Below are 63,342 nucleotides of genomic sequence, written 5' to 3' on the forward strand. Positions count from 1 at the left end.
TCTGTTCTTTTTTTAATTTTCTGTTATTTTATTTTCTTCCATAGGCTACTGGAATCCTAAAAATGTGAATCCTGTGAAAATATAAAAACTAGATAGTTTCCCACAATTTAACACGAACTATTAACTATTGTTATTTATTTGATTTCCACACAACCAACCTCCTCACGCACACTCAAAGTTTAAATAAGATTTCAAAATTCCTTGGGTGAGTTTTTCTTCTTATAGTACTCCCATAAAGAGAAAAAAACACAAGGTTATGGTCACAAAATATATAGCCTAAGCACTCCAAGTGGGAAGCACACTCTGTTGTGGTAAACAAAATGTACCCTTTAATTGTCCCATTATGTCAGTCCACCCCACCGCTGACTTAAATTAAGAATTTGAACCTTGAAAATGGTCTTTCAAAAAGTGGATTACAGTACAGTGATAGCTCAATAAAATAAATGGGCTCTCTGGGGAGAGTGCAATGGCTGAACACTGAACTGTGGTAATGCTGTGCTATCATCCCTGCCATGGCAATTCTGTCCTCCAGAAGCACCAATGCCTGACCCACACAGTCATGTTTAAGCCACTATAATTTTACCCCAACCTACAGCACTAGATTATAACAGTTTCCTGCTTAGGCTACAACGCCTTTTACTCTCTTGCTATGTGTTATGGTGTGTCAGTATGGAGGCAATACATGCAGCTCGATCTCTAACCTTTATTAAATATTTCTGGTGAAAGCAGAATTGTCTTTTCTAAACTTTTGTCTAGAATTTGTGCAATGTGTAATGCAACATGTTTGTGTCTGTTAATGTATTTTATTGACTTTTGTAGTTTGACTGTGTTCCTCTTTTAACCTTCATACATTTTGTATCCTTGTGGTAACATAACATTATTATACAAAGCTCCTGCACAAAGCAGATAATAAAGTATATTCTTATACAATATAAAAAAGCAGTGTATGGTTTTATGAGAAATAAAATATTGAAACGAAAGAGAAAACAAGCCAGACAGTGGCCTTCTCAATTTTATTTATTAATGACATTTCGGATTCTAAGTGCACAAAGTCCTTAATAAAAAAAATAAAAAAATGTATCCCCTTAGTCCGTGGATACTAGATGGACATGAATAGTAATGCAACATTTGACCTTTAGTGCACCTCACTCGAGCTCACATTTCATTAAGATGATGGAAAAGGTATAATAATATTGGACAGCATAATTTGTAAATAGGTTTTTACACAGGAGTCGCTTTACACTGTGCACAGCTAGCATAGCTTAGTCCTCTGATGATTTGTTTTAGTTGAGCATGCACGCTATAAAATATCTGCAGGTTCATATAGCCCACACAGCAGTGCATCATGTCCTTATATGAGCCACGTGCGCAGGAATCGTGCCAGACTCTGCTGACAGCTGGCAACACTCCCATTGCACTGTATCTCGTCAACAGGCAAAGCACGACGCTACAGTACGAGGCTACAGTATTGCCTAAAATACATTGTCATTGAGGTCTTCTTCAATATTGTCATGCTGTCATCTCCGAATCATAGGCTACAGTAGCCAAGCGCCTGCACTGCTAGTCAACGTGACGTCACACTCAGCATGGCGGTCAAGGTGACTCCGTCAATATTTCTTATAAGAAATTAATATTACTTGTATTTAAACGGTTTATTTATATTGGATATGGACGCTAGTTTACCGATGCGGACGCATATATTATATACTTTTTTTTTACGAACAGAATGGTCATCTTTCAGCATCTTTTCGTGGGCACGTCGGCCTTGGAGAGATAATTGAGTAATGTTTACCTTGTTACAGTGTATTGTTTATTGATCTAATGGAAGTTATTCCGCTACTTTTATTGTATAGCACGTTTATTGTGGTGAAGGTCGAGTAGGCGGTTCAGTAATGAAAATAGCAAAGGCGACCATGTTGCTGGTGGCAGGGCTGATATTCAACTGTAGACTACGAGTCCTGTAGCCTATTACTGATTTTTCAAACATCGAACCTTCAAAGACAAGCAACCGATTGCTGTCTCCGCACTAATTATTTTATTATATTGTAGCCTATGCAGTGTCGTTGCGTCCTATGGAATTCTCATACTGTCATTGTATTACCAGATTCATCAAGGTTTGGATTTGATGACTCCAACTGTATATTTTAGGTGGAAACAACCGCAAGAGGCGATTCCAATGAGCTGAGGACTATATTTCTGAAGGTAAGACTGTCATTCACAAGTGGTCCCAATATTGCTATGGCACTAAAATAGTCATTATTTATATTCTTTGATTCTTTAAATGCAGCTGTTCTTGGATGAATGAAAAGAGCATGCAGCTTTTAATTTATTGTCTTTAATGATAACCTAGATTGTAAGGCAAAGCTACATTATGGAAAAGCTACTGAGACCATCATTTAACTCTCTCTCTCTCTCTCTCTCTCTCTCTCACACACACACACACACACACACACACACACACACACACACACACACACACACACACACACACACACACACGACACACACACACACACACACACACACATACATGCACACACACACACACACACACAAACACACACACTCACACATACACACACACACACACACAGAGAGAGAGCGAGAGAGAGATACACTTGAGTGTGCTGCCTCTACTGTTCAATACTACAAGGAAAGGTCACACAAATGCTTGGACTAATTCTGGATCACCTTCACCAAGGAATTTCTCCTTGCCTGACTTCTTTTAGGGTGTGACATTTACTTGGATCTTCAGATGTCTGGAAGATACAGATGTTTTTGCAAATCATTTCAAACATGTGTTCTTGTGCTTTACAAAGTCACACATAGTAACAAGCAGAAGGCTGCTAGGCCATTGTTAGGAGTGTAAACATGTTTCTTGCAACAGACAGCACCAGGGAGGGACTCCTTATTTGACCTAGTACTATTTTAGGACCTTCTTCTTTCTTCATACAACACTGCATTGATTAATTCTGAAAGCACCCCAATTAATATTAGGCATAGCTGTTTTAATATGCACCTGTAATTAATATTAGGCATAGCTGTTTTAATATGCACCTGTAATTAATATTAGGCATAGCTGTTTTAATATGCACCTTTAATTAGTAATAAACATATCACACTGAAATAGCTAGTTAATTAATGGATGAAAGGGCCATTTTGTCCAACCTGCCTAATCTGATCAAGAAGCACTTGAGGCTTGTTGTGAAGATAAATTGATGCCAAATGATGTAGTGAATAAATGGGTTAATAAATTGGTTGGAATTAATACTTTCACTTAAAACATTAACTCAAGAGTGTGCAGTGAGATGTGGTCTCAAATGCAGTCTTTGTAAAGGTCTCTTTCTTTCTCTCTCTTTTACTGTCTCTCACTCTTTCTTCTTTTATTTTTCACTCTCTCACTCTCTCACTCCCTCTGACCCCCCCCCCCCCCTCTCTCTCTCTCTCTCTCTCTCTCTCTCTCTCTCTCTCTCTCTCTCTCTCTCTCTCTCTCTCTCTCTCTCTCTCTCTCCCTCTCTCTCTCTCTCTCTTTCGCTCTTGCTCACTCCCTCTCTCTCCCTGTGCTTGGCTGTATACCCAGAGCCTGGCCTTTATGCTGCCAGTTCATGCAGTGCTTGTGTTTCCTGAGCTATCTCTGTTCCAGCTTGTAACCCAACCCTGACTCCAAAACTGACCTTTCATTTTCTAAAGCCTAGACGAGAGGTCAGTTTTAGCACCACCAGTGCTAAAAATGCTGTTCCTATTCTCTTTCTAAGCAGTGCACATGCATTCAATGCACATTAGTCCCCTGTAGCTCAGTTGGTAGAGCATGGCACTTGCAACGCCAGGGTTGTGGGTTCGTTTCCCATGGGGGGCCAGTATCAAAATGTATGCACTCACTAACTGTAAGTCACTCTGGATAAGAGCGTCTGCTAAATGACTAAAATGTAAATGTATGTGTAAAGTTATAAATGGATTTGATTATAACTGTCTGTGTCTTAATTTAGAAATACATTTTTCAGATGACTTGGCAGTCCCTTGCAATGCCACAGCTGAAGCCCTAATGTCACATATCATTATACGCTGCTCTAGTACTTATCTATTACATTGTACTTACAACATCCCATATTGTATATGAAATATAATATACTGCACTGCACTTATCTCCATACATGATTGTGACACTTAACATGATAGTGGTTTGTGAAGCTTTGTTGCCTTGATGACTTGCTACACTACAGCTTGTGCTGTGTCATTGTGGGTAAAAAAAAAGAACATAAAAGAATAACCAATTTCTCTCTAGGAGGTAATAATACATCTTGAAACTTTATTGAAGTGTTTTGAAAGCAAGTAGCTGAAGTTCTCTATCTGTTTATTCACTGAACAACTCAAATAAATTACTAGAACACAATGAATTGCAAGAACTAGATTGTTTTTGAACTATGGTATTTTTGCCTAGCATTGATGGAATGTCTAGAAGCACATAATATAAATCAAAATAAGTATAACTATGGAGACAAAATCAAGATAGAAACACAGACACACTATTGTCAGAAGTAAAGTTAACTGTAAGTGTTGTCAGATACAGTAGGTGTGATATAACTGTGATATAACGCAAAGAAAGGCTGTGTTGGGAAAGTGACTCCAGGCATGGAGTTTTGTATGAGTATGAGTTTGTATTGAGTTTCTGAGCATTTACATTTTACACTCATCTGGGTCTTTTGTCTCCCTTCAGCATGCCAGTGTGGTTGAGGATGGGGAGCATTACATGTCCCCCAGGGACTTTGTGCAGAACTTCCTGGGTCTGCACAACCAGCCGGACCACAACCGGAAGACTGTGCAGCTGATCGCTGGAGTAGCTGACACCAGCAAGGATGGGTAAGTCTACTTCCACTACGTGTCATCTTTTGCACATTTATCATTCCAGTGTTAATACGAAATTGTAACTATTTTGCACTATGGCCTATTTATTGCCTTACCTCCATAACTTACTACATTCGCACACACTGTATATATATTTTCTGTTGTATTTTTGACTTTATGTTTTGTTTACCCCATATGTAACTCTGTGTTGTTGTTTTTATCGCACTGCTTTGCTTTATCTTGGCCAGGTCGCAGTTGTAAATGAGAACTTGTTCTCAACTGGCTTACCTGGTTAAATAAAGGTTATATAAAAAAAAATAGATGATCCTCAACATTAGTGACCCTGATATAGAAGGGGTTAACAAGAGTTTCTACAAGACATCATACAGCGGAAATGGAATTGAGATTTTTTAAAGAAAAAAAGGGTCAAACTAACATTTTGATGACTGTTTCACTACCTACAAGATCCCAATGTAACCATGTGATACACACAATGTGGTTCTAAATGTTACGTGAACAGATATAGGATCTTAATTTGACCACACTGTTGCAGGAGAACTTTCCTGCAATTCAGGAAATGTAAAACTTGTAGTGTATTTGAGGTTTAAAAAGGCTTCTGAAGTTAATAACTTCCACTTTGAAATTTCAGACCTGATTTTCCCTAATGAAAAATGTATCAACCCCTACAAAAAATTTCCATTAATTATAATCCACATAAAAATTCACATTTCCTGTTGCTGCAGGATTATCCTGCTGTAGCAAACTGGCTCAAATTAAGATCCTACATCTGTATTGGTGTAGACAAGGAGTAGTAAAGAGAAATCAGTCACATGGAGAAAGTGATTAATGATTAATCACAAGGTTGTTCACATTGCCTGAATAGCCATCTTCATCAGTTGTTTAACACCCCATGTTTGTTTTTATTGAATATCTACCTGATAAGATAAGCGGACGTATTATTTGCATAATGCCAAAGACTGGAGATAGCATCTCGTTTAAATAAAACTAAACAGCACGTTCCTATCCACACCATAGACTGTAGAGCATATTATAAACATGGGTCAAATAAATAGTTATACAGCACTTGACCTTTTCTTGAAAAGAAAATGCTCCAACATCTAAAAGTGGTTGTTTTAACGACTGTTGCTTTTGCTCACTTTTATGTAAATGATACAGGTAGGCTACAGTTATTTGTGTGCTCAAATGAAGTTAGGGTTCCTGATGTACCTTTGAATTTGCAGAGAAATGTCATTTTTTCAGATAGTACTCTTTCTTTCTTGTCCAAACAGACTGATCTCTTTCCAGGAGTTTCTGGCCTTTGAATCGGTTCTGTGTGTCCCAGATGCCCTTTTCATAGTTGCCTTTCAGTTGTTTGACAAGACTGGCACAGGGGACATCTCATTTGGTATGTACATGGGGATGCCCAATGACCTGGTGTGTGGATGGCTGTCCTGTTGCATCCCAGTCCTGTCTGTTTCATGTCATAATCATGTCATAGCTAATGGGCACAGCATCAGTAGAGCGTTTACCTAGGGGCAATGACCATACACTTTCCCATTGTGCAAGACCCATTTCTATGTAAGAAGTGGATGATATAAGATGAATATATCTCATGTATAACTAAGGACCTTGTGCAATAAGGTGCTGTATAGCTGTTTTCAGTGTAGAAAATGAATGTAGGTCTCGCATGTGTGCTTAGTGTTTATTCAGTTTGTGCGCTAGTGTGTCTCTCTATACTGGGCTTCTGGAGACTGCAGAGTAGTATAGGGTTGGTCAGTCAGCAGCTTCTATTCTAGAGGTGTCGTCTAAGCGAAGAATAGTCTCAGCTCTGAGAGAGCTGTGGGTAATACCACATCATAACAAGTCACATCTTTACAGGACAAAAGAGTGGTTGCAATGCTCATTGTGCAGCACGGGTCCCCATGAAGGCGATAGAAAATGAAGGCAGTGCTCAGACACAGTGTCCTAGATATGCTTAGAACTCACACAACATGATGGCGATGGGATTGTCAGCAAGGCCATATTCCCCCTCTGTGCATATCGACTGGATTTGTAGGTTCCCAGAAATGAGATAAGGACATATATTGTATGTTTTTTGTTTTTCTTTCAATCTCTTGATGTTACTCATCAATCTTTCATTTGGCAGCCAATGTGCGGGACATCTTCAGCCAGACCACAGTGCACCACCACATCCCCTTCAACTGGGACTGTGAGTTCATCAGGCTACACTTTGGCAATGACAGAAAGAAGAATCTCAGCTACCTGGAGTTCACTCAGTTTCTGCAGGTACTGTATAGGCATGGACATTACCAGCCACCTTATGAACAGTACAAATGTTGGAGGCAATTTTTCTATCATGGTTTAGGTAGACATGGGCGGATTATAATAGCATAATAAACACACCATTATGTAACGTATTGAAGCTGTAACAAGTATAAGTAATCACCAAAACAGGGAGGGCTATGTACAGTGGGGGAAAAATGTATTTAGTCAGCCACCAATTGTGCAAGTTCTCCCACTTAAAAAGATGAGAGAGGCCTGTAATTCATCATAGGTACACGTCAACTATGACAGACAAAATGAGAAAAAAAATCCAGAAAATCACATTGTAGGATTTTTAATGAATTTATTTGCAAATTATGGTGGAAAATAAGTATTTGGTCACCTACAAACAAGCAATATTTCTGGCTCTCACAGACCTGTAACTTCTTCTTTAAGAGGCTCCTCTGTCCTCCACTCGTTACCTGTATTAATGGCACCTGTTTGAACTTGTTATCAGTATAAAATACACCTGTCCACAACCTCAAACAGTCACACTCCAAACTCCACTATGGCCAAGACCAAAGAGCTGTCAAAGGACACCAGAAACAAAATTGTAGACCTGCACCAGGCTGGGAAGACTGAATCTGCAATAGGTAAGCAGCTTGGTTTGAAGAAATCAACTGTGGGAGCAATTATTAGGAAATGGAAGACATACAAGACCACTGATAATCTCCCTCGATCTGGGGCTCCACGCAAGATCTCACCCCGTGGGGTCAAAATGATCACAAGAACGGTGAGCAAAAATCCCAGAACCACACGGGGGGACCTAGTGAATGACCTGCAGAGAGCTGGGACCAAAGTAACAAAGCCTACCATCAGTAACACACTACGCCGCCAGGGACTCAAATCCTGCAGTGCCAGACGTGTCCCCCTGCTTAAGCCAGTACATGTCCAGGCCCATCTGAAGTTTGCTAGAGTGCATTTGGATGATCCAGAAAAGGATTGGGAGAATGTCATATGGTCAGATGAAACCAAAATATAACTTTTTGGTAAAAACTCAACTCGTCGTGTTTGGAGGACAAAGAATGCCGAGTTGCATCCAAAGAACACCATACCTACTGTGAAGCATGGGGGTGGAAACATCATGCTTTGGGGCTGTTTTTCTGCAAAGGGACCAGGACGACTGATCCGTGTAAAGGAAAGAATGAATGGGGCCATGTATCATGCTATTTTGAGTGAAAACCTCCTTCCATCAGCAAGGGCATTGAAGATGAAACGTGGCTGGGTCTTTCAGCATGACAATGATCCCAAACACACCGCCCGGGCAACGAAGGAGTGGCTTCGTAAGAAGCATTTCAAGGTCCTGGAGTGGCCTAGCCAGTCTCCAGATCTCAACCCCATAGAAAATCTTTGGAGGGAGTTGAAAGTCCGTGTTGCCCAGCGACAGCCCCAAAACATCACTGCTCTAGAGGAGATCTGCATGGAGGAATGGGCCAAAATACCAGCAACAGTGTGTGAAAGCCTTGTGAAGACTTACAGAAAACGTTTGACCTGTGTCATTGCCAACAAAGGGTATATAACAAAGTATTGAGAAACTTTTGTTATTGACCAAATACTTATTTTCCACCATAATTTGCAAATAAATTCATTAAAAATCCTACAATGTGATTTTCTAGAGAAAAAAATTCTAATTTTGTCTGTCATAGTTGACGTGTACCTATGATGAAAATTACAGGCCTCTCTCATCTTTTTAAGTGGGAGAACTTGCACAATTGGTGGCTGACTAAATACTTTTTTCCCCCACTGTATGTGAGTATTATATGAGCCATAAAGCCAGTAGTACAGTGCCTTGCAAAAGTATTCATCCCCCTTGGCGTTTTTTCCTATTTTGTTGCATTACAACCTGTAATTTAAATGGATTTTTATTTGGATTTCATGTAATGGACATACACAAAATAGTCCAAATTGGTGAAGTGAAATGAAAAAAAGAACTTGTTTAAAAAAAATCAAAAAAATAAATAATGGAAAAGTGGTGCGTGCATATGTATTCACCCCCTTTGCTATGAAGCCCCTAAATAAGATCTGGTGCAACCAATTACCTTCAGAAGTCACATAATTAGTTGAATAGAGTCCACCTGTGTGCAATCTAAGTGTCACATGATCTGTCACATGATCTCAGTATATATACACCTGTTCTGAAAGGCCCCAGAGTCTGCAACACCACTAAGCAAGGGGCACCACCAAGCAAGCGGCACCATGAAGACCAAGGAGCTCTCCAAACAGGTCAGGGACAAAGTTGTGGAGAAGTACAGATCAGGGTTGGGTTATAAAAAAATATCCAAAACTTTGAACATCCCACGGAGCACCATTAAATCCATTATTAAGAAATGGAAAGAATATGGCACCACAACAAACCTGCCAAGAGAGGGCTGCCCACCAAAACTCACGGACCAGGCAAGGAGGGCATTAATCAGAGAGGCAACAAAGAGACCAAAGATAACCCTGAAGGAGCTGCAAAGCTCCACAGTGGAGATTGGAGTATCTGTCCATAGGACTACTTTAAGCCGTACACTCCACAGAGCTGGGGTTTACGGAAGAGTGGCCAGAAAAAAGCCATTGCTTAAAGAAAAAAATAAGCTAACACGTTTGGTGTTCGCAAAAAGGCATGTGGGAGACTCCCCAAACATATGGAAGAAGGTACTCTGGTCAGATGAGACTAAAATTGAGCTTTTTGGCCACTGGGCAAAAATCCCAGTGGCTAGATGTGACAAGCTTATAGAGACATACCCCAAGAGACTTGCAGCTGTAATTGCTGTAAAACGTGGCTCTACAAAGTATTGACTTTGGGGGGGGTGAATAGTTATGCACGCTCAAGTTTTCTGTTTTTTTGTCTTATTTCTTGTTTGTTTCACAATAAAAAATATGGTGGTAGTGGTAGGCATGTTGTGTAAATCAAATGAAACAAACCCCAAAAAAATCTATTTTAATTCCAGGTTGTAAGGCAACAAAATAGAAAAAATGCCAAGGGGGGTGAATACTTTCGCAAGCCACTGTATGGCTGTGGACGTAGCTTGTTTGGAGTGAAGGGGTTTGTGGGCTCAGATGATGAGCAGGGTGGTCTGGGAGTTGGAATGGCTTGGCTGTGGTTCCACTACTCTACTGTGTGTAAAGCCTCAGCAGTTTGCGGTGGATCATGGTTGACTAAGGGTTCCCACCAGCGCACAAGGACTCTTGTGTGTGACCTTTTCATTCAAACCAACATTTGGTTTAGCTGTTATTTCTCTGCTGATGTTTTGTAACATTGTTTCCAGCTAATACATTCTTGAATGTGATTCAGCTAAATCTAACATAGTCATAAACAAAACTGCTGAAAGTTTAGTGCATTTTTTAACAGAATATGTCCTTCCACCTTCTGGAGGTTACATTGTTCCAGTCTAACTGGAATTAAAAAACATAACTGTTAGTATACAAGGAAAGTAAACAGCGCCTGTAGTGTGGGTCTTATGTGCTACAGTATCCATCTTTAGTGCAGCATCCAAGTACTGTACAGATCTTAATTTGATCACTCTTTTGTTGCTGAGAATTTTCCTGCACAGCAGGAAATGCAAACTTGTAGTGTATTTGAGGTTTAAAAGGTCTTTCTAAAGTTTGTAATTTCCACTTTAAAATGTCAGACTTGATTTAACTTAACGAAAAGTGTATCAGCCCCTACAAAAAATGTCAATTTATTATAATCCACATTTCCTGTTGCTGCAGGACTATTTTCCTGCTGTAGCAAACTGGCTTGAATTAAGATCCTACATCTGTACCTGCATTTGGGTATCAAAGTAATCCCCAACTCTTACAAGATATGGAGTAAAAGTGTATAGTATAAAAAGTTACCATGATGCACTGTTTTCTGTTATGGCACAATGAGTTATGTATATAGATGAGAAGTATCCGCTGCTATTATGTGATCAGCTTTGACAGCAGAGCTGACCCTGGGGCAGTGGCCCCCCTGCTTCCCCTCTGATTGCATGGCTGTCCTATTGAATCATCCCTGTGCTCCTCCCGACACACCTGCCTGCTGTCCTGCACAGGCCTGGGATCAGACTTCAGGGGGACATGGTTTTTATTAGACTCCTGAGAGACAGCGATGATTACAAGAGCCAGGGTCTAACACTGTCACATCTAATGCTTCCACATGCGCCAAACTGCGTCCGACATCGTCCAACATGATGTCATGTTTTTTTCCAATGTTCCATTTCATCCAAGTTAATTTAATGCGTTTATGTCACAGGAGCCTGCTCTTTGTATATTTTGTTCAAACTTATACCCTTTCCTCTCAATGTAGGAGCTGCAGTTGGAGCATGCCCGCCAGGCGTTTGCCCAGAAGGATAAGAGCAAGATTGGTACCATCTCTGCCATGGACTTCAGCGACATCATGGCCACCATCCGCCACCATATGCTCACCCCCTTTGTGGAGGAGAACCTGGTCTCAGTTAGTTAGAGACAGCTATGGTTTCCCAGTTTCAACATTAGATTATTGTAAGGGCACTGTGTGCATGAGGAGACCTCACAGTGTCTGTTCCTCTCTCCATAGGCGGCTGGAGGCAGCACTTCCCACATGGTGAGCTTCTCCTACTTCAATGCCTTCAACGCCCTCCTTAACAACATGGAGCTGATCCGCAAGATCTACAGCACACTAGCTGGCACATACAAGGATACCCTCGTCACCAAAGGTACACATGTAGGATCTTAATTTGAGCAAGTTTGCTACAACAGGATATAATCCTGCAGCAACAGGAAATGTGAATAATTGTGTGGATTATAATTAATATACATTTTTACAGGGGTTGGTAAATTGAAGGAAAATTAAGTCTGAAATTTGTAAGTGGAAATTTCAAACTTCAGAAGCCTTTTTAAACCTCAAATACACTACAAATTTAAAATTTCCGGCATTGCAGGAAAGTCCTCTTGCAACAGGGTGATCAAATTAAGATTCTACATTTGTAGCCTACTCCTGCTCATACCTCATTTGAGAGTGAGGAAATGTGATTTCATACATGAACTGAGGCTGTACAGTACTATCATGGGTGTTTCACCTCTCTTGACAGAATGGTGTCAGGAAACACAATATAATTTTTCCTTAGCTCTAAGTAAATAAGGTCAATTAACACTGTAATATTATGTTTTACAGTGGGGGAAAAACGTATTTAGTCAGCCACCAATTGTGCAAGTTCTCCCACTTAAAAAGATGAGAGAGGCCTGTAATTTTCATCATAGGTACACGTCAACTATGACAGACAAAATGAGAGAGAAAAATCCAGAAAATCACATTGTAGGATTTTTAATGAATTTATTTGCAAATTATGGTGGAAAATAAGTATTTGGTCAATAACAAAAGTTTCTCAATACTTTGTTATATACCCTTTGTTGGCAATGACACAGGTCAAACGTTTTCTGTAAGTCTTCACAAGGCTTTCACACACTGTTGCTGGTATTTTGGCCCATTCCTCCATGCAGATCTCCTCTAGAGCAGTGATGTTTTGGGGCTGTCGCTGGGCAACACGGACTTTCAACTCCCTCCAAAGATTTTCTATGGGGTTGAGATCTGGAGACTGGCTAGGCCACTCCAGGACCTTGAAATGCTTCTTACGAAGCCACTCCTTCGTTGCCCGGGTGGTGTGTTTGGGATCATTGTCATGCTGAAAGACCCAGCCACGTTTCATCTTCAATGCCCTTGCTGATGGAAGGAGGTTTTCACTCAAAATCTCACGATACATGGCCCCAATCATTCTTTCCTTTACACGGATAAGTCGTCCTGGTCCCTTTGCAGAAAAACAGCCCCAAAGCATGATGTTTCCACCCCCATGCTTCACAGTAGGTATGGTGTTCTTTGGATGCAACTCAGCATTCTTTGTCCTCCAAACACGACGAGTTGAGTTTTTACCAAAAAGTTATATTTAGGTTTCATCTGACCATATGACATTCTCCCAATCCTCTTCTGGATCATCCAAATGCACTCTAGCAAACTTCAGACGGGCCTGGACATGTACTGGCTTAAGCAGGGGGACACGTCTGGCACTGCAGGATTTGAGTCCCTGGCGGCGTAGTGTGTTACTGATGGTAGGCTTTGTTACTTTGGTCCCAGCTCTCTGTTGGTCATTCACTAGGTCCCCCCGTGTGGTTCTGGGATTTTTGCTCACCGTTCTTGTGATAATTTTGACCCCACGGGGTGAGATCTTGCGTGGAGCCCCAGATCGAGGGAGATTATCAGTGGTCTTGTATGTCTTCCATTTCCTAATAATTGCTCCTACAGTTGATTTCTTCAAACCAAGCTGCTTACCTATTGCAGATTCAGTCTTCCCAGCCTGGTGCAGGTCTACAATTTTGTTTCTGGTGTCCTTTGACAGCTCTTTGATCTTGGCCATAGTGGAGTTTGGAGTGTGACTGTTTGAGGTTGTGGACAGGTGTCTTTTATACTGATAACAAGTTCAAACAGGTGCCATTAATACAGGTAACGCAGTGGAGGACAGAGGAGCCTCTTAAAGAAGAAGTTACAGGTCTGTGAGAGCCAGAAATCTTGCTTGTTTGTAGGTGACCAAATACTTATTTTCCACCATAATTTGCAAATAAATTCATAAAAAATCCTACAATGTGATTTTCTGGATTTTTTTCCCTCAATTTGTCTGTCATAGTTGACGTGTACCTATGATGAAAATTACAGGCCTCTCTCATCTTTTTAAGTGGGAGAACTTGCACAATTGGTGGCTGACTAAATACTTTTTTCCCCCACTGTATTAGTTTAGACTGTTCCCTTAGATCTGTGGAATTGATAGTTGACCTGTTCTGATAGTGATAGTTATTTATGTTATATTTTCCCTTTCACCTTTGCAGTGTACTGCTGATGTGGTTGGTTACCCTTGCAGCAGGTCTACCCACCCACTGTATCCCTACATCCCTAGTCTTAGTAAGTGACCCCCTGCCTGGTTTTTCTTACATAACATGCCTTCCTCTGTTCCGTATTGTTCCACAGAAGAGTTTGTTAGTGCTGCCAACAAGTTTGGTCAGATCAATCCAATGGAAATTGACATCCTGTACCAGCTCTCTGGTCTCCACGCTCATTCTGGGTAAGGTTCAAACTCTCTCCAGTCTCAGTGACACATCACCGGTGCTTTGTGCTTTTTACTCACACGCATACAACATGGCCTTTGCATGGCCAAATATTGAATTACTGTCCTCCACATGAATTCAATATATCTAACACATTTATTGTAAATAGCTTTTTCTGATGAATCTGTGAATGGAAAAAAAATTACATTTATATTTATTGGATGTAAATTATAAGTTATTGCCCATTCAGTTTAACAACTGTGGCTCCACTGGTTGATTTACAAGAGAAACGTAAGCATGGATACAGACTTTACGATGCGTTGGGCCAGTGAGGAATATCTGTGTATCACTGGCATTAAGACAGCTTTATTTACTGCTTGAGTTGTGGGAATATATCCAGCTTTGTTTGTCTGTTGTGTATACAAACTCATATTAAAGCTGCAATAACCTCAAGTTATAAGGCTGTAAAATGTCTGTGGAAAATCTTGCATCACCTCCGTGTGAGGGATGCTGTGTTTGGTTTTCCTGGCGTAACGTTGTGATTCTCCCCTGCTGTTCTTAAGAAAGCTCAACTTGGCGGACATCGAGAGGATAGCACCATTGGAGGAGGGCGCACTCCCATACCACCTGGCTGAGATCCAAAGACAGGTACCCTGCTGAATGACTGACCACATGGAGTTACCTGCTGCCTTTTATCTACTGCATGCCTTCTTCTCCCACTATGCTTTCTTATTAGAGCGCAACAAAAGGGAGTGTTTGATGACGTAATTAGCAGAGGGTTGATGTTTTCTCTTTCTTTGTGAATGTGCATTATGAACACCTAGGATAAAAGCATGTCCCATTTTATTCAGTGTGGACATATACATCAGACACAATCACATATCTGTGAAGCTTTTATCAGGATGGCTTTTCAGGAGTCTGCTAGTGTGTGGAGCATCTGGCTAAATCTGTTTAGAGTAGGAGGCTAGGAGCACAGTGAGAGTGCTGGAGAGATGTGGATCTAGGAGGCGGAAATAGTTCCTATCTTTCCGAACGACACAGCTCTGTAAATCAGACTGTGGTCAGGCCTTGGTCCACTCACGCTCCGGGACTTCAGCTCAGAGGTCTGGAATGTGGCTTTGGGGAAAAAGGAATGACAAGAACATGTTGGTGTTCTCAGGTCTGCCCCTTTGTGGAAGTAGGATAATTGCTTAAACCCTTTGATCAAGGCCTCGATCTCATTAGCATGCTGCCTTCAGTGAAAGCAGCTGGGGAGGTGGATGGGCCTGATCTGGGAGATGTTGCTCACTACACCAAGGAGGGCAGACACACTCCAACTGTTACTTAGCCAGTGTAATAATTAATGTAGAGACGTATCTCTACATGGGAAAGGCTTGTGGGATTAAGCTGTTACACGGCAGCACAGAGAAAACAAAGGGGCTCCACTTTCAACATCAAGAACAAAACCAGAGATCAGGCAGATAACACAAAATTATGCTTAGTTGAAAAAAATTCAACTAAGCATGAGGCCTTCAACCTCTCACTAGCTTCATCGTAATCAATGGATAGTTCTGGAAAGTTCTCCTACACAGTACTGTATCCGTAGCCAGAGTGTCTATGTCGTGACATACAATACTGGCTTATGAATAAGACTTATACCACGACAAGATGTCTACATTCCATAGCTTCCCTCCTCTGTTGAGTGGTCCATAACATTTTTCTTTCCACAATGTATCTGGTTCACTACAGTTTAATAGAAGTCGATTCATTCCTGGTGTTCTGATCTCCCGTCTTTTCTCCCTCAACAGCAAGCTCACGGGGATCCACATCGGTCTGTCTTGCTCCAGGCTGCAGAGTCTGCTTACAGGTTCGGTCTGGGCGCACTCGCTGGAGGTGAGTGACATGTCTACGGAAGAGCCCCCGGCCCACTGAGGGGTAACCCAAGCTGGTCAGACTGGCGCACTGAGTCCCTGGGGCCGGGTCTGCCCATTGTGCTTCAGGGAGAGGTGCTCTGATCTGAGGCTCCCGCATTGTGCTGCTGTGCCACTGGTGGCTCCAGGCTGTCTTTGGAGCCGGAGCTTTGGAATGACACAAATCTTCCGGAACCGCTATGGAATCTCTGTCTAATTACTCTGGGAGGAACTGATACAAGGAACCTCTGACATGACAGCCATTGAGATAGGCACAGACACAGAGAGAGAGAGAGAGAGAGAGAGTGTGTATGTACAGTGGGGAAAAAAAGTATTTAGTCAGCCACCAATTGTGCAAGTTCTCCCACTTAAAAAGATGAGAGAGGCCTGTAATTTTCATCATAGGTACATGTCAACTATGACAGACAAAATGAGAAAAAAAATCCAGAAAATCACATTGTAGGATTTTTAATGAATTTATTTGCAAATTATGGTGGAAAATAAGTATTTGGTCAATAACAAAAGTTTCTCAATACTTTGTTATATACCCTTTGTTGGCAATGACACAGGTCAAATGTTTTCTGTAAGTCTTCACAAGGTTTTCACACACTGTTGCTGGTATTTTGGCCCATTCCTCCATGCAGATCTCCTCTAGAGCAGTGATGTTTTGGGGCTGTCGCTGGGCAACACGGACTTTCAACTCCCTCCAAAGATTTTCTATGGGGTTGAGATCTGGAGACTGGCTAGGCCACTCCAGGACCTTGAAATGCTTCTTACGAAGCCACTCCTTCGTTGCCAGGGTGGTGTGTTTGGGATCATTGTCATGCTGAAAGACCCAGCCACATTTCATCTTCAATGCCCTTGCTGATGGAAGGAGGTTTTCACTCAAAATCTCACGATACATGGCCCCAATCATTCTTTCCTTTACACGGATAAGTCGTCCTGGTCCCTTTGCAGAAAAACAGCCCCAAAGCATGATGTTTCCACCCCCATGCTTCACAGTAGGTATGGTGTTCTTTGAATGCAACTCAGCATTCTTTGTCCTCCAAACACGACGAGTTGAGTTTTTACCAAAAAGTTCTATTTTGGTTTCATCTGACCATATGACATTCTCCCAATCCTCTTCTGGATCATCCAAATGCACTCTAATAAACTTCAGACGGGCCTGGACATGTACTGGCTTAAGCAGGGGGACACGTCTGGCACTGTAGGATTTGAGTCCCTGGCGGCGTAGTGTGTTACTGATGGTAGGCTTTGTTACTTTGGTCCCAGCTCTCTGCAGGTCATTCACTAGGTCCCCCCGTGTGGTTCTGGGATTTTTGCTCACCGTTCTTGTGATCATTTTGACCCCACGGGGTGAGATCTTGCGTGGAGCCCCAGATCGAGGGAGATTATCAGTGGTCTTGTATGTCTTCCATTTCCTAATAATTGCTCCCACAGTTGATTTCTTCAAACCAAGCTGCTTACCTATTGCAGATTCAGTCTTCCCAGCCTGGTGCAGGTCTACAATTTTGTTTCTGGTGTCCTTTGACAGCTCTTTGGTCTTGGCCATAGTGGAGTTTGGAGTGTGACTGTTTGAGGTTGTGGACAGGTGTCTTTTATACTGATAACAAATTCAAACAGGTGCCATTAATACAGGTAACGAGTGGAGGACAGAGGAGCCTCTTAAAGAAGAAGTTACAGGTCTGTGAGAGCCAGAAATCTTGCTTGTTTGTAGGTGACCAAATACTTATTTTCCACCATAATTAGCAAATAAATTCATTAAAGATCCTACAATGTGATTTTCTGGATTTCTTTTCCTCATTTTGTCTGTCATAGTTGACGTGTACCTATGATGAAAATTACAGGCCTCTCTCATCTTTTTAAGTCGGAGAACTTGCACAATTGGTGGCTGACTAAATACTTTTTTTCCCCACTGTATGTGCGTGTGTGTGTGTGAGTGCAACCAACATGCAACTTCCTAAGACCCTATGTCTTTGTGGGCTGTGGGTCTTTGAACCAGCTGCTGAGGAAGGTGATCAGTTCTGAATGATCAATGGACAGTTGAGGGAAATCGGTGCCTCTCCATGGCGATGATGAGACCTTTCTCAACCTCTCTTGCTGATGAAGGGTGTCAGCTCTTTGCATGCTTGAGAGCCAGAGTCATTACAAGGCCTTTGATGTCAGAGACAAGACATGACAAGCCGCTGTGGCTAAGAGCTGCATTTAGGGAAACCTGCTGCATGGCTGCCTCGTCAGACAATAGACACAATCTACACAACGGCTCTCCCACAGACTCCATAGTCAATACTCTGTCTGGGCCTAATGACTGTTGTTCTTGTTTATATGCCCACAGCAAAACAATAAAACACCAATCTTTAGCTATACTATACTAACCAATCTTTAGTACCTAAAAACTGTCTGCTAAATAGTTAAAATAATTATACATATATTTGCTGTGAATATATGAAGATCATAGAATATTATCACCAAGAAGAGTATGTTGATGGTGTGAATACAGTATGTTGATGGTGTGTGTACAGTATGTTGATGGTGTAAATACAGTATGTTGATGGTGTAAATACAGTATGTTGATGGTGTGAATACAGTATGTTGATGGTTTGAATACAGTATGTTGATGGTGTGAATACAGTATGTTGATGGTGTGAATACAGTATGTTGATGGTGTGTGATTTTCAGCCACGGGTGCGACCGCTGTGTACCCCATTGATCTGGTGAAGACCCGTATGCAGAACCAGCGCTCCACCAGCTCCTTCGTAGGAGAGCTCATGTACAAGAACAGCTTCGACTGTGCCAAGAAAGTGTTCCGATATGAGGGATTCTTTGGATTCTACAGAGGTATAAACTAAAGCATGGTGAATGGGTTTCTATTATGTAATGCTAGATACGGTCATCGGGTCCTCCAAAACAAGTTATGTTGTTCTGCCAGGATCATCATCCGCATGGTTTGCATAATAGCAGAAACATTTGCCTTCATGTTCTAAATTCACCAAGTCCATGGAGGGCCACATTGTCATTACCTAGCTAGCTGAAAACGTCCCAGAGGAAAAACGCAAACAGAACTCATGTAGAAGTGTCAGATCCATGTTTTCCAGTGTAGTGATAACGGTGCTGAAGGCTTGTGATATATAAAACTCCCACAGTGAGAGGGCTCTCAGATGAAGGAAGTCAAGACTGCCATCTACTGCTGCCTCCGTCACTGCAGCTCTTTGTTAGTCCTCTCTGCTCTGTCCTCCTTCCTCCCTCTTTATCTTTCCACACTGATGAGAGGGGGATTGACTGAGAGACAGACATGCTTGACTGTTTTCTGGCTGCATACCATGAGGAGTCACTCACTAGCTCCTTCAGAAGTTTATCTGGCTCACTGAAGGACGGACGGTGAAACAGTACAGTGGTTATCAGCGCTATAGCACTGACCCCCCTCCCACCAGGGCCACACAGCTCTCTCTGTTCCACACGACACTGGGATCAGGCCACAACAATGCTGAGCCCATACAACTGCCAGTGTCATATTTGAGCTTTTTGTTCATTTGAATGGGAGGCATTGTCGTTTGGTGCATCAGATGTATCAGCCGTATCTGTAAATATTGATTGTTTATTTTACCCAGACAAGAATCATGCTGATTTCATTGTAGGGACTGTCAGTGGATGCATTCATTTCCAGTCAGTGTCTTCCTCTGACAGGAAATCTAAAAGGTCTCCATGAATACTGTTTTGCAGGTCTCGTACCACAGCTTATCGGTGTTGCCCCAGAGAAAGCTATCAAACTCACGGTAAGTCATTACAATCATTTCCCTTAGAGTGCCTTCACTTTCATTGCACAATAAGGAAAAGTTGTACCCTTCGTATGTTGAACATGAATACCATCTCACAGAAAATACAATACGTCTTCCAAAATCCAAGACGTGACTAGATGCACTCATTGTCATTCTCCTTGAGGATTTATTTCTTTAAAAGTGTGCTTTGTGCTTGTCTGATTATCTTCTCTTTTCTTACAGATGAATGACTTTGTAAGAGACAAATTCACCACAGAAGATAACACCATTCCCCTGTTTGCAGAAGTCCTGGCTGGTGCAACTGTAAGTATTGACGTGAGGATGTCTTCGTATAGACAGTCTGTCTATACAGAGTGAGGGCTGAAAATACTCTTGTGCTTCATGCAAAGCAAAGTTAAAGTGTTGGCATTGACTCACATAAATCTAATTGACCTTGATGTGGGGGAAGTGAAACAAGATTTTTGTTGAAACTAAAACATTCTGTAAGATTTTCTCTTTCAGTTTATGAACATTTGCATCTCATGGGTGTACATTTTGAATTCCAGACATTGAGCCAAGAACGGGAGGACATTTTTGTGGTTTTCAAACTCCTTCAACTTCAAGGTTTAGCTTAATTCTTTCTGACTGATATGAAAATACAATTATAAGCTTTTCATTTTCAATTAGAATTACGGATATTGAGTTATTGTATATAAATGTAAGCTCTAATTCAAGCTTCCCGCCAGTGTATTGACATCCTAAATAACTAGGGGGGCTGAATAGAAAGGCGCTCTTTGGTCTCTGAACCCTATAATTGGGCACAATTTGAGAAATGATGCCTGTGAATGGACTATTTTTACCTCAGCGTGCTAATTAGGCACACTAACGTTTGGTGAGTGCATTGGTTAAAAAGCGCGCAATTCCGTCGGCCTACCTCTCTGTTAAATGAGTCCAAGTGAAACGAAACAGACAGGGCGGGGAGGAGAGCCTGCAGGTTGCCTACGGAGGGCAGGGTCTGTGGGGTTATGACCCCTGTCAGCCTGTAATTGGAGGAAGAAGGGCTGGAGGGCCATGGGATGGAGCTGGCTTTACCTCACTGTGATTGAGTTTGACAGGACTGCACATACCTGAGGCCTGATCTGCCATGGGCCCATGGGCACCACAGGTCCATACACCATACAAGTACAACAACAAGCATAGCATGCACCCTATAACTTTTTAGTTCTGGTGAAGGACACCACCCTGCAATGTTATCTTCTCTAATGTATTATGTAAGCATTGATATTCATGTTTGTGAGATTTTCCCCATAGTATTAATTTCTTGCACATCTGATAAACATGGTCTTCATGTAAAGTAGTTTCACATTGTAGAGCAGGGGTCTTCAACCTTTTCTTGCCCAGGGACCCCCTTCCAGGCAAACCGATGACCCAGGGACCCCCATCATATGTTACCAAAAAATAATCACATATCTTGTCTTATCATCAGGTGAATGATATTGGCAAGGAGAAGTAATCAACATTTTAAAATGAATAGATTTGATAGACAGTTTAATTATTTTGACCTCCCCACAATATAACTGGAAGAGGAAGTGTAAACTCTAACACAGCCTATTAGCTAGAAAGGTAACTCCAAACACATTTTCGCTAAAAGATCATCTGTTTAGCTGGTAGGCCATGTGTTGGCAAAAAATGAATGTCCAAGTCAAGAACGCTTACCGGCAGCCAGCGGCACTTGCCGCACTAGTAGCCTATTTGTGAGTGCTTTTTCAAAGCCCATGTCAAATACTACAGTGAGTGTAATTGAATCCAACGAGTGTAATTTGCTCAATATTAGGAGTTGAGAAATAAAGTTGACATCATTACAAAGAAGATACTATATTCTCCTCTTTTTTACTGCAGGTATGTCATTCAAAAATACATGTATTCTGTTGTTGCTAGCGATGTTCATAAAATACCCCACTGACATGTTTTCTTTTTTTTACATACCCCAGTTGAATAACCCTGTTGTAGAGGGCAAATGTTCTGCTAGTTTGTTGTAATGTTATCCCTCCTGACTGAATGAATAAGTGGGGAATATAAAGGAGATAGAGACAGAGGGATGAATGCATAAATCTTCAGAGTAGCAGATGTTCCCCTTCCACTTTGAAAATGACAGCGCTCGGATGTTTACAGATAGGAGCCCTGCCCTCTGTGTCACCAGCAGGCATCCAGGGGCCTGATTAGATTTGGGGAGGGTGATAAATGTGCCTGAGTCAGAGGGGCTGTGCCCTTGGGCGTCCCTGTCTTGGCCCTGAGCAGAGCATGGTGATTCAGCGCTCTCCCCTGGGAATGGGGTGAATTGGGGAAGTGTGCGGGGCGAGGCCAGGCTGGGCCACTCACCCCTCTACAGGAGGTGCCTGGGGTGCCTGGGGAGAGGGAAGGGGCAGAGGGCTGGTGCCAGGGTCAGGGCCTTCCAGCCTTGAGCCAGGCTTCTCCTCACACCACGCCTGTCTTTCCCTGACCCCACTGTTTCCTCCCTCAATGCCTGCTTGTTTCTCCTGCTCCCATCAAGACCACTGTCTGACAGCGCGACATTAGCGCTAGAAAAGTGTATTTTGTGTTTAAGTTTACAAAGCTAATTTGAAAGTGCTTATTGGGGTGAAATGCTTAGGCACCATAAGTTATTATCATCCTCACCATGGGCTGACCCCTTAATCATAGGACACAAGGAAACAAATAAATGAAAAGGATTTAATTACTGTAAGTGATTACTTTCATTTGACAATTTAAGTTTTGCATTATAGATATAGATTTATTTGTGAGATGGAAAGTGAGTAAGACAGAAAATGAGTAAGACTATCTTATAACATTGCTGTTACTGGTGCACTGTGACATGTACTGTTGCTTCTCACCCTAACCTGGGTTGTGTTCTGCAGGCTGGAGGCTCCCAGGTGATCTTCACCAATCCTCTGGAGATAGTCAAGATCCGTCTCCAGGTGGCCGGAGAGATCACCACGTCCCGAAGGGTTGGTGCCCTGACCGTGGTCAGGGACCTGGGCCTCTTTGGCCTCTACAAGGTGGGTAAACTCCTCTACATCACAGCACCACTCTAAAAACCTATGTTATAGCCTAACTCAACCACCTCTGCATGATGTCACCCCCAAGGGCAGCTTATGCTGCTGTGATGTTGAACAATACATACTGTATGACTGTTTAACAATGCTATTACATAAGACAATGCTGATATTACATAAGGAATATGAGAGTTCTGATGAGCAGGCACAGTCTGCAGTAGGATGACTAGCTAGATTCCCAACTGACTATTACAATCATATTATGTCTTTCCAAAACAGTGTTTAACATGCAGGGAGACCACGGCTGCCAACAACCAACAGAAAATGAGGGGGGATTATGCTTTACCACTGCTCCTTTCCAAGTTCTCGTGGGTTTACTTACATCTCGAGTAATGTGTTCATGGTCCATATTTTAATGAGAAGCAGACAATGTGGAGCTTGTTAAAAGAGACTCACTTCCTCCCTGTGGATGGGCCCACTAGACCACGGGTCCATGTTAATGCTGTCTCGGTGTGTGTCTGAGAGACTGCGGGCTGGGAGGGAGGGAGCTCTCTGGGGGCCCCGGGGGAAACCACGGGGGAGCAGTGCTGCCTGGGGGCCTTCTGGCTCCTTCTGTGACCCACCGCACCGCCAGGCTCCTCTGTTGGTTGGCTGAGGTTCACAGCCAGCCAACAATAATCCACTGGAGCTCCCAGGCTAGATGATCCCGTAGCCACAGCGGCCGCCTGAACCACTGCAATTACCCTCTACACCATCAGGGTCAAACATATGAATTACAGTAGAATATTCAGTATTGTAGAATATTCAGTACAGTAGTCCAAACCTGGACTAAAGAGACCAGATGTCGACACTACTTAACTCATTTGATGTTGATGATTCCACATAAACCTGTGCAATATACAATATACAAGCACTCAAAGCGTTATCATGAGAAAATATCTAATAAAGTAATGTACCATGAAAATGCGATGTTCTTGCAGGTGTAGTTATTTTGGGTCATATAAAATAAATCATTATGCGTTTGTGTGTCCTAGGGAGCGAAAGCCTGTTTTCTGCGTGACATCCCGTTCTCTGCCATCTACTTCCCTGTGTACGCCCACACCAAGGCTGAGTTTGCAGACGAACAGGGCAGAATTGGCGCTTTGCAGCTGCTCACTGCTGGTGCCATAGCAGGTAACTAGCGCTAACAACCACAGCTGCAAACCTCACCATCTCAACCTATAGACATAGCATCGACACTAGACCTGAAGAAATGCTTAAGGTCAATTAATATATATATATTTTTATCATTAACAGTATATTCAATATGATTGTAATCTACTTTCTATAACATGTACAGTAAATGACTGGACATTCTGTTCCTTTTCTATTTTAAACCTGGCATTGTACTGCACTGCTTGCCATCAGTGGTGATACTGTTCCTGCATAGTGAGAGTGCCTCATTATGTGGGTTGTGCAACACCTCCTAAGGTATACCTGCTGCCTCCCTGGTGACCCCTGCCGATGTCGTCAAGACCAGGCTTCAGGTGGCGGCACGCGCAGGCCAGACCACATACAACGGCGTTATAGACTGCTTCAGGAAGATCATTGCTGAGGAGGGCTTCAGGGCCCTGTGGAAGGGAGCAGGAGGTAGGGGACACACGCACTCAAATGAGCGGTTTCATGACTGGGAAATTAGGCACTCCGTGGCTCCCATAATTGCTCTCTTGAAGACATCAGAGAAAATGTGAAATCCCACATTGTAATTTTAACCTCTGTCCCACCAGCCCGTGTCTGCAGGTCCTCGCCACAGTTTGGTGTAACCTTGGTGACTTATGAACTCTTGCAGAGATGGTTCTACATCGACTTTGGAGGACAGTGAGTATTATGTCTGGCTCACCTATAGTGAACTGAAGTACACTTACAGTTACAAGGATGTCAGTTTATGTCTGCCATTGTATGTTGTTTATCCTTCCCAAATCTTTTCCCCCCAGTCGCCCCACCGGTTCTGAGCCAACTCCTAAGTCGAGGATCTCCGACCTTCCCCCTGTAAGTGCTGACCACGTAGGAGGCTACCGTCTGGCTGCTGCCACGTTCGCTGGTGTGGAGAACAAGTTTGGTCTACACCTGCCCAAGTTCAAGTCTTCTGGAGTGGTGTCTGTTAGCCAAGCCCCAGCTGTGCCCAAAAACGAGCCTACGGCCTCGTAAGCTGTCGGTCTCCCTCTCAACACTTTACTGCTAAATGGCTGCAAGCTCCTTGAGTAGGGCGTCTTAAAATGTCTCTGTCCTGTCATCCCTCTGAAATGGTTTGGTTAAAAAAATTTACATCTCTTCTCCTTCATTCATAGGCATTTGAAACGCTCTCTTTGAATGCTGCATGAATAGTGCTTCCTTGGTTTGTCTTTGAATAGCTGTTACTGTACATATTGTACATCTCAGTGGAGAGACATTATAGCATTGAAAAGGAGTGGTGTTACTATTGTGTTTCTTGAAGTGAGGCTTTGATGTCGGCTCGTCAGTCAAATTTCAGAGACTTGAAAGGACGTACAGATGTTTTCGAAAGTATTTATTATAAAATCATGACCAGTGTCTTGGGAAATAATTTTAATCTATTTTGATGAAATAAATCATTGAAATTGATAAATATTTATTATGTGAAAAGTACATTCTGAGATTCATGACACGATATGTGGGAGATGTTCTCTGGGTCACACAAAGGGAAGCTTTCCTTAGACACTACATACAGACAGTATGGATACTGAATCCATACCGCAGATATCAAGCAATTTTCCAATACAGCATAATATCCTGAGGTATTCTACAGATTCTGGTTCTGATTTTAAAAAAAATTAAGAGCAATAGTCATGTGCAAAGACATTCAGACGAAAGTTGAAGATTACATTTTTTGATATATTACAAAACAAGTGGACATTTGGCGCATCTAGGTTAAAGGAACATAGAAAAACACTGGCTAACAGTATAATGAGACCACTACATTCCTGTGTGTAGTAATGATGTGATAGATCTAGTCTACTACAGTTGAAGTGGACATGGGCATTGAAGCACAGTGTGAACAACAAACATCAGTCATGATGACAGCAAACACATGCTCAGGGTTGTGTAACCACAAACAAGTCGAGTGGCCAGTGAAACTGAACCTGCAGCTAAACCCACAACACTACCGTATGGATTCAGACACATGAGATCTCTGCATGGAGTTGACATGGTACCTTTAAGGCATTTTGGTTCTTGAGTTCAACTGATTTGTATTGCAGAGTAAGACGATGGCTTTGTTTCTTGTAGTGTCTGAGGTTGATAGATAGCCCTGTTAGTTATCCCATCAGACTGGTTTGCTTAACCAGCCAAAGGAGAAGGCGAGAACGTAGAAGTATCCAAGTTAAGTATGTGTATTGAATCTGACTACAATGTTTCCATAGAAAGATGTCCACATGCCTAAACACTGTCGCAATCGCGCCTTTTCCTTCAATCAAAACGAGGCTGACATTATGAAGCCGGTTGCTGGTCCCTAGACTGGCGTTTCCATTGCGATCAGGCAGAGAGGCGCTGAGCGGCAAGCTCCTCAGCGTCATCCCGGTTCTCGTTGATCTCCGCCAGGGTTCGGACAAAACGGGTCCACTCGTCGTTGCGTGGAACAGCGATTTGCTGGGGGGGAATAAAAACATTGATATGGGTGAAAATACTAACACATATTGTTGAAGCTGGGACACTCAGGGGGCAGGGAATCACTGGCAATCTTCAAACTGTCACAGAGACTTGACCCATCAGTGGCAGAAATCAGGGGGGGAGAGCTCCTCTCTGTATTTGCAGCTCCCCACTCACTGACCTGACTGACACAGAAACTCAGACAGACCCTCAGGAGCTGTCTCCGTCCAGATAGCTGGCCTCTGACAAGACAATGGCTTAATTGTTGTCCGAAGAAATGGAGCAAAAAGTATTACCAGAGCCCCTTCACCTCCACTAGAGGGAAAATAAGGTACTCCATTTCAGGCAGAATGATAAAAATAAATACACTGCTGAACCTCTCAAATAAGTGTATTTATTTTTTTACTACTTTGTTAATATTAATTAAGTATTTATTTGTATCATTCTGCCTGAAATGGAGTACCTTTACAAACATTTTAGATTTAGCCTATATCTCAATTCTGGCTCAAATGTCTGAATGCAAAACCCCCTAGAGATTACCCTTACCAAACATATATGAAGAATGCCATGCGTTTTAATGGTACAGTAAAGGCTCTTAACCCACTCACCTCTCCAACATCATAGACCAGGATCTGTCCATCAGAGTCTCCCACGGCTATCTCTTTGCCAGAGTGGGCCCATCGCACGCGGTTCAGGGCTGGGTTCCCCTCCACTGTGGTACTGGCTGTAGGAACCTGCAAAAGAAACAGCTTCTTTGTCAACACCTACAATACCAATACTGATTGGCTGACTTCTGTGACACTATGGGCCGGTTTCCCAGACACAGATTAAGCCTAGTCCTGGACTAAAAAGCATTCTCAATGAAGAATCTGCATTGAAAGTGCTTTTTAGTCCAGGACTGGGCATCACCTGTGTCCGGGAAACCACCCCTATAGATCCTGCATTGGTGCAGCACTTATAAATGGGGGCATGTGAAAGAGTGCCAGGTAACGTTACCTCAGTGTCGTTGTTGAGGTTCCACAGATCAAGATGGCCCACTCCATCTACACACGCAAACAGAGCCGGGTGAGTGGGGGACCACATGACGTCATAGACGTAATCCGAGTTGTCCTCGAACGAGTACAGTGGCTTGTTGTTCTGGAAGAGAGAAACGGGAGGCGGCGCATGAAAACATTCATCCACTCTGAACTGACTGTGCGCAATACAAATATCTGGATTAATGCTAAAACACAGATGCACACTGAGCTTTGTAGGGTTAATGGAGTCAGAATTCAACCACATATGCACTGAGTGTACAAAACATTGAGAACACCTTCCTAATATTGAGTTGCTTCCCCCTGCCTTTTGACCTCAGAACAGCCTCAATTCGTTGGGGCATGGACTCTACAAGGTGTTGAAAGCATTCGACAGGGATGCTGGCCCATGTTGACGCCAATGCTTCCCACAGTTGTGTAAAGTTGGCTGGATGTCCTTTGGGTGGTGGACACTGCCTTAAATTAACACCCACCACCTGCCAAATGCAGGTAGATTTTAGCATTGGCGGGTAAGATGTCTATTTTACCAGCCACGTTGGCATTTATAGTAAAATAAATGCTGCAGTAGCTGTTTTCAAAGTATTTCTGCCGTTTTGTTTCATAGCTGGTAAATTAATCGCACAAAGTCAAAGAACTACGAATCCTATATAGCCTATCGCACCTCGCGCTGCAACACTGCCTGGCTGGGGGCTGTGCACACATGAAGAGCTGAGTGAAAGATTCATTTTTAGAAGCGCCGCGCACAGGCATAAAACTTGGTCTAATTTACATGAAATTAAAGTCTACTGAAGTGAGACTGTCCTTGTGTTTCTTGTTCACATGCTGTTGTTTTTCAATGTTTGAGTTTCAACTGCTAGTGAAGAGAAGACAGCGCTGCTACTAAATCAGACTCAATCTCAAAGGCACAAACATGACTCGAGTCGCATTACCACGTAACCTCCCGCCCTTAAAGGGGCAGGTTACATTTTTTTTGTCTCATCTGTGATGTTTTGGTTAAAAGACTCAGGTCATAAAAATTTAATTAAACAATATACCACATTACTCCTGAGTGGCGCAGTGGTCTAAGGCACTGCATCGCAGTGCTAACTGTGCCACTAGAGATCCTGGTTCGAATCCAGGCTCTGTCGCAGCCGGCCGCGACCGGGAGACTAATGGGCGGCGCACAATTGGCCCAGCGTCGTCTAGGGTAGGGGAGGGAATGGCCGGCAGGGATGTAGCTCAGTTGATAGAGTATGGCGTTTGCAACGCCAGGGTTGTGGGTTCGATTCCCACGGGGGGCCAGTATAAAAAAAATATGTAATCACTAACTGTAAGTCGCTCTGGATAAGAGCGTCTGCTAAAATGTAAATGTAATTACTTCTTACCAGAGTTGTGGACTCGAGTCTGACTCAAGTAAAAAACATGTGATGACTTGAGACTCCACTTGATATAAAATAAAATAACTTGACCCTTAAGACTCGGAACAAGACTTTGACTGAAATTATCTGGACAGGTTTTGTAATGTTCTGTCACTCATTTTGTGGCACAGAGTCTACGTGGATTACACGCAACCAGAGACAGCAACCGCAGCATTGCCCTTGCAAAGAAAACTGCAACAGATTGAAAAGCACACTAGGTACTCTGATTGGACCAGCAAACTGTCAATCAACACAGGTCGGGAGTGTTTGCATATTGCTGATTTTCTGTACAGCTATAGGATCGGGTGCAGCGCAAACGTCAAATTGTAGGGAGAGAGGATTGCCATATGAAATAAATATGCAGCTCCAAAAATGGTTTGGTCATCAAGCATATTAATCTGTTTACTTTGCAAGCTCAGTAGCAATGGGGCAACAGTTACTAGCATAGGCCTACTGTAATTTAATTTTAAAGCTTGCATTTATAATTTGTTAAAATTAATTATTACTGTGGCGAAGACGCACCATAGCAGTGGAGTGCTTTTTTTCCACTTGTTGAAATGTTTGTTGTTGCTTTCACACGTTTAAATGCATAGGCCCTATGTGGTCAATCTATTCCATCTAATACTACAATAATTACTAGCCTTTCATCATGCCATCCCCGTCCTGTTTATTGCAACACGTAGACATTTCTGTTTCATGTTTGATAGGCCATCGATACATTTTCATTTTATAGCCAACCATTTCTTACCCTGCTCTGAGTGGGCGCAATGTTTATAGTGCACATGAACGTTCGCAAGATTCATGAGGTAGAAGTTCTATTTATTTAATTCAATGCATGCCTTTCCTGGGTTATGCCGGAGTTCCGTGTGTATGTTGCCGCGTTCAAAACAACTGGGAACTCGGAAATCTCTTGACTTCCGACTTCAGTGCATTCAAAACAACTTGGAAGAAAAACAAGCCCCGACTGGGAAAAATCGATTTGAACGGTCATCCAACTAGGAATTCCAATTCTGGAACTCCGGCCTCTTTCTAGAGCTCCGACTTTCCGACCTGAAGATCACTGACGTCATGATTTGACCTCGTATTTTTCCGAGTTCCCAGTTGTTTTGAATGCTGCATAAATCCTATGTCTCTTGTCATTTTTGTTGTGTGTAATAGGAGCGCGCGCACCTCAGTGCACATAGACATAGGCTACGTAGCCTGCGCTCCACGCTTTGGAGTCAGAACGTTGAATGATTGTTCCATGTATGCATGGTGTTGAAATATCAATAATCATTAAGACTAATCTAACAATATATGTGGAAATGGCCTTTTACATTTTAGTCATTTAGCAGACGCTCTTATGCAGAGAGACTTACAGTTAGTGAGTGCATACATTCTTTTCATACTGACCCCCGTGGGAATCGAACCCACAACCCTGGCGTTGCAAGCGCCATGCTCTACCAACTGAGCTACAGGAGGCCTACATTGTAGAACCAGTTTATTGGTTGTAATTGCCAATTGGCTAATTGTATGGTCCTGGGGGCTATGTGCTTATATTATGTAGGCCTACCTGTTTGAGCTCTTGTGTTTGATAGATTCGATTTTGTTTCTCAAGGGGAGGCTGTACAGTCTTGCCCTCTACCGGTGTCCGTTCAGATAGCCTCTGTATCAGGCTTAACTTGTCCTATTTCTTTTGGGCTATTACCCGTGTATATTTGGTAAATCTACTTGTATATTTTGTATGATATGGCGCTTTCACCATTGGATCACAAAGACCTGTAAATCAATCTACACTGAGCACGTCAACCTGCCTTGCCTCCTGCTGGTTTCATGCCCTTATGACTGCTACATGTCCATATTTTACAGTTACATAGGTTAATAAAGATATGTTGTGGACAAAATAATGAAAAGGTCAGTCTGGCAGCCTCAATAAACAGACAAAGATTTGTAGTTGAACAAGTCGTTGCATGTATAGATTTTGTTTTTACTTGACTTGAGACTTGACTTGAACATTTGTGACTCGGCTCGACTTCACTTGCTCTTAGAATGCACGACTTGGATTTGACTCGTTCTACTTGGGACTCGACTTGAGACTCGGACCTTGTGACTTGAGACTTGCTTGTGACTCGAATAATAGTGACTTGGTCCCACCTCTGCTTCTTACTAGAAATACATTTATTGTTTTAGAAACATTACAAAGCACGCTCATCCGTTTTTTTCTGTTTTGTTGGTGTAATTTTTGCGGGGTAAAAATATTTTAGCTGGTAAAAAAAATCTACCTGCCATAGTCGCTGGTGGACCAAAAAGTACATTTTAGGCCCTGGTGGTGGACCATTCTTCATACACACGTGAAACTGTTTTGTGAAAAACCCAGCAGTGGTGCGCCTGGCACCTACTACCATACCCGGTTCAAAGGCACTTACATCTTTTGTCTTGCTCATTCAGAGGGGTGAATGGGCAAGACAAAAGATTTAAGTCCCTTTGAATCCATGTCTCACGGCTTAAAAATCCTTCTTTAACCTGTCTCCTCCCCTTCATCTACACTGATTAAAGTGGATTTAACAAGTGACATCAATACGGGATCATAGCTTTCACCTGGATTCACCGGTCTATGTCATGGAAAGAGCAAGGTGTTCTTAATGTTTTATACACTCAGTGTACATGGCACCCATAGGGCTCTGGTCAAAAGTAGTGCACTTTGTAGGGAATACGGTGCCATTTAGGACGCATCATAGTAACAGCAGGCTTTCTATTGGGGAGACGGTACAGTACCTTGGTGCTCCACAGCTTGACGGTCCAGTCGAAGGAGGAGGTGACAAACAGGTGGGAGAAGTCGACGGGCCCTGTCGCTGTGTGACAGTCTATCCCTGTGATAGGCCCGTGGTGGCCCTCAAACATCTCACTGATCCCTGCTTTACTGTGGACCAAACATACAACACACAGGGGATAAGAACACCAATACTTAGCACACACCAATACTTAGCACACACACCACGTTACATTAATTTCCCCCCGATGAAACATTAGCATATATAATGTGATATCATTACCAAAATAATATACATTAAATATTCTAGCATATATTTCTGAATTTCATAGCACACAAGGTTTGGTCAAGACCTCCCTTTTTGTCTCAATTTAAGTTTGGAATAACATTTACATTTAGAGAATTCCCCTTTTAACGTGCCATGACTGTAGATTCCCAGCCCAGTGGTGAGAGAGAGAGGCAGCCTTCAGCTTCAGAGCCACATGTTGCAGGCTGTGGCTCTGATAATTACCTCGAGGGGTAAATACCCAGCATGAGAGATGCTTATGCGTTATTAACTGGGATGAGAGTAACATACCATTCGAAATGAGGTGGAAAATTAGTCCCTCAATTACCGAGGTGATCATGCAATGCAGAACCTAGCAACTATCCCCTCTCGGCGGTCTCTGGGCATAATGCAGGACATTAGCGATAGCACCGTAGCTCAGAGATCTGTCTCTCCATCGCAGGCAGGAAGCACTTTGAGTCAAGCCATGCTGCTCTGTCACCACACAAGTGGACACACTGACTGTTTGCTTGGGCCACCCTCTCTATTTCTCGCTCTCAAACGAGAGCATTGTGCAAAGATCCTCAGATTTGAGTCTCTTCGGGACATCCAGTTTTAAACAAACTCCCTCACTCCGAGGGAGGACTCCTCCAGAAGAAATGATTTCTTTCCCCTCCATGTGTGTCCCGTTTATGTTGAGCGACCTTTACAAACCTAACTGACAGAAGCTAAGCAAAACAGGATGACTGGGGTAGGAGTGAAAACCTCAAAACAGCAGGAGATCAAGTGTTGGATTCATATTGCTTGGGGAAGTGAGGGGGGTGTATTTATTTGACATATCAAATTAAATGTATTTATAAAGCCCTTTTTACATCAGCAGATGTCACAAAGTGCTTATACAGAAACCCAGCCTAAAACCCCAAAGAGCTAGCAATGCAAATGTAGAAGCACGGTGGCTAAGAAGAAACTCCCTAGAAAGGCAGGAACCTAGGAAGAAATACTGTTTTAAACCGGGGCCTAACAAGCCTCCTCAGTTTCCTGGAGGTGTCTGCCCAGCCGGAGGGGATGGGGACACGGGGGGTCTGGCTGGGTGGGTGGGGTTCTGGTTAAAATTGTTGTACCTTCCATGACGACACGCCATGTAGACGGATCCGTCCTCGCTCCCCACCGCAAAGTTGTTGACATCTCCGAGGGGGAAAGACATGGAGGTGACAGCTACGGCCTTCGACTGCTTGAACACCAGCTCCAGGCTGTCCTGTAGAGTAGTGCGAGGGAGGGAACAGAGTAGAATAACATTCATAACCAGCGCTCTCTCTGCCTGGCCTGCATGTTAACACACAGCCTATAGATTTCATGTTATTTATGTATAATCTATATTCAGCTAGCACTTTATAATAAATGATTAACATTTGACATCGGTGGGTTCGGCAGCGTTGTTGGATTGACATTGCTAGCAGAGTTCATTTCCTTGATAAAAAAAAAAATGGTTGAGCGCAAAAATATGTTTAGTGCCAAAAAAATACTAAACGGAGCGGCTGAAACAAATGAGTCTAGTGAGGTCCCGGTGTTTGACATGCCCTATGAAATGGGCCAACGTAATGTGTGTGGAGAATAGGCTGAGTTGTCCCATGTCTGTGTGGTGGTGGTGAGGTGACTGATGGGCGCTACCTACCTGCGGTTGAGAAAGCATGTCCAGGCTCCAGGAACACATCTTGCCATCGGTAGAGATGCTAATGAGGTTGTGGGCGTTCTGGGTGCCTACCACGTTCACACAGTACACTGGGTGCTGCACAGAGGGGGAGACAGGGGAACAAGGCCCCCACAATCGGTCTGTTTACAACACACCGACGTTACCATGTTCCTGCACTCCGCTCTTCTTACCATGTGTCCAATGTAACTGTTGAGGTAAAATCATTTTGGTGATGGTTGATTAGCAGATGAGAGTGTTGTGTTATACCGTGTGTGCTGCTGCTGACAGGGGGGTCCTCTGTACGGGGGTCCTCTTGTTGCTCCTATTGTCCCACAGAACGATCTGCCCTGAGTAGGTGCCCCCCACCACCAGGTTAGGGTGGAACCTGGCAAAGGCGGCCGACATCACTGCAGACTGGCCGAGAGAGAGAGAGAGAGAGAGAGAGGGGGGGGAGTGAATGTAAGAGACAGAGCCATGTTAGCGTCTGCTGAGATTAACGAGTGCACGGTGAAACGGTGACAGCTCTCTGGTGATGTAGGTCTATGTCACCTCCAATCAAAAACGGCTGCGTGCAGCCCCTATTTCAGACCCGCTCAAAATAATATACAGACCTGGGCCATTCAGGGTAATGCAGCAGTATGCCAGTGTGCTGTACAGCGGGCTGCTTATTTTCATTTAGACTTTAACTATCCTGTGTTTTCCATGACTCACACTTCACCACCCACGGCAGAGCCTTCTGCTGGAGGCTGCTCACGACAGGATATATCATGTATGGATTATGTCTACATTATTCATGCTAGTTTATTATGTGTAGTCTCCTTACTTGGTCTCTGGCTGCCTGGTCCAAGCCCTACCTTCCCGTAGCCTGAAACACATCCCCCGTAAACCCTACACATCTAGCCATATGTAATCATTCATTCATCCAAGTAGATTTTTTCCAAAAGGTCGCACTAAAAAAAACTCGCATTTCCCGCCCACTTGGAGGCATAGAGAAAAATGAGTTCACACTTCTGCTCAGTCTTATTTGGTGGAAGCAATGTGCCTGGGACTACATCCGCTCTGGAGGCATCAACATGTGGTTCTACTCAACCCGTCTTGCTCTGGGAACCTCAGGGCATGCAGTATAATAAGGCAGGCCAGGTGGAGGAGCTGCTCGCGCTCTCTGCTGAACACAGGGCCCTTGTTTAGATACACATGATAACCACTCCAGCCCTGCGCAGCACAGCACACTTAATACAACTGCTGCAGCCCCTTACATCCCAGTCAGCTATTGCACCACTGCTCTTCTCTGTGGTGGAGGTGAATGCCAGCCCGGTGAAATCCCAATGTGGATGAAGGAGGGAGACAGAGAGAGAGGCAGAGAGAGGTGGGAGGGATGGTTGGCGGTGTGCCACACCAGTCAGGGAGAGAGCCACCCATGAGGCAGAGGGAAGGGAAGGGGGGGGGAAGAGAGAGAGAGAGAGAGAGGCCCTGGGTGGCTTTAGTACCTGGCAGTGGAAGACGTACTCCGGCGTGTTCTTCTTGTACTTCATGTTCCAGACCAAGGCCACCCCGTCCGGCTCGTGGGGGGCTTCCTCATTGTTGTTGTATGAGGCAACCAGCAGCTCAGGATACTGGTGACAGACAAATCAGCCCAAATGAATGTCAAGAGGAAGTAGTCATGGCCCCCAGGCTTGGCTCCATGTGAACAAGCCTCCCCTGCCCTCCGCGGTGCCGGTGAATGCCGAGCAGAATGCGTAACCACCCCTTCTTCAACAAGATTTATGGCCGGGAAACTTTTCCCTAACAGCGCAGTCTGGTAAATAACGTTTGGATGCTACGGCTTGGCATAATGTTAAAGGACTAGGGACTAGACTTCTGAGAGAGCTGAGTGAACCACGGTAGTAAAGTTGGCCACTGCAAGTCGTTGGAGACCTTTGAAACTCAACCCTCCAGTGCACACTAAAAACACAGGGAGAAATGGCTGAGGAAAGAATGGCTTGAAAGACCTGCTCTCAAACACTTATCAGATGTAAACAAACCATTAACCTCTGCTGCTTCTCATATTGGAACAACTGAAGTTTACAGTTGGTGAATACACAATTTAGCACAAGGGAATGGATATCGCTCTGAGCAAGCAACGTAGTGGTGAACAATGAGTTGGTGTTCAATCACTGTCAGAAGACATTGTAGAACTAGGAATCAAATGAAGAGAGACATAAGGGGAAACAAATCATTACGGCCTCATACTAAGTGACAATTTGTGCATAACACGGTCCCAGCACCCTGGGGAACGTGGCTAAATGTCTAATATGTAAAATAAGTGCTGTGTATATCGTACAGGATTAGGGAAGCGGTGAGGTAGCTAAAGACTGTCAACAATATGTTAACATACTTAATTCTTACAATAAACAAATTGTGGTTGAATTCTGACACGTAACGACGCAGTGTGACATGATTCACAAAGACACAGGGGCCAGTGAAACCATGAAGAACTACTTCTAGCGTTTTTACTCAGTGATTGAGTCAGTGAAAAGGTTGCGTCATGATAATGAGCCAATGGTGACTGATAGTGCTGTGCTTTACCGGTGTAGGGTGAAGTTTCCCCACCAAGGGTTAAAGTTAGGATTGGGTCAGGGGAAGCTGATCCTAGATCTACACCCATAGATCTGCACCTAGGAGAAACTTCACCCAGGAGTGTGTTTTACCTGAGGGGACCAGTCCAGACAGGTGACCACGCGGTGCTTGGACCAGCGCTCATCCATAAACTGTCTGTTCAAAAACAGCTTGGCCCCTGCTTGGATCTCACTAGGAAACAGCATAGTCACAGTCAAGTCATAATAATAACGCCACACTCCTTCCTCTTACTAAACAGCTAATATATTCTGCCTTTTCTATTCAAATAATGCCAAAGAAAAATTGTCCTCTTTCTTTACCCTTCCTTCTCCTCCATCTCGCGGCCACTGTAGTCGAAGAAGACGTCCACATGTTCGGACAGGGCCCGCTCCACGATGCGGGTGCTGTGGTCAAAGAAGGTTATGAACTCCTCAGAGTGGAGGATCTGCAGCTTCTCTTCCTCGGTCAGCTCTTGTGGAGGTGCTAGACAGACAGTAGAAGTTATGGACACACAATACAGAACCATCTAACAGCTTGGGGTTGTCTTATTAAAATTATATTTGAAACAAAAGGGCCATCATACAACACTTGGATGTCAAAATCCAACAAAAATGGTTGGTAGGATTCTTCAATGAAGATGACATCAAAGAAGTTCAATCGTTATTCGTTTAGCACCAACTCCTACCTTCCTCCACCTCTTTCTGGTCTGGCTTCTCCATTTGGATCTCAAGCACTGGTTGTGGTGGAGCAATTTCCTCCTCCTCTTCTTCCTCTGTTGGGTAAAAGGTGCAGGATTTCAATTCAACACTACATAATAAAACTGGCAATGCTTTATATATCATGGTTAATACAAGATTAGTCATGCCAAATGTGACAGTGGCAAATGAGAAATGTTACAAATCATGGATGATTTCACTGACAATGGTTTAAAGTGACAACTGATCCTGCAATTCTGTGTCAATGTTCGGTTCATTCCTAATGTCTACTACTAGTCTCCATCTGCAACATAGTTTCTCTACAACAAGCCCACTGAATGGTAAGCAGGCTAGCATGGGTATGGGAATGGAATCATTATGTGCCTCTGCCCCTCATTTGTTTGGTTTGCCAACTCAATGTCACCTCTCTGAAAGGACCTGCGCCTCTAAAGCGCTGGAGGTTGTCATTTGTGTGTGTGGGGGCGCGACGCAGCGGGGGTCTGGTCCTACGGTCCCCCTTCCCCGATAATGAGACCCAGCTATTCAACAGAGGGCTTGCACTTCTCAGTGTAGCCATCTCCTCCATGTCCCAGTAACAAGTTGCCCCCTTCCATCCAGGCCAGGGTCCGGGGGCAGCGGGACAGAGGACGGGGAGCAGCTGCCCAGGCCCACTCCCATTGGGCCGACCAGCTGACAGGATGGTGCTAACCAGATGGCGCTGCTTGAATTGTCTTGTTTGCCTCAAAAGGTGGCATGAGGATGGCACAGAGGTTTTCTGCCTGGCCGCCCCCTAGACAAGTCTCTCTGAACGGCAAGCCTGTGCAATTACCGTCCCACCAGGGGGTCCACAGACTGCTATTCAACCTCGGAGAACATACAACAAAATACAGCTTGTAGGCCTGACCAGCTGGTAAACCACACACTGGCTCAGACTTTCACACATTACAGAACTCTGCTTTCTCAAACAAACACCTCACCGTCTCCTCTCCATACACACCCCTTCAATGTAGAAAGAGATTGTTTAAACAAACACATTCATGTGGATGAGAAAATGTACAGTGTGACAGTTCTATACCTTTTAGAGCTCTATGTATAGTTAATCTATGACGGCAGCAGTGTTGCACACAACTGTTCCCTTTACACTGAGATCATCTAAATCAGGGGTGTCAAACTCATTTTCCCCCGGGAGCCGCATTCGGTCTTCAACAAGGTCCAGAGGGCCGCATTGAAAATGGTTATATTTCCTTTCCGTCAGATTTTGCTAAAAATAGTCCTCCATCCATCGGTTTGGGAATTTTCGATGCTCCCTGACTGTCAATAGCTTTCATTTCGGTGATTATTAGTGAGCTGGGCACAGTCAAGAAATTGTATGAATGGTCCGTTATAATCTACACAGTTTCGATTTGGTTTTATTCATTTTAAAGTATATTGAGTTCGTAAAAAAACAAAACGTTGGGTTGTTTTTTTCACTCAAACCACCCACAGGCCAGATTGGGCTGTATGTTTGACACCTAACTGATAATGTCATCTGCCCATATAAAGTGATTCTCTTTCCTGTCTCCCATGGAGGTTGGGGGGGGGGGCATTGGGTGTTCTGATGAGTTTACAGAACTGGGTTGATGACAAGCCATTTCAATGGACGGCCGTACCCTGGAACCCAAAGGAGAAGGTTAAAATCATTCCTTTCAAGGGCCTCAATCAGGCTTAAAGGAAAACAGTAATCACTGTCTTTCAGCTGGGCCCTGCTGCGCTCGTCAGCCCTTTCCCCGGCGAGGCAGGCAGAGCAATCAACCTGCCAGGCATTAGGAGCGGAAGGACAATCTGAAAATAAAGGGTATAATGCACCTGCCAGCCAAAATGGCCATTTGGAGAAAATCTAGTGATCCTGGTGACCCCGCTGGGGGCAGTGGGGGGGAACATAACCAGGGTGGGGGGGGTGGGGGGACATTTAACAGAATTCACCCGGATCCACCATGTCCTGCACACTGAGACCTCCCCTCAAAGTAGGCCCAATTATGGCTTTTGTACCACTTAAAAAATAAACGCTTTTTTGGGGAGTGGTACCGGGGGAGGGAGGTGTAATCACAGTTCTTTGTCAAGACACTATATTAATGCAAAAGCGACGTGGGCCCAGTGTGTTGTTCAAGTACAAAACTAATGACCTTTACTCCCCACTGCAGGTGTGTTCGTCTCCTCCAAAGCCACAGAATGGACAACACAAATCAGACTTCCACATGCCAGTTTTCTAAAGGCTGTTGCACAAAAATCAGCTTCCACTGTTGGTCTTTTCCAGCTAGAGGAGTGTGGAGAATACACCGCACATGGTCTGTCAGTAGAGAGAGAGCCCACTTAGTGTTAAATACAGAAGACGCCATGGCTTCATTCAATTCACTGTTAGTTTTCTATCCGTAAATGAAAATGTCTTTCCCTTTGAGTCTAAAGTAAACAGCATTACTCATAACAACTGTTCAAGCATATGAGAACATTCTTTTTAATTATTTATCATCACTTCATGCATTTGCCAGCTAAAAATAATGGCAAAATAATTTGACATCTCAGAATAATAACCACAATGCTCCAAATGTACTTTGTATTTTGCTAGTACCATCAGAATATCTTTACGTGCATAGCATAGGCCTACATCACATTTCTACCACAGTGTCAGATACGGATTTACTGAAGGGACCATGACCAGGTGGCATAATGGTCATGGTATGTTTTCTTTCTGTGTGAGGTAGCAGATGAAAATACATCAAGCCACCACGACCCAACACAACCCAGGAGATTTCAGCAGTCAGCCTACAGCTATTCTGACGAGCAGGTTAATCAGGGTTCAGTCAGCTGTGAAATGGGAGGCTTTTGTTGAGTTTACACACTTGGAGCACTGGTTACCTCTCTCGCTATCTCTGTGTATCTATCTCTCTATCTAGGCTCTCTCTCAACAGACAGAGGATTGAGACAAAATAAAGACCTTTCTGTGAAGCCTCCTGTAGCTCAGTTGGTAGAGCATGGCGCTTGCAACGCCAGGATTGTGGGTTCGATTCCCACGGGGGGCCAGTATGAACATGTATACACTCACTAACTGTAAGTCGCTCTGGATAAGAGCGTCTGCTAAATGACTAAAATGTAAATGTAAATGAAGATGTGATAGGGATTCACCAAATGTTTTTACCCTACAAATCTCTTTATTACTGATTATTTTCTCACATTTGTATCTTTGAAAAAACTATACTATAATTGATATGAGCATGCTGAAACTGTAGTTAAATTGTAGCCTAAGCCTAAATTTAATTCAACAATACAGTCAGTTAAGGGGGACTAATCGACAAGTGCCAAGCGTATGAAAGGTGACAATGTTCAAAGAGTGCTACTTCAAACAAGAGGCTGTTGAGTTAGTGATTAAAAGTTATAACCTTCGCCTGAATCCAAGTGATTAAAACAATCACATTTAATTACATTTCAAATTTACTCAAATGCTATACTTTCTCTTGTATTGCCTGAAGCCTTTTCAAACAGAGCTCCAGGCAGAACACTCAATGAATTCCCCCATATATTTTTTCCATAATTACAACCACTTGCTAAGCAGCACTTATTGATGTTGCATAATGTCTACTGCTGTAGTCTGAACACACTAATGTTCTAGATATAGGCTACCACTACATTTGATTTCTACACACTATCCTGATTCACTGCCTTTCCTTGCATGACCTGGAGTGGGAATTGCAACCATCCAAGCAAAACAGTGAGTATTACTTTTATAAATATTGGTGGAACTTACCATTTATGGGGACATGTCTCAAACTAGATTATTTCCCACCAGGTCACAATATTTGCATCTACACTGGACTCCTAGTAGCCTAGTACAGGGTTTCCCAAACTCGGTCCTGGAGCCCTCCCTGGGTGCACGTTTTGGTTTTTGCCCTATACAGCCGATTCAAATAACTAACTAAACATCAAGCTTTGATTATTTGAATCGGCTGTGTAGTACTAGGGCAAAAACCTCTCCAACCCTGTTCCTGGAGAGCTACCGTCCTGTAGGTTTTCACTCCAACCCCAGTTGTAACGAACCTGATTCAGCTTATCAACCAGCTAATTATTAGAATCAGGTGCGCTGGTTTAGGGTTGTAGCGAAAACCTACAGGACAGTAGCTCTCCAGGACCAGGGTTGGAGAGTCCTGCTCTAGAGGATGGGAGCTGGAAGGACCAGTCCCCCCTACCCAAATTAAAGAACACTAATCAGATTGTGCCTTTTTTGGAGATGGGTGGGTCATCTATAGGGACAATTTAGGATCTCTCTCTCCTTAACTCTATGTCTAGCATGGCACGGCAGCACCTTCCTCCAATGCCACCGCCCGCTGACCTTGAGTGTGCTGTGCCGTCACCTCCTCTTGACAACATGATGAATCACTCAATCAGTGCACGCGACCAACGCCACCCCCAACATCATATGCGCAGAAGGGTGCGAGCAGGCGAGGGGACGCCGCCTCACCAAGTGCCAGGAGTGATGGCGCGAAAGCACACATTGTCACTGAGTATGTTTTGTTATGTGCCTATTGGGTGAAGGGAGAAGACAGGAAAGCGAGAGTTGATGAAATGATTACAGAGTGCCAGAGAGAGTGGAGGGGGTCTAGTGTTGGACAGCCAACAGAAACCATCCTTGTTTAACACAGTGTTACAATGCCCTAAAGACAGAGTCCCCGTGCCTCCCTCCACAGAACAGAACAGACAGAGAGAGCTCTGCTCTTTATCCTTTACTGGGTATGGGTCTCCATAGAATCACACAATTTGTTCACAGCCAGACTGCTGACAATTCACATTCCTCAATGACAAATCACCACAAGTCATCTGGCTAGTTTCCACTGGAGATTGATCTGACAGAGAACTAACTGGGTTCTATGCAGTCTGAAGTGTGAAGGGGGAACTTCGAAGAGGCAAGTAAGGAAGGAAATCAACCTTTATTCATCAACCCAAACCTCTGAACACAAATCATCAAGCATAAATAATGAATCTCTTTAAACTCACTCACACAGTGTAAATAAAAAACGACTAGGCTACATAGCACTCTATAGCAGTCGCTGATATGTCTTGCTGATAAAGCAGTGTAAACAACAGATTTCAGCCTATGAGACACTCTGAACTGCATCTTAGAAGAAAAAAGAAAACTAGGGGTGTAATCACAATATTGCATATTGTGGCACATGTGCTCAACATGTGGAGGTTATGGGTAAACATGCTTTTTTTGAAGATACGCATCGACAACCACATGAAAGCTGCTGTGCAGCAATTACATACATATTGACATGGTTCAGATGCATTAGCCGGGCATGCACGAGGTGCTTCATATCCAGCCCCAATCTACTGCCTTTCTTCCCAATTCACCCTGGCCCTCTCATCCTGCACATTAATTGTAGCAGGGCCCTATTGGTTTGAGGATGGGGGTTTTGAGTGGAGTGGGCCTACGTGTGTGAATTTAATCTTTCCTTTGGCTTCTTATGTTTCCCGGGCCCCTGCAATTTCCCCCGGCTTTCATCTCAGTGCTCGGTAAGGCCAGATCATTTCCACTTTGCGTTCACTTCCTGCTCCCACTCGTATGATCATACAGGCCAGCCAGCCAGCCGGCCACAACACACATCAAAAAGAGTAGCTTTCTGAAACACTGATAGCCGACTGCATTGTTCTCTGACCTTGCAGTCAACAAGTCTGGCAGCTTTAGTTGTGCCGAAAATATAGAACCCTAAAAGTGTCTTTATAAACTGGATGGTTCGAGCCCTGAATGCTGATTGGCTGACAGCCGTGGTATATCAGACCGTATACCACAGGTAAGACAAAACATTTCTTTTCACTGCTCTAATTACATTGGTAACCAGTTTATAATAGCAATAAGGCACCTCAGGGGCTTGTGGTATATGGCCAATATACCACGGCCAAGGGCTGTAAGAACAGCCCTTAGCCGTGGTATATTGACCATATACCACACCCCCTCGTGCCTTATTGCTTAAATGTACTTAGGTCAGACTTCTCACCTTCCTTCTGCTGGGTCATCACAGGTGTCTGGGTTTCCTTGGTGTATGACACCGTCTCTTTTGGAGGGAAGTCAACATGGTTGATCTTGGCCATGCCCAGCTTTAGAGGCCCACGCCTAAAAGCAGAGTACAACTTCAGACACATGGCAGGGCCAAGGAGAGCTGAAATAATAACATGAACCTGGGCGACCCATACACAGCACATAACAGTACTACTATCACATTGCAGCCTTTTCATTAGCACCTCATTGCTGAAGTTGCCTTTAAGACGGATGGGAGATTTTGTCTTCTGATAATCACTTATTCATGGAGAAAGGATAACAACGTGTCTGTAGGTCAAAGAAAGATGCCACCAAGATACACATACACGGCATTACTTTTTTTCCTGATATAAAATGATGGCTTTGAGAGGGTCAAGAGGAGCAACAGTGCTACAGGTTGAAAGTGGGATGAAGTGAAAAGAAGAGGAGGAGAAGAAGATAGTGTCCAGTACCCCAGCTCAGAGTCTGAGTGAAGCTGAAGAGTGGACGGGTCAGAGTCCCAGTGCAGAGTCCTGGTTAGTGTCACAGCAACAAGGCAGCATTAGTGCAAGAATGCAGGCATAAACCAAGAGAGGAAACAAGTTAGACCATATACACTCAACATGCCCACACTGAAAACTACAGGTAACAAAGCAAACTTGTATTCAATTCAGAACATTTCAGAAAGACTGAATTTCCTGTAGAGGGTGGTAAAATGCAGTTACCATGACAACCATCTATTAGGCACTTGCATATAGAAGCTAAAATATAAAAACCAAGGACAGTATCTGTTTAAAATGCTTGAACACAGGTCCTGAGAGTGTGAGGACACTGGGTCTAATGATGCAGCCTGAGGGGCTGTCGAGGCCTGAACTGTGTCACACAAACGGCTCGGAATCCCATGTGAGGGAGCGCCCTGCAAGGGAAAACATGACCTCCATGTGTGTAGGAAATGGCCATGCTGCTGAGGGAAATGAGTCAACATGTAGAGCCTTGGGGTGGAGGAAGAGCTCCCTGGCTCTGATGGGACACTGGGGGAGCTAGAGTTTCAGCAGGGGGACCGGGGCTCTAATTAGGGGTTAAGAAGTCCCCCAGGCATCTCACAGCCCTGTTGTTTTATAGTTCATTTAGAACCCTCCTAATGCAACAGCACACAAACAAAATAAACATGCACACCCTCAGCATAAGCTAGTCATCATGATCTTCAATGGTATTTGTGTGTTATTTTGAGAAGAACACTAGCGCTGTGTTTTCAAAACTGTACATGTTTATAGGCATTGTTTATAAGGCAAATGGTTACATAAGCACCTGTGTGCATCTAGTAAAACTCATGCAAAGGTTGTTTAAATTTCATTGGAAGAACATTGGCAATATCTTATTAAAAACCTAGATACGCGATTGACTGTTCCAGCTGTGACATAAATAATAATAATAATAATAATAAGCCATTTAGCAGACGCTTTTATTCAAAGCGACTTACAGTCATGTGTGCATACATTTTTACGTATGGGTGGTCCCGGGGATCGAACCCACTACCCTGGCGTTACAAGCGCCATGCTCTACCAATTGAGCTACAGAGGACCACATGGATTTATAGAGAAGAAACTTGCTCAAACCTGTGAAACACAAATCCTTTAAAATTACACAGACATTAGGAGAGACAGTCCCTCATTCATTCCTGCAATAAAAGCCCCTGCATGCATCGCAACCTAAAATACAGTGGCGCTGCCCTGTGCTTAGGGGATGAAGGCTCTTTGCAGAGAGAAATGAACACATTTTGACATTAAAACATTAAACTGGGGGGTGTTTGTACCTGGGTCCCACAGCGCCATCGCCCGAGTCTTGGCTCCCTGCCTCGCTTGGTGTGCCCGCGGATTTGGAGGTTGGAGACATGGGAGGAGGGACTAGATAGTGAAACAGACAGGTATCCCCTGTTACTATGCGAAGAGGCTGGCATGTTCACAATAGTGCAAAGGTATGTCAGTGTGGGGTGCCAGCAGTGGTAAAAAATTAATAATAATAAACACGATTAATGCGGCATGCAAAAAGGCAAAAATGGAGTGGATATGAGCAGCAAAATGGAGAAATGACAAAGAAAAATGTTTTATATTTCATGCCATATGCTGTGAAAATGCAAGTGAAAATTCAACAGTAAGACAAATACCAATAGTATTAGAAATAACTAGTCACACATCAACATACCAAAAGCAAATGGATGAGACATGTTAGAGAAGTTGTGAGGCAAAATAATGTATTGTCAACTAATTCTAAAATACAAACAAGTAAATAATCATGTCAATGTCATTTAAGCTATTTAAATTTTAAGTCTAAGGAACCATGGCAAACCATATAAAAAAATATTACATTTTCTGATTCATCCATAACATCAGTTCTCTTTATCACTTCTGTTTTACATACGGACAGGACTAGCCAGCCATAAGGCAATATGAATTAATCTACTATGGACCACTTCTGCCCCCTTCTGTTAGCTTGGTGACAATGTTCTCACATAAATCTTGGTTTAGAAAAACGTTTGGTCAAGAGTCAAATGGCCTACACTACACTAGAGAGACGCAATCCTTGTAAAAAGCTAATGTACAGAGATTTGTTAAACATCTAATACTGATGGTAGATGGTTTCTTACCAACAGGGACATCAGCTGATGTGATGCCCATGCTCTGCAGAAGGGCATCTGTCTCACGTCTCTTTTTCTCCAAGTCCGAGTCATCCAGTGGGGCGGCATCTTTCTTCAGGTCAGCCTGGAAGAGAACCAGAGCATATACACTGGTTAGTATCCTGGCTGTAAGCATGATGAATAGAGGGTTTGATGGAGAGTAGTCTGAATTAGGCTAGTTTATAGTGCTGAGCGATTAACCGAAATGTCTGTTATTTTTCGTTTTTTAAATAACTAATTGACCGATGTCGGTTCAATTACTTGAATTCCATTTCGTTCTGTTTTTTTTCTTCCTGTGAGCTCAATGCGCAGTAAATCAGATCAACCCCGAACGAATTGTCATGAAATAAAACAAAAAATATACACAACTGAAATATTGTATTAAAGTAAAGTAAGGTGAATATTTAAAAGTTCATAAGTGATAAGCAGTAATGGGCAGTCACTACCATCATTGGACTTGTATTAATTGTTTTATTCTATGGTGTTACAGCATTCAACCCACATAATGCATAGTGCATTTAATGTTCTAAAAAACTATTATTGAAACCGAAAAACCGTGATAATGTTTTACTAATCGGACCAAAACAACCTCAAAAGGCAATAATCGCTCTTAAACAATTAACCTAGCCTTAGAATCTGTACATTTTCCCTGGAATCAAATCTACTGCTTCCTCTTTCCACTGATGTCAAATAGGACTACTCAGATACTTTGAACAGAATGCACAACGCCATTTTGGTCAGTCTAGTTCAGGGGATATTTAAAGTCCCTATAAGCATGTACTTACCTCTTTCTTTTTGCGCTCATCTTCCTTCCTTTTTTTCTCCTCCCTGATCTGAGCCAGGCGTTGCTTCTTCCGTTCAAGCTCCGCTTTTAGCTCGCTTTTGTCTGACATGATGCCAACACTAGGACACAAACACATTTCAGAACAAGATAGGTGACCTACAGCATTTTACAGCAGTCGGCAAATCTGAAAACTCCATCATTTGTACAGAAGGTGTTATTTTTTACTCAGAAAATAGCCATGAGTTAGGCTACACATTGGAATATAGACTAGAGTATGGTCAGAAGCAATTTAGCCTAGGGTATTTCAAAAATAAACTGCATTTCATGAGCTGCTCTGAAAGTGTAATAAGATCACTCATCCGTTTTAACCTTTCAGATCAACGAGAATAGCACCTGTTCCTTTGCTCTGATCTGCCAGGTCAAACCATTTAACTAGTTTTTGATCATGAATTAAGTTTCAGCAGGGCACAGATGATAAGGCTCAAGAGCACACTCTACTGTCCAGACGGAGAAAGGTTGGATGCTCTTCCATTAGCAGGGTCCTGACCGCCTGGTCTGTAAAACCCTTTACTGGTCCAAAGCCCCATTCAATGCGCGTTTGTCTACTCAACTCTAACCAACTTCAGAGTGCGCTCTTAGAGAGATTAGGTTGATCATTTCAAGAGACGCTTTACCATCCTGTATACAGCATTGATCAGCCCTCATATCCTCTACAGCACCTGACCCTTTCAACACCTAAGAAGGGGACCACTTTAAGACATTTGACTTAATTGCACAACTTAAGACAATGAATGGAGGTCTCTGAGCTTTACATTGAAATAGGTTTCTAAGCCGTCCTTTTCAGATGGTCTGTGCAATGTGAAACCCCATATACATTACATTTGATCAACCACTTTGAGATAACAATGTGGTTGATGCAACTTCAAGAGGTGTTCATGTAAATGCTGACTTCTGTAACAGGAAATGTCGGCTAATACAAGGACTGTAGTTAACTAACTTAAACATAAAAGTGTGTTATTGGTAAAAAAAAAAAAAAAAAAAAAAAACATTTTAAAAACAGAAGTAGAGGTCATCAAGAGCTCCAACATAAGCGATGCTGGCAAGAATCGCGCCGCGAAGTACAGTGACTAGTCTACTGTGGTCAAACCATGAATTATGAGCATTGCAGCATCATCAGCATCTTCTTGCCTCGCTGTTACTTTAACTAGCTAGTGCGCTAGCTAAGTTACATAGCTAGTACGGTTTGTAGAGAGCAGCTAGCGAATGTTATCTTAAAATTCAACACATTTTTTTACTAACGTTAGTAGACTGGCAGGCCTGTTGTTTATCTAACATAACTTTAGCAAACTAGCTGCGGCCCCACCCAGCCAGTGTGACGAGTGTGTGTGGGACTGACTGAGAGACCAAAATGGCTAGCTAGCGAACGTTGGCTAGAATAATTGACTTGGTCTTGGCATCCTGACTTTTCAAGTTGAAATAATGATTAACTACCGGACTCTTTCGCAAACAATTTCTAACTACCAATTTTTAACATTATGTTTTATTCAAGCCTAATTGTAACGTTAGATGATCAGCTAGCTATCACAATTGGCCTGCAGCAGGCTAACGCTACGTTAGCTAGCCAACCAACTAAATCTCATCTCACGTTTTTATTTAGAAACAATATGTTTGTTTTTTTAAGTCATTACGCGCCACCTCCACGTTTCACTTGTAGTTTGGTAACAAACCTTATTTCTACTTGGCTTTCTAATCGCTTGAATCTAGGATCCTTTCCTGAAGCACCAACACAACGGTCGTCACTAGTTACCAAAGCCACAAAGTGAGAAGGCCCGCCTACTCAACCAATCAGATGAGAGAGCGTGATGACGCGTATGCCGGCTCAGAATGCCCGCTTATCCGACCAATCAGAGGAGGGAATATGATGACGCATATTCCATTTCGCGGGAAACGCCTCATTTTCGAAATGGCATGTCTAGAGTTCGGGAACAAGAATTGGCAACGTCACTAAAATTCATAACATTGAGAAAGGACAAAACGCAAAAGGGTAAGTTGTCCTTATTTATATATATATATATATATATATATATATATATATATATAAATAACTAGTAGCTAACTTTTGCTACTCTCATCTAAAATGAGCTAACTAGCATAAAGGATTCCATTCCAAGCACAGAGGAGTTATTCTATTTGACAGAGCAAAGTTGTTAGTTTCCCTACTAGGCTGTCTAATAGTAATATATCATATTCTTGACCGTCAAAAGATGCACAGCCTTTGGCAGGAAAACAACTAAGTTGGGAGAGTAAAAGTCTCCCATTCAATGGTGTTCCGTTTCAAATTGTGGTCACAAAGACGTATGTATGAACGCCACACAGATGCCGCGTTCAAAACAACTGGGAATTCGGAAAAATACGAGGTCAAATCATGACGTCAGTGATCTTCAATTCGGAACTCTAGAAAGAGGCCCGAGTTCCCGAGTTGGAATTCCGAGTTGGATGACGGTTCAAATCGATTGTTCCCAGTCGGAGCTCGGTTTTTTCGCGAGTTCCCAGTTGTTTTGAACGCACTGAAGTCGGATGTCGGAGATTTCCGAGCTCCCAGTTGTTTTGAATGCGGCAAGACAAACATTTTTTACATTTTTACATTTTAGTCATTTAGCAGACGCTCTTATCCAGAGCGACTTACAGTTAGTGAGTGCATACATTATTTAAATTTTTTCATACTGGCCCCCCGTGGGAATCGAACCCACAACCCTGGCGTTGCAAACGCCATGCTCTACCAACTGAGCTACATCCCTGCCGGCCATTCCCTCCCCCACCCTGGACGACGCTGGGCCAATTGTGCGCCGCCCCATGGGTCTCCTGGTCGCGGCCTGGATTCGAACCAGGATCTCTAGTGGCACAGCTAGCACTGCGATGCAGGGAGGTAACAAAAGCCAAAGTCAGAGAAATATACTGCTGAAATGAACAAGAAGGCAGTAAGTTCAAAGACAGATCACTGTAATTTATACCATACACTTTTACAACATTAATTTCATTTTAATTAACAATGGAATGTTCATCAATAAAATATAAGAAGATGGGACTTTAAACGGGTGTCCCAATAACTACTAATAAATATTAAGTAAGTGGGGTTAGGGTGGTGAGTTTCCCCTCACACTGTAAAGAGCTTTGGGTGTCTAGAAAAGTTATATGTACAGTGGGGAAAAAAAGTATTTAGTCAGCCACCAATTGTGCAAGTTCTCCCACTTAAAAAGATGAGAGAGGCCTGTAATTTTCATCATAGGTACACGTCAACTATGACAGACAAATTGAGGAAAAAAAATCCTGAAAATCCCATTGTAGGATTTTTAATGAATTTATTTGCAAATTATGGTGGAAAATAAGTATTTGGTCACCTACAAACAAGCAAGATTTCTGGCTCTCACAGACCTGTAACTTCTTCTTTAAGAGGCTCCTCTGTCCTCCACTCGTTACCTGTATTAATGGCACCTGTTTGAACTTGTTATTAGTATAAAATACACCTGTCCACAACCTCAAACAGTCACACTCCAAACTTCACTATGGCCAAGACCAAAGAGCTGTCAAAGGACACCAAAAACAAAATTGTAGACCTGCACCAGGCTGGGAAGACTGAATCTGCAATAGGTAAGAAGCTTGGTTTGAAGAAATCAACTGTGGGAGCAATTATTAGGAAATGGAAGACATACAAGACCACTGATAATCTCCCTCGATCTGGGGCTCCACGCAAGATCTCACCCCGTGGGGTCAAAATGATCACAAGAACGGTGAGCAAAAATCCCAGAACCACACGGGGGACCTAGTGAATGACCTGCAGAGAGCTGGGACCAAAGTAACAAAGCCTACCATCAGTAACACACTACGCCGTCAGGGGACTCAAATCCTGCAGTGCGAGACGTGTCCCCCTGCTTAAGCCAGTACATGTCCAGGCCCGTCTGAAGTGCATTTGGATGATCCAGAAGAGGATTGGGAGAATGTCATATGGTCAGATGAAACCAAAATATAACTTTTTGGTAAAAACTCAACTCGTCATGTTTGGAGGACAAAGAATGCTGAGTTGCATCCAAAGAACACCATACCTACTGTGAAGCATGGGGTTGGAAACATCATGCTTTGGGGCTGTTTTTCTGCAAAGGGACCAGGACGACTGATCCGTGTAAAGGAAAGAATGAATGGGGCCATGTATCGTGAGATTTTGAGTGAAACCCTCCTTCCATCAGCAAGGGCATTGAAGATGAAACGTGGCTGGGTCTTTCAGCATGACAATGATCCCAAACACACTGCCCGGGCAACGAAGGAGTGGCTTCGTAAGAAGCATTTCAAGGTCCTGGAGTGGCCTAGCCAGTCTCCAGATCTCAACCCCATAGAAAATCTTTGGAGGGAGTTGAAAGTCCGTGTTGCCCAGCGACAGCCCCAAAACATCACTGCTGTAGAGGAGATCTGCATGGAGGAATGGGGCAAAATACCAGCAACGGTGTGTGAAAACCTTGTGAAGACTTACAGAAAACGTTTGACCTGTGTCATTGCCAACAAATGGTATATAACAAATGTGATGTCACGAGAGGCTGTGTCCTGGAGGGACGTTACATCCCCCTGAGATGGCTGCAAACCCAGACAGCTATGGCTCCATCTGCTGGTATGGTCGGGAACTCCAACCCTCTATGGCCAATCTTCCCACGCAGCTGAAACCAATCAGGAGCTGATGAGCTGAGGGTTGTTGAAGGGAAGAGACACGGTCTCCAAGCTGGGCTCTCTGGAGGACAAGAGTGCTGCACGTCCACTTCCATGAGGAATATAAGGATTTGGAGATACTTACCTTTGGGAAATACTCACCTTTGGATATATGCACCTGTGGAAATACGTGTGGGACATTTGGAAGGACGTTTTGCTGGGTTGGCCACTAGCTGCAACGTGGAATACAGTAAGACTGGGGAAAAGTTATTTGAGCGAGGGAGAGTTATGATTTTGGATGTGGAAGAGACATCCCTGAACTGTTAACCCTTAAAGAGCCACCAGAGAACAGAATTGTGTTATACTTTCGTTAGTTTCCCAAGACCTTTAATAAAATCCTTGTTTTGGTTGAACCTGGTCTCCTTGCACTACTTGAGCAATCCCGCTGAAAGCTGTGTAGCCTCTCGTGACATCACACAAAGTATTGAGAAACTTTTGTTATTGACCAAATACTTATTTTCCACCATCATATGCCAATAAATTCATTAAAAATCCTACAATGTGATTTTCTGGATTTTTTTTTCTCATTTTGTCTGTCATAGTTGACGTGTACCTATGATGAAAATTACAGGCCTCTCTCATCTTTTTAAGTGGGAGAACTTGCACAATTGGTGGCTGACTAAATACTTTTTTTCCCCACTGTAAGTCCAATCAATTATTATTAAATCCATAGTTTAAAGACCATGCCTTTGTATACATTTACATTTACGTCATTTAGCAGACGCTCTTATCCAGAGCGATTTACACACTACACTGAAACTGGTACAAAAGACCAAAATGATGATATAATAATGATATGCCATTTAGCAGACGCTTTTATCCAAAGCGACTTACAGTCATGCGTGCATACATTATTCGTTTTTTGTGTATGGGTGGTCCCGGGGATCGAACCCACTACCTTAGCGTTACAAGCGCCGTGCTCTACCAGCTGAGCTACAGAGGACCACAATGTGGACTGCAAAGCTATGTTTAGTTAAATAAATGACTATAGTAACTGCCTAGGTGCCAAATAAAGTAACAGGGTTGAAGTGTTCTTAAATCAGAAAAAAAAAATCTGCCAATTAAAAAATATAGATATTTCTGTTAAACTGTGTACATTTTACTTGTGGATTTTGAAGAAAAAAAAACATCTAAATGCAAGATGTGTCAATTTGTTTGTCTACATGTCATTTTAAAAACAATGCAGATATTGGAGTAGGCTAAACCTACACTATATATGTGGGCACCTCTTCAAATTAGTGTATTCGGCTATTTCAGCCACACCCGTTGCTGACAGGTGTATGAAATCGAGCACACCGCCATGCAATCTCCATAGACAAACATTGGCAGTAGAATAGCCTTACTGAAGAGCTCAGTGACTTTCAACGTGGCACCATCATAGGATGCCACCTTTCCAACAAGTCAGTTTGTAAAATTTCTGCCCCAGCCAACTGTAAGTGCTGTTATTGTGAAGTGGAAATGTCTAGGAGCAACAACAGCTCAGCCGCGAAGTGGTAGGCCACACAAGCTCACAGAACGGGACCGCCGAGTGCTGAAGCGCGTAGCGTATAAAAATAGTCTGTCCTCTTTACCATTTGGCAGTCCGACGGACGAATCTGGGTTTGGCGGATGCCAGGAGAACGCTACCTGTCCAAATGCATAGTGCCAACTGTAAAGTTTGGTGGAGGAGGAATAATGGTCTGGGGCTATTTTTCATGGTTCGGGCTAGGCCCCTTAGTTCCAGTGAAGGGAAATCTTAATGCTACAGCATAGAATGACATTCTAGACAGTTTGGGGAAGGCCCTTTCCTGTTTCAGCATGACAATGCCCCTGTGCACAAAGCGAGGTCCATACAGAAATGGTTTGTCGAGATCGGTGTGGAAGAACTTGACTGGCCTACACAGAGCCCTGACCTCAACCCCATCAAACACCTTTGGGATGAATTGGAACGCTGACTGCAAGCCAGGCCTAATCGCCCAACATCAGTGCCCGACCTCACTAATGCTCGTGGCTGAATGGAACCAATCCCCGCAGCAATGTTCCAACATCTAGTGGAAAGCCTTCCATGAAGAGTGGAGGCTGTTATAGCAGCAAACGGGGGACCAACTCCATATTAATGGCCATGATTTTGGAATGAGATGTTCGATGAGCAGGTGTCCACATACTTTTGGTCATGTATTGTAAATGCATGTCTCTCGTCTGCCCTGCAAGCCGGTCGGGCATACGCGTCACACTCCCTCATCTGATTGGTCGTTTCCCACGAACCTTAACCCGGCATACGCGTCATCACACTCCCTCATCTGATTGGTTGAGTAGGCGGGCCTTCTGACTTTGTGGCTGTGGTAACTAATGACGACCCCAACACAACGGTCATGGCTAGAATGGATCCATCTTTTGTCAAATTAACGTTTTTTTTGTTGTTGCATTTTTGCTAACTCTAACCATTTTCCTAACCTAAACCTAATTCCCCTAACCTGCTACGTTAATTCTCCTAATCTGCTACGAAAAGTCAATCCAACGTTAATTTGACAGAAGCTGGATCCCTTTTAGCCATGACCCAACACAACGGATGTGGATTGCGGAATTACGGTTGCCGAAGAGCGACAGTCAAATGAATATCAGCAGCAGAGATTTGCTGGCAATGATCTTACTGCGCCAGTAGGGAGCACTGTCTGCTCAAAGTACTACGATCCCAGTTGCGGCTAATGAAGATAAGTGTTAGTGGAGAGGTGCATGTCCAAGTCCTGACAATTTATCTGCATGTAAAACTATGATTTGGATCCAAGAGGGTATGAAATTCTAATGACCCTACAGATAATATAAAAACATAGAGCTACTGATCATAATGCAACAAAAATGTATATAGACATTATCATGTCTACAAACATTCTGGTAATGTTATAATTTACTAAATCATTTGTAAAATATGCTTTAATACTATTAAGCATGAATTCCTCACTGAATGAAATCCATAGTGCATTGAACAAAGTAATGATGAAATTTGTGTTAGCCTATATTGCCTTTAGGTAGACCTGTATGTAATAATACATATATTTGGATTATAATGGATTCACCCCTCACATCAATGATGATTCCTTCCCTAAAGATGTGTTGGTTCTGTAAATCCTGCGTAAATGAAAATAAAAACATTGAATACAGTATGTAATCATTATAAAAGGTACAAAAATGTAAGGAATATGTATACTGAACAAAAATATAAATGCAACATGTAAAGTGTTAGTCCCATGTTTCATGAGTTGAAATAAAAGTTCCCCGAAATTTTCCAAAAGCACAAAAAGCATATTACACGCACATTTTGTGCACAATTTTGTTTACATCCCTGTTAGTCAGAATTTCTCCTTTGCCAAGATAATCCATCCACCTGACAGGTGTGGCATATCAAGAAGCTGATTAAACAGCATGATCATTACACAGGTGCACCTTGTGATGGGGACAATAAAAGCCCACTCTAAAATGTGCAGTTTTGTCACAACACAATGCCACAGCTGTCTCATGTTTTGAGGGAGCGTGCAATTGGTATGCTGACTGCAGGAATGTCCACCAGAGCTGTCCAACCGGCCTCACAACCACAGACCACATTTATGGCGTTGTGTGGGTGAGCGGTTTGCTGATGTCAACGTTGTGAACAGACTGCCCCGTGGTGTCGGTGGGATTATGGTATGGGCAGGCATAAGCTATGGATAACAAACACAATTGCATTTTATTGATGGCAATTTGAATGCACAGAGACACCGTGACAAGATCCTGAGGCCCATTGTCGTGCCATTCTTCCACCGCCATCACCTCATGTTTCAGCATGATAATGCACAGCCCCATGTCGCAAGGATCTGTACACAATTTCTGGAAGCTAAAAATGTCCCAGTTCTTCCATGGCCTGCATACTCACTAGACATGTCACCCATTGAGCATGTTTGGGATGCTCTGGATCGAAGTGTACGACAGTGTGTTCCAGTTCCCGCCAATATCCAGCAACTTCGCACAGCCAGGTCGCAGTTGTAAATGAAAACTTGTTCTCAACTGGCCTACCTGGTTAAATAAAGGTCAAATAAATAAATAAATAAACAGCCATTAAAGAGGAGTGGGACAACCTTCCACAGGCCACAACGAACAGCCTGGTCAACTCTATGCAAAGGAGATGTGTCACGCTGCATGAGGCAAATGGTGGTCACACCAGATACTGACTGGTTTTCTGATCCACGGCCCTACTTTTTTTTTTGAAGGTATCTCTGACCAACAGATGCATATCTGTATTCCCAGTCATGTGAAATCCATAGATTAGGGCCTAATGAATTTATTTCAATTGACTGATTTCCTTATATGAACTGTAACTCCGTATAATCTTTGAAATTGTTGCATGCTGTGTTTATATTTTTGTTCAGTATATTTTATGATTATTTGTCTAATCTTCATTAGGCTAGTTAAATTCTTTATCAAATCATTGTCCATTACATTCAATAACATCAAATAAAAAAAAAAGTTTAAAAATCAACATTCTGGAACTGTTGGGAACAATTCCTCAAGGTGCTATTTGGGACAAAGGCTTACATTTGCTGAGGGAATGCCAGTAGATAAATGCAACTTTTTAAAGCATCAACAGACAGACAGAACCAGCAGTTGGTTTTCATGTTACTCAGTTGACCTGTCCTGAGTCCTCCAATTTACAGCTCCTTCTCCTGGCATCTCCATTGCCTTTGGGGTCAATCGGGTCAGTTTGTTGAGACAGGGCAGTGCCCACTTTGGTGCCAGCTGACCCACCCCCATTAGTAGGCAGGGAGCGCAGGACCTGCTCACTGGGGCGTTGTGTGGGTGAGCGGTTTGCTGATGTCAACGTTGTGAACAGACTGCCCCGTGGTGTCGGTGGGATTATGGTATGGGCAGGCATAAGCTATGGATAACAAACACAATTGCATTTTATTGATGGCAATTTGAATGCACAGAGACACCGTGACAAGATCCTGAGGCCCATTGTCGTGCCATTCTTCCACCGCCATCACCTCATGTTTCAGCATGATAATGCACAGCCCCATGTCGCAAGGATCTGTACACAATTTCTGGAAGCTAAAAATGTCCCAGTTCTTCCATGGCCTGCATACTCACTAGACATGTCACCCATTGAGCATGTTTGGGATGCTCTGGATCGAAGTGTACGACAGTGTGTTCCAGTTCCCGCCAATATCCAGCAACTTCGCACAGCCAGGTCGCAGTTGTAAATGAAAACTTGTTCTCAACTGGCCTACCTGGTTAAATAAAGGTCAAATAAATAAATAAATAAACAGCCATTAAAGAGGAGTGGGACAACCTTCCACAGGCCACAACGAACAGCCTGGTCAACTCTATGCAAAGGAGATGTGTCACGCTGCATGAGGCAAATGGTGGTCACACCAGATACTGACTGGTTTTCTGATCCACGGCCCTACTTTTTTTTTGAAGGTATCTCTGACCAACAGATGCATATCTGTATTCCCAGTCATGTGAAATCCATAGATTAGGGCCTAATGAATTTATTTCAATTGACTGATTTCCTTATATGAACTGTAACTCCGTATAATCTTTGAAATTGTTGCATGCTGTGTTTATATTTTTGTTCAGTATATTTTATGATTATTTGTCTAATCTTCATTAGGCTAGTTAAATTCTTTATCAAATCATTGTCCATTACATTCAATAACATCAAATAAAAAAAAAAGTTTAAAAATCAACATTCTGGAACTGTTGGGAACAATTCCTCAAGGTGCTATTTGGGACAAAGGCTTACATTTGCTGAGGGAATGCCAGTAGATAAATGCAACTTTTTAAAGCATCAACAGACAGACAGAACCAGCAGTTGGTTTTCATGTTACTCAGTTGACCTGTCCTGAGTCCTCCAATTTACAGCTCCTTCTCCTGGCATCTCCATTGCCTTTGGGGTCAATCGGGTCAGTTTGTTGAGACAGGGCAGTGCCCACTTTGGTGCCAGCTGACCCACCCCCATTAGTAGGCAGGGAGCGCAGGACCTGCTCACTGGGGCGTTTCCAAGAGGGGTGAGTAGCGATCCAGAGGATGATTCCTCCAAAAATAACTATCAGTACTCCCAGTACATTCACAAAGGTGGCCTCTGGGGGAGAGTCCTTGTATTTGGGATCTTTCCTGAGAGACAAAGAAGAGTTATCTATAGATGTAATATGTTTATAAAATGGGGTCTCTCAGTACCAAAGTTTAGTGTATGTCCCATATTTCCTGTGTTATAAAACTTACAGGCCAAAAATGAGCTTCTCTGTGATGCCCATAAGTGCAGTGGCTATGACACTGGCAAAGATGAACAGGCCACTGTAGATGTGCAGGGGCATAAATGCTGCTCTCAGGTATATTGGGGTGATGGGTATCAGGTATATACACACTCCCAGGACAAGCTGCTCAGTAAAAGAGGGAAACATCAGGAAACTCTGTCAAGCACTGTAATGAAGAATGGAATGGGCTATACCGGTCTTACTGTGCCATAAAATGTACTTCATAAACAGCCTACACACGTGTCCATGCATAGAGCTGTAGTTAAATAGTTAGAAAAAAATCAATAAGAATGATGGTTTATGACAAAGCTTTATAATAATATAATCAATATAATGAAGCATTCATTAAGGACATTTCTACAGCATCATAATAGGCTACCCAATATATTTTGGTGCGCTTACCTGTAGTGAATAAAGTATCACAGCTGCTAGCCCCACCCAGCTATGCAGGCTGTACATGTTGGGGATGTTTTGTGAGTTGTGGAAGTCAAATACTGCTACCAAAGATATGGCAGCGAAAATGAAGGCCAGTATGTTTAAGCCAGCATGAATAAACTTCATCATTAACTTACTGCACTTCCAGGTCCATGGCAACCTATACACGACAATGGCTGAAACAGACAAAAATAGCCTACTTATTCAACTGATGTTTAATCATCAAAATGCATTAAATCCAAAGTGATTGAATGAGAATAATACTCTGAGATTAGCAATTCTTGCTATACATACCAGATGTTGTAACATCCTGTTTTTGACATCACTATGAAGTAGGCCTACTTCTACACATAAAATAAGACCTTCATCGCATTATATAGTTTTCATTTAGTTTAGTTTAAGTGGTGTAGGCTAATAGTAGTTAATTTTTAACGAATGTAATCAAAGGCAAATACCAATCAAAGTTACTGTGTCATTTAAGTTAATCAGGCTACACTCAAGGACACTCGGGGAGGTAGCCTACTTCAAGTGGAAGAATGCAAATAGTCTGGAATGTTGGTAGCAAAACTGAGTACAACTCGTTAACTTAAACTTTTGTAAAGAATCAAAGGGTCTTGTTTTACTCAGAAATGCATCAGGGCAACATTAGCATAGATAGTGCTCTAACATTTGTCTACAACAAAACTGATGAAAATAAAGCCAACAACTGAAACAGTGACTGGTTTAGAAAACAATGCATCTTTCTTTCAATAATAGTATCCTGACAGTGAATAGATACAGTGTAGCCTTTTTCTTTGGGTTACTTCGGAATCTTGTGAGAAAAATATTCCAGGTTGCAAACTGCTTGTTGAAATAACTTTCAGATCAAAATAACTTTTTTTTAAATTTAGACTGTCTCGGCCAAACTCAATCGCTTCAGATCTAGCTGAATTCTGTACTAGAGAGAGCAATAAACAGACACAAACTTCTCACCAATTCCCTGCATAAAAATGAACCCGGTAACGATTAAAACCGGGTGCCAATTGAATTCGGCCAGTCCTCCATCCCATGCTAAACCTTCCTTGAAGTAGAATACCCATCTCAAAACAAAAATTATCGAGACAAAACCAACGGTCACTGCGGCGGACAGAGCGAACAGGAACTGCTTGAAATTCTCCATCGCCAACACTGGATTAATGGAGGAAGTGATTTGAGGTGTAGTCTCAAACTAGAGGAATTTCAAGTGGTTACTTGAGGGGAGGGAAGGGGGGGTCATGAGTCATGATTTTCCAATAACAAATCTGCTAATGTTTTCAAATACCAAAGTTTTGTAAACTCCGTTGTTACAAAAGGGCCATACAGAACAGACTGGTCTCATAGACTAGAGGTAACATAGTAATCGGTCAATCCGGGACACTCAAATTAGTTTGGTATGGTTATGTAAGACAGAAGGTTACTTAAGGCAAAAATGAAAGGATGATGATTGGTCGGGGTGGAAGGGGTGGGCGTATAACACGAATGTATAATAACCCAAAGGCTGCATGTTTGAATCTCATCACAGACAACTTTAGCATTTTAGCTAATTAGCAACTTTCAACTTCTTACTACGTTTTAGCTACTTTGGAACTATTTAGCATGTTAGCTAACTTTTCCCTAACCCTAACCTTAACCCTTTTAGCTAACCCTAACCCTTAACCCTTTAACCTAACTCCTAACCTTAACCCTAACCCCTAGTTTAGCTAACATTAGCCAGCTAGCTAACGTTATCGTTAGCCACCTAGCTAACATTAGCCACAACAAATTGGAATTCGTAACATATACGTTTTGCAAATTCCTTAACGTACGTTTTTGCAAATTTGTAACATATTTTGCAAATTCGTAACATATAATACGAATTGTCATTCGTAACATATCATATGAAAATGATTATGGACATTCACAAATTAATACATACCATACGAAATGTAACATATCATACGAAATGGAATGTGAAGTATTTATGTAAAGAATGATACGAAATGCTCTGAGACCAGGTTACAGACACAGCAGTTATAAAACAGATCACCGGTGTGTTGTGCACAACATTAGCATGAGAACCAATAGAAGAATCACCATTTGCTGTTCAAAATATGTCCCGAATTGAAATAGATTAAAACGAATAAAAATTGAATTATGCCACAATTGGACTAGATAATGCTAAACAAGGTTGGAATGTTTTTATACAAAATCAATAAAAGACAATTATTAGTTAATTTGACCCCCCAAAAATAAAACATCTGTTGAAATCGAACTGTGGATGTATTTGAATTGAGAATTGCATTGGGGGCATACTTATTTGCACTGTACAGCCTAACCTATGGATTGTGAACCCATGAAATGGCGTATCAGCCTACAGAAGTGACACTCACAGAACACAACTATGTAGAGTTTACACAAATATTAGCGTCTTAGCTCTTATCACAGGACTTTGATTGTGGGAAATCACCTTTCCAGTCAGTCTATGGTGTGTTGGACATTCATATTGCACTGTACAGCCTAACCTATGGATTGTGCACCCATGAAATGGGGATTCAGCCTACTCAGTGACACCCACAGAACACAACTGTGAAGAGTTAACACACATATTAGCATCTTAGCTCTTATTGCGGGACTCTGAAACCACTGAAATGAGCAACATTAAGCTCACCAGTAAAAAATAAATAAAAATAAAAATTATATATATATATATATATATATACTGAACGAAAATATAAACGCAACATGTAAATTGTTGGTCCTGTGTTTCATGAGCTGAAATAAAAGATCCCAGAAATTGTCCATACGCACAAAAAGCTTATTTCTCTCAAATTTTGTCTACAGATTTGTTTACGTCCCTGTTAGTGAGCATTCACATTTCTCAATTGCCAAGATAATCCATCCACCTGACAGATGTGGCATATCAAGAAGCTAATTAAACAGCATGAAATTTACACAGGTGCACCTTGTGCTGGGGCCACTCTAACATGTGCAGTTTTGTCACACAACACAATGCCACAGATGTCTCAAGTTTTGAGGGAGCGTGCAATGCCGACTGCAGTAATGTCCACCAGAGCTGTTGCCAGATAAATTAATGTTCATTTCTCTACCTTAATCCAACGTTGTTTTAGTGAATTTGGCAGTACGTCCAACCGGACTCACAATCGCAGACCACATGTAACCACGCCAGGCCAGGACCTCCACATCCAGCTTCTTCACCGTCTGAGACCAGCCACCTGGACTGCTGATGAAACTGGGGGTTTGCACAACCGAAGAATTTCTGCACAAACTGTCAGAAACGTCTCGGGGAAGCTCATCTGCGTGCTCGTCGTCCTCACCAGGGTCTTGAACTGACTGCAGTTCGGCGTTGTAACTGACTTCAGTGGGTAAATGCTCATCGTCGATGGCCACTGGAACGCTGGAGAAGTGTGCTCTTCACAGATAAATCCCGGTTTCAACTGTAACGGGCAGATGGAAGACAGCGTGCATGTCGTTGTGTGGGCGAGCGGTTTGCTGATGTCAACGTTGTGAACAGTGTACCCCATGGAAGTGGTGGGGTTATGGTATGGGCAGGCAGGCAGGCATAAGCTACAGACAACGAACACAATTGCATTTTATCGATGGAAATTTGAATGCACAGATACCGTGACGAGATCCTGAGGAATGTCGTGCCATTCATCTGCCGCCATCACCTCAGGTTTCAGCATGATAATGCACAGCCCCATGTCGCAAGGATCTGTACACAATTCCTGGAAGCAGAAAATGTCCCAGTTCTTCCATGTCCTGCAGACATGTCACCCATTGAGCATGTTTGGGATGCTCTGGATCGACGTGTACGATAGCGTGTTCCAGTTCCCGCCAATATCCACATCCAAAAATATGTTTCTACTGGTGTCTTCGCCCCAGGCCATTAGTGACCATTGCCCAGTTGTTTGTGTTAGAGATGTGAGAATACAAAAATCTAAGCCTTGTGTCATCAAAAATAGGAACTTAAAAAACTTCAGTGAACAGGCTTTTTTACATGATCTTTATTTTGATTGTATTTCAGCTATCCCTGAACCTGATTTAGCTTTCCGTCTTCAATACTATTGTGGATAATCATGCTCCCTTCAAAAAACTATGGGTTAAAGGTAGGTTGAATGCCTGGTTCACTCCGGAATTATCAGAAGTAATTCATAAAATAGATGATGCTTGGGTCAAGGCCAGGAAGACAGGCTTAGGCCCGTACTGGCAAGCTTTTAAGCAACTATGGAATCATTGTGTAAGACAAATAAGAAAAGCTAAATCTGATTATTATGTAACCACTCTTTTGGATTGTAATGGGAACCCAGCTAAATTCTGGAAAACTGTCAAATCCCTGAAGAGTTCTACTTCCTCCTCTCAGCCACGACAAATTAATTCAGACACTGGCCTCATTACGGACAAAAATGCCATCATTGATGCATTTAATCACCATTTTATTTCAGCAGGCTATCTCTTTGAAATAATGTTTAAGCCTATTCACAATGATACTGGGCTGGATGCTGATAGGGGAAACTTGCTGAATGATCAGAGAAATTATAGTCAAAGCTTTTCTTTTAGGCTATTTACAAAAAAAGTCCTGGATGCTTTGCTAGCAATAGACAACAAGAAATCCACAGGGGCCAACCAATTAGATCCCGGTCTGCTTAAGAGTGCAGCACCCATCATTGTTGGCTCAATAACCCACATTTTTTATTTAGCATTGTAATCAGGAAATATTCCAAAAGTACGGCAATCGGCTCTTGTGCTGTCACTCCATAAGGGCGGGGATAGTAGTGATCTTAATAATTATCGCCCCATTTCAAGGCTTCCTTGTCTAGCTAAGATTCTTGAATCCTTGGTAAATGTACAACTTTGGTATTTTTTATCTGAGAAATGTATTTTGAATGTAAACCAATCTGGGTTTAAGCATAGCACTATTATGGCAACCACTTTAGTTGTTAATGATCTTGTCAATGCTTTCGACACTGAAATGAAATGGGCTGCTTTGTTTGCCGACCTGTCAAAAACTTTTTATACTGTTGATCAAGCTATTTTATTGAATAAGTTGTCTTCGATAGGCCTGCACACTGACGCCTATTCATGGTTTCATGATTATCTTAGTGAAAGAACCCAGGCCATCGTGATTGATGGGGTTACGTCTGAATTTCTTGAAGTGCATAAACAGAGGTCAATTTTGGGACCTGTTCTCTTCACTATTCATATAAACACCATTGGTCATTCTGTAAAAAAAAAACTTAATTTATATGCGGCTGATACTATTATGTATGCTATTGCCCCGACTGTTGATCTGGCTGTGTCAAAACTACAGTCAGGAATCCCTTGCTGATTTAAAACTTGTGCTTAACACGGGCAAAACGAAATACATGTTGTTTTTAAACTCTCGCAAGAATGTTTCAGATTAACTACA

At 42.8% G+C, this 63,342-nt stretch overlaps 3 protein-coding genes across 6 annotated transcripts; 1 reads left to right on the plus strand and 2 right to left on the minus strand.

Moving 5' to 3' along the window:
* The first annotated feature begins 1,393 nt into the window (after positions 1-1,393).
* On the plus strand, positions 1,394-25,523 carry LOC121552391 (calcium-binding mitochondrial carrier protein Aralar1-like). 2 transcript variants are annotated; one of them, XM_041865292.2, is made up of 18 exons: positions 1,394-1,598; positions 2,149-2,202; positions 4,715-4,857; positions 6,132-6,247; positions 6,989-7,128; positions 11,438-11,578; positions 11,687-11,825; positions 14,123-14,216; positions 14,763-14,847; positions 15,987-16,071; positions 18,768-18,926; positions 19,809-19,861; positions 20,087-20,167; positions 22,759-22,899; positions 23,931-24,069; positions 24,367-24,525; positions 24,663-24,753; positions 24,870-25,523. In XM_041865292.2, the coding sequence occupies exons 1-18, from the start codon at positions 1,587-1,589 to the stop codon at positions 25,081-25,083; spliced, it is 2,046 nt and encodes a 681-aa protein (XP_041721226.1). In that variant the 5' UTR covers positions 1,394-1,586; the 3' UTR covers positions 25,084-25,523. The 2 variants fall into 2 exon arrangements, with proteins under 2 accessions (XP_041721226.1, XP_041721217.1); XM_041865283.2 differs by having other exon boundaries at positions 1,395-1,598; positions 11,438-11,584.
* On the minus strand, positions 25,506-48,295 carry LOC121552401 (dynein, cytoplasmic 1, intermediate chain 2a). Of its 2 annotated transcripts, XM_041865306.1 has the most exons (17): positions 48,192-48,295; positions 46,466-46,583; positions 45,651-45,765; positions 44,820-44,910; positions 43,480-43,539; positions 42,987-43,102; positions 36,954-37,040; positions 36,589-36,751; positions 36,361-36,460; positions 35,161-35,286; positions 33,941-34,087; positions 33,656-33,769; positions 33,105-33,238; positions 31,724-31,868; positions 27,535-27,675; positions 27,147-27,272; positions 25,506-26,538 (listed from the first exon to the last, which is right to left on the minus strand). In XM_041865306.1, the coding sequence occupies exons 2-17, from the start codon at positions 46,571-46,573 to the stop codon at positions 26,425-26,427; spliced, it is 1,887 nt and encodes a 628-aa protein (XP_041721240.1). In that variant the 5' UTR covers positions 46,574-46,583; positions 48,192-48,295; the 3' UTR covers positions 25,506-26,424. The 2 variants fall into 2 exon arrangements, with proteins under 2 accessions (XP_041721240.1, XP_041721251.1); XM_041865317.1 differs by lacking the exon at positions 43,480-43,539.
* A 7,330-nt stretch (positions 48,296-55,625) lies between these two features.
* On the minus strand, positions 55,626-59,082 carry LOC121556111 (plasma membrane ascorbate-dependent reductase CYBRD1). 2 transcript variants are annotated; one of them, XM_041870008.1, is made up of 5 exons: positions 58,890-59,082; positions 57,885-58,093; positions 57,451-57,605; positions 57,210-57,342; positions 55,626-55,999 (listed from the first exon to the last, which is right to left on the minus strand). In XM_041870008.1, exons 1-5 carry the CDS (start codon positions 59,074-59,076, stop codon positions 55,847-55,849), a joined length of 837 nt encoding a protein of 278 aa, XP_041725942.1. In that variant the 5' UTR covers positions 59,077-59,082; the 3' UTR covers positions 55,626-55,846. The 2 variants fall into 2 exon arrangements, with proteins under 2 accessions (XP_041725942.1, XP_041725934.1); XM_041870000.2 differs by lacking the exon at positions 55,626-55,999 and having other exon boundaries at positions 56,836-57,342.
* Between the last annotated feature and the right edge of the window lie 4,260 nt (positions 59,083-63,342).

Source organism: Coregonus clupeaformis, chromosome 4 (genome assembly GCF_020615455.1).
Source record: "Coregonus clupeaformis isolate EN_2021a chromosome 4, ASM2061545v1, whole genome shotgun sequence".
Taxonomy (NCBI): domain Eukaryota; kingdom Metazoa; phylum Chordata; class Actinopteri; order Salmoniformes; family Salmonidae; genus Coregonus; species Coregonus clupeaformis.

Coding starts and splice junctions, on each gene's coding strand:
- LOC121552401 (XM_041865306.1), bottom strand. CDS start 46,573: ATGTCAGACAAAAGCGAGCTAAAAGCGGAGCTTGAACGGAAGAAGCAA. Junction 35,287..36,360: donor GTCTGGACTGGTCCCCTCAG/GTAAAACACACT, acceptor GTCTGTCACCAG/TATCCTGAGCTGCTGGTTGC. Junction 27,676..31,723: donor TCAAGCTGTGGAGCACCAAG/GTACTGTACCGT, acceptor TCTCTCTTCCAG/AACAACAAGCCACTGTACTC.
- LOC121556111 (XM_041870008.1), bottom strand. CDS start 59,076: ATGGAGAATTTCAAGCAGTTCCTGTTCGCTCTGTCCGCCGCAGTGACC. Junction 58,094..58,889: donor CATTTTTATGCAGGGAATTG/GTGAGAAGTTTG, acceptor TGTCTGTTTCAG/CCATTGTCGTGTATAGGTTG. Junction 57,606..57,884: donor TGATACTTTATTCACTACAG/GTAAGCGCACCA, acceptor TTTACTGAGCAG/CTTGTCCTGGGAGTGTGTAT.
- LOC121552391 (XM_041865283.2), top strand. Junction 2,203..4,714: donor TGAGGACTATATTTCTGAAG/GTAAGACTGTCA, acceptor GTCTCCCTTCAG/CATGCCAGTGTGGTTGAGGA. Junction 20,168..22,758: donor AAGTCCTGGCTGGTGCAACT/GTAAGTATTGAC, acceptor TGTGTTCTGCAG/GCTGGAGGCTCCCAGGTGAT.